We start from the raw sequence: 70,645 nt of genomic DNA on the forward strand, positions 1-70,645 counted from the left end.
TTGGAGCTCAAGACGTACGGCCCCTAATCGCCAAGAAATACAATCTCCGAGAGAAAATAGCCACAGCAGTCCCCCCTTTAGAGTACAATGAAAGAGGCCCGTTGTAGAGATGAGGATCGATGTTTATTCATACTTGCTTCTCCGTTGCGGAGATGAGGATCGATGTTTATTCATACTTGCTTCTCCGTTTACTTGTCCCAAGCAGTAGAAGTGATAAAAGAACCACACACAGGTAAAAGCAGTGTGATCTCAATCTCAAGGTGTTTGAGGACTGCAGACGTTGACCGGAAATGGAAATGAATAATTAAGTTTATACAAGTCACTTTTCAAACAATTGATTTATTTGCTTCACTGGCCTTTTTTTTATCTCTTGATTTGATTTCTTTTTTATGTTTGTGTGTAACGGCTGTTAATCAAGTTTGGTTATTATAGAATGTAGAGTAATGTAGCTGCGTGCTTTTTGTATTTGCTGTCTCAAGAAATAAACACTCCACTATAATTTCATATTTTGCACTATTCTTTTTTTCTAAAAGAAATTCAGAAACGCAACTAGCAAATTGCATTATGAATTCCGGAAAAGAGCATTTTACCTTGAATTTCCAATTGTTTAGAGGCGAACAAACCTAGCCAACCTACAAATCAATGTGTTAAGAGGAATAAATATCTGTAAAGTAGAAACTTATTGAACGATTTAAGGTTTGAAGAAAGGGTGGGATGAGTGGATGCCCTAGTGAGAGCCCCAATGGTTGCCACGTCAGCATGCTCTATTTTTCTGCAATGGTGGAGCCCTAGTAGATGATGTCATATCTCTTATCCATTTTTCATTTCAATTTTAATGTTATTTTTTATATTTTTACATATTATAAATAGAAAAATTAAATACTAAATTAAATGAAAATCATGCATTACTTAATTTTTTTTTAAAATTATAAATTATATATTTAATTTTAATTAAATAAAAAATAGCAAAATATAAATACAATATTATACAACACAATAAATTTAAATAAAACACTTACATTAATCGAATAAAATGAGTAGAGTATAATAAAGGTCAAAATAAAAAAAGTATGTTGAGTTTGCGACTTGAACACACAATCTCTATAATTTTCCAAAATATATTTACCATTTGGCTAAACATAGATTATAACATTGAAATCAAACAAATTTTTGCATAAATCAACAAAAAACTCTCTTTTAAGTGTAAAACTAATTGTCCCACATCGAAATCACAAAGAAATTTGAAGTTGAAAACCTATCTATAAAATTATCATTTGTCCCACATCGATGTCACAATGAAAGTTGGAGTTGAAAACCTATCTATAAAAGGTTTACTCAAGTAATGCAATACTTGCTCATTTAGTGTGAAGGATTATATACTATAAAATATATTCTTTCACTAATTCACGGGTCCTTCTTTTAGTATGGATCGTTGTGAAATTATAGTTTTTATTTCAAGTTAAAAAATGATTTTTTAATTTAAAAATCGATTTTTTAGAATTAAAAATCGGTTTTTATAATTAAAAATCAATTTTTTTATTAAATTTTTTTAAAGATCGGGCTCGGGTGTTTTGTCGCAATGGGCGCCCGATCTCACGCCCGATGGATCGGGCGAGAGATCGGTCGCGACCGAACTCTCGGTCGCGCTCGGGCGTGACCGACGCCTACAATGGATGCCCGATTATGCCCAAGCCCGATCTCAGCCGATCGGGCGTGCGATCGGGCATCCATCGTGGATGCTCTAAAGACAATATTCATTGTGTGAGTAAACAAACCAATATAGAGAAATATTGTCAAGCTATCAGAAGCCTGTCTTAATATGCAATCAAATCTGAAATCTCCATTAGACTAGGATGTTCTTGACACGTGTCGCACATAATTAAGTTGTTCAAAGTTTTTCTATCCAATTATCGAATAAAATTCAGTGTATCAAAGAGAGAATTTGTCTGGGTGGTAGTTTATTAGTCACAAAATTGTTGAACAAGTAAACAATCTTGTTTATTAGTCACAAAATTAGTGAGTGCGAAGTGGGACTATAAATAAAATCCATTTTATAGCGTCAACTTACATAAATCAAATCTGCATTGTTTTGTAAATCATTGTACACCAATAATTTCTCGGAATCATAATCAAGCAATTGCTGCTATATGATAATGATGCAGTGACAATATATTTGGTCCAAACTACATAGAAGCATAATCAAGCAATTGCTGCTATATGATAATGATGCAGTGACAATATATTTGGTCCAAACTACATAGAAGCATAATCAAGCAATTGCTGCTATATGATAATGATGCAGTGACAATATATTTGGTCCAAACTACATAGAATATTTGTAGTTCACCTACAAAAATTCGCCCATTTTTTCAGTGAAGAAATATAGACATTAATTTTTATTAGAGTGATGATAAAAAACTGAATTTTGTACGATCAAAATAAGATTATATTAATAATTTGATATATTAATTATATACTCCCTCCGTCCCAAGATAAGTGACCTACTTCTTTTGGGCACGAGATTTAAGGAATGGTATTTAAATAAGTTAAAGTGGAGAGAGTAAAGTATGAGAGAGGGAAAAGTAGAGGAGAGAAGAGAGAATAAAGTAGGTGGAAAATAAAGTAAGAGAGATGACTTTTTGCTAAAAATGGAAATATGTCACTTATAGTGGGACACCCCAAAAAGGAATACAAGTCACTTATCTTGGGACGGAGGGAGTATTAAATTAATAAAAGTAAGTGGAAAACTTAAAAAGACTTATTAGCATTTAACCTCATTTTTTATTTTTATATTTGAATTTTTTTTCTATTATTTATAAAATTGAATTAAAGTATGCACTAATTATATTTATGGTCTAGAAAAGTAAAAAAATTATACACAAATCATAAATATATGACCACAATATTAGAGCATCCACAATGGGGCGGACGATGCATCGTCCGTCGCATCGTCCGCCACTATGGCGTCGCGGACGATGGCTTAACCATCGTCCGCGCCCGATCGATCGATCGTCCGCCACTGTGGCATCGCGGACGATGCCACGGACCATGCGACGCGTTTTTTATTTTTAATTTAATTTTATTTAATTTTCAAAACCTATATATACCTCTCACTTTTCACTTTATTTTTCACTCCTTTCACTCGCAAATTCACACTATATATTCTACACTTCAAACAAAATGAATCCTGGAGATTACCCAAGTCCGAATAGTCCGATGTTCGGTGGTGCACGATGGCCGGGTACAGAACCCGAATAATACCGGCCATTCGACACCAACGCCCAGTACGATCCCGAGTTCAGCACGGACTCTTAAGGGCTGTCAGATATGGAGCCTTCTCCGAACCGCACACCCGCCGCCGCCGCGTCGGGCTCCGCCACGAAGAAGAAGAGGCCCAAGGCACGAGCCCAGAGATTGCCGCAAACGGCGGTGTGTGAAGAGTTCACCCCGGGAAGGACGAACTACGCCGCAGACGAATCCTTCGTCTTGACGAGATGTTGGATTGATGTTTCAAAGGATCCGGTGTTCGCCAACAACCAGAAGATTACTGCGTATTGGGAGCGCATCGCCGAAAAATACAACGAGGCCAAGCCGCCCCACGCCTACAAGCGCCGTAGGGAGCAGCTCCGCAAGCACTAAGATCAAATAAAGAAGCAGGTCAATCTGTTCGCGGGGGAGTATGACAAGTGCGAGAGAGAGCAGGCCAGCTGCGAGAGTCTATCGTATGTGCGGGACAAAGTGGTGAGATCGTACACGTCATTGTACGGAGATTTCAAGCACTACCAGTCCTGGGCGATCTTGAAGGAGAAGCAGAAGTTCATTGGTGGTATGATTCCACAATCGACGGCGGCGAAGAAGATGGCGTCGAAGCGCACCTTCGCTGATTATACAAGCAGCGAGATTGGACCTCATCAATCCGGTGTTCGAGGATGAGAGTTCCGGCACTCCGATATCCCGGCGTCCCCCTGGCATCAAGGCTGCCAAGGGCAATGGCAAGGCGACCACATCTGCCGCGCCGCCGCCTGACCATGCCGCAAGCCCGGCCCCGAGCGAGACTTCGGCTGCGTCACATGCCTACACGGATTTGGTGGCCTCCTCCGACTACAGGATGTTGTTGGACGCGCACAACGCCCTGATGCAAACGACCAACCCGACTCAAATCGAAGGCATCCAGCGGATGATCGATGGCCTCAGCCGCAAATTGGGACTACTCTAGACGGGATTTAGTGCAATTTTTTTAAAAATTTTAGTTTGTAACTTTTTTTTATTTTTTATTTCTTATTTTGTAATTTTTTTTTAATTAAGTAAATGTAGGGTTTGCCTTAATTGTGTTGTTTTTAATTATTTATTTTGCTTGATATATTTGCATAAATTATATAAATACAAAATAGAAGTAAAATGCTTAGGGCGGGGCTTAGGGCAGGCTATAATCCGCCTCATTGCAGGTGAAAGTGGTGGAGGATAAAATGCTGATGTGGCGGTGCATAGGGGCGTCGCTTAGGGCGTCGCTTAGTCCGTCCCACTGTAGATGCCCTTATGCACTTTCCATATACTATATATGCATCTATATATTTTAATTAAATACATAAATAAAACTTTATTTTATTTCAAATAAATTAGTTTTTTATTGGACAAAATTTGGTTATATAGACTTGTTGTTTTTTGTTAAGCCAGTAAATAAATGCTTGCCCATTTCAGGTGCAGAAATATACCCATCCTTCATACCGAAATTTACAGATTTCCCCATCTTCACGTTGCCCATGCAGTCAAACTGACTAAGCCGTTTGAACTACGGTTATTATGAACCTAAGTACCTAACCATGGTTAACACGCCCAAAGAGTACTATAAAACCCCCTCCGAATTCTACCAGCTCCCGCCAGTGTATTGTTCATTTCAGCTTGACAAAACACAAAATCCTTTACAAACTTTCGCAACTCTTGCTTCTTTCTGATTTCCGAAGCAATGGTGAGCTGAGAGATCTATCACAGAAACAGCTCTGTTTTTCCACTTCTCTTAGTTTAGTTAGTCAGATTCCAATAGTAGCTAAGATGTCTATTGTTTTAACAATTTCAGGTGGTTGCTCAGAAAGTGAAAGAATCAGAGATCACGGAGCAGGACTCACTTCTTCTTGTAAATCTCTCGCTCATGCTTGATCTAGTATTTTCTGTACGAGTTAGGAGTATTTGTTTTCGGCATGAACAAACGGCTATTAACTTGTGATCTGCGACCGATTTGATACTGGCTTTTTAATTGCGCTTTGATACTCTGGTATATTGTGATGAATATGATTGCGCTACATTAGAAATCTCAATTTCCGTTTATATAGTATTTTTTGTTTTGATTTGGTTTCGTGAAAGCGCCTCTTGTTCCTGCTACACTTGTTGTTGATACAGATCAAATGACTGGAGATAGTTGCATATTTATCTTGTTTTTGCTTTTTAAATAGTCATAAATCATTCTCGTTAGATTCTGAATTGATACTGTACAACTCAATCGGTGACTTTAGCACGATCTCTATTAGCTAGGACTGAGAACTGGATTATCAATATTTGGAAGAATATATTAAGTTTGTGTGGTATCTGATCTGAATGATTAAGTGTTCAGTTGTCTTCACGTTAAAAGATAAAGATGGTATGAGCCTGAATGACAGTTTGAAATAACATGATAGTCATTTGACTCAAGATGATTGGAACTTGTAAATCATTAGTCATATATGATGTGTATTGCTTGACTTGTATTGCAACTATGATGTCATTTTAGCCTACAGATCTTATTCCTGATCCGATCATTTGCAGTAATTATTCGTTTTCTTGCATATTAATATTCCTTTTTATAGTATTTTCTGTGTTTTGGTTATATTATGTGTAACAAGCATCCTGAAAATCGCTCCTGAATTTGATCAGACGAGGAATCTGTTGCGAATTGCCATATTCAATATCAGTTACATCAGAGGCCTTTTCCCTGAGAAATATTTCAATGACAAGTCTGTTCCAGCTTTGGGTAGGCTGCTAAGTGCTGACCATAATATTTTCTCTCTCCTTAAGCAAAAACTATAAAATTATTGTTCACATTGTAACAGACATGAAAATTAAAAAGCTTATGCCTATGGATGCGGAGTCACGTAGACTCATTGATTGGATGGAGAAAGGTATATCTGAAACCTATCTTCACTATCTCATTTCTCTTGGTCAGGAGCTCATTCATACTGGTATTACCCTTTTTGTATAGGTGTTTATGATGCTTTACTGAAAAAATATCTTAAAACATTGCTATTCTGTGTCTGTGAGGCGGTAGATGGTCCAATGATTGAGGAGTACTCATGTAAGTCTTTGAAAAGCTTTCCAGAGAAATAGCTATACATATACAGAAGTTCAAATTATGTTGATGATGAAAAGTCATCATTTATTATTCCTAATGTTTTATTTACATATTCAACACTGTATAAAATATTACTCTATGGTTTAAGGTTTTGACTGCGATGTTTACAGTTTGAGATTTGGCATGCCATTTGGTTTCCTTTTGTTTGTAGCACACACTAATGAAGAACCTTTCTTGCAGTCTCATTTAGCTACTCTAGTTCTGACAGTCGAGAGGTTTCAATGAACATCAGTCGTAGTGGGACAAAGAAGGGAGGGACTTTCAAACATGATTCAACAACAGAAATAACTCCAAGTCAGATGAGGTAACTGAAGTGTGCAACATTTCTACAACCAAACATTTTCTTGCTGTTTCTGCACAAACTATATGAAAATCTTATTTAACAGGAGTTCAGCTTGCAAGATGGTCCGTACACTAATGCAACTGATGAGAACTCTTGACAAGATGCCAGAAGAGGTGCGGTTTCTGTAGACCGGAGTTATGACTCTCTCTTACTTTTACCTGATCCACTTGTATACGTTATTGACTGTGTCCCAAACTTTCAGCGGACTGTTCTGATGAAGCTCCTGTACTATGATGATGTCACGGTAGGATTTTACATGAGTGGTTTTATTTATATAGACATCTATAATCTTCATTTGCTCATAACTGATTTTCTGAATAGAATATGGGAAAACTTATAAACTGAAGTGTTGCTTGTTACTGTCAACAGTAGTGGTTTTCATGGATGCAGGGAGTTTCAGATTGTTCTGCTAGCGTAGTCATTTGCCTTGCTTGATTTCTTACATTCTAACTTCAATTTTGCAGCCAATGGATTATGAACCCCCATTTTTCAGAGGCTGCACAGATGAGGAAGTGTGCAATCCATGGATGAAAGATCCATTGAAGATGGAAGTTGGAAAAGTCAATAGCAAGCATTTGGTACTAACTCTGAAGGTATGGGATTCCAACATAACTGAAACTTCTACTGTATCAAGCAGGCTTTCTTAATCTATTCTCCCATTACATACTTAACAGGTTAAGAGTGTGCTTGATCCTTGTGAAGATGAAAATAATGATAACCAAGATGAAGTAATAAGCTTGGGAGCTGATTCACTCCAAAAAGATGAAGATAGTGAATCAGACAGTGAGGTATTATTAGGTTGATTGCATTTTGGTTCTCTTGTTTCGGTGATTTGCGGTTCTTGTAAACTGAAGTACAATCATCTTGTTTGGACACATAAGAACTTGTCTTCTTTTTTTTTTCCTAATTCAGACGAGTAATTCAGATGATGATCAGTACATTGTAGCACCCGTAGGTAAATCTTTCAAACTTTTCAGCTTTAGATAACTCTGTTTTGTACATTTTAAAGCTTAACTCACACTACTTTTCGTTAAAATCAATATTTTGGCATTTTGTGGGACAGAAAGAAAGCAATTTCAAGAGGATAATGGAGCAGCTGATGAAGGTTCCATTTAATCACCTGAATATATTAAGATGGATTTCTATGTTCATGTAGTTTAGAAGATGTTTAAAAATATTTCTCACTGTTAATGCAGAAAATACCCAGGATCCAGCAGAAGATGAACATCAGTTGGCGCGGGTGAAGGAATGGATTGGTTCTTATCACCTTGAAACAGTGGACCTCACTGATGTCCTCTCAAATTTCCCTGACATTTCAGTGGTAAGAACACTTTAAATGATCCAATAGTGGAAAAAAATACATTTTCTAGGATTAAGTTACCTAGTATAAGGCATTCAAGTTATTCTGGTCAATGTCTCTGACCTATAATTATCCTATTTGTGCAGGTCTTGATTGAAGGTACATATAAAAGATCCTAATATCTCAAGCTAAAGAAACCAATTCGTTGTTATTTACCTATTGGCTATTTTCCAGATATTATGGACAAGCTCGTGAAGGAAACTTTTGTAACCAAAGCTGCAGGAGATAGTTATGTCATTAACTCGAAAAAGGTTCTTTTTCTTTTGTTGTTGGAACCTTTTCCCCTTTGGTTCCATTTATAACATGTATATGAGTTGTGTATTCTCCTTGTGGACTGCAACTGAACTGCAGAATTTAGACTACGAGTTTGATGCTGTAAAAGAAGAAGTTGATGTGCAAGTGGGAGGATATAATATTAATGCTGGAAGCGTAGATCACATGTACATGAAGGTGAATTTCATCATATGATTATACCACATAACTCAATTTTACTTCTAATTATTGAGTTATTGCAAGCTGCATCATTCTGCACAGCACTTCACATCTTCAAACTTGTTGAAGGCGCGCTTAAGAAATGTTGATAAATACTAACAACTATTATTGCTGGAACTTAAAACAAAAGTTGGACTGAGAAGCTTCATTCATCACTCTTCTGTTGCCTTCACGACACAACTGACCTTGCATTTAAACATTGATATGATATATTATGCTCCAGGCTTTGTACCATACTCTTCCAATGAGGTATATAACAATACCAAAACTTCAAAACAAACTCGAAGGTGAAGCCAGCCAGGGTATGGTTCGGAAGCTTCTAGACAGAATGGCCAAAGATGGCTATGTTGAGGCCACTAGCAACCGGAGACTTGGTTAGTAAACGTAACAAAGTAAGCAGTTTTTCCAATGAAATCAAAGGTGCTGTAATTTACATACATGCTTTTTATTCTCCCAGGAAAGAGGGTGATCCAATCTGACCTCACTATGAAAAAACTGATTGAAGTGAAAAAGATCTTAAGCTTTGATGCAATGGTACAATTAGTACTGCATTTCTTGCATGACAGAATAACCATAAGATTATTGGTTTTAGATGCTTAGCAATATGTTCTTCTTAACAGGAAGGGGAAAATAAGAAATCAGGAGGCAAGGCCAACAATCTAGAAACTGAGATTGCTGGTGCCTAACATTACCATACTTCCTAAATGGAGTAATAAATTAAGTTAGCACCATGATTTACACTCTATTATGGTTTGAAATCAGGTAGCAAGTACAAGGATTTATCCACATGCGGTGGTCTCCACTCCATCGGGTCGGATATCACCAGGACAAGAGGCAGATCAGATGCAAACATGAATGACTCAACTAGAACTGAGAATGGTCTTGTCAGGAAATTGGGTCGTTCCGGGAATACCCCAACTAGCAGGGCTGAGGTATGATTCAGTCAGATGCTCTCTTTCACTCACTTTATGTTTTAACAGTACAATAGTAACCTGGTCTATTTGAAAATGCACAGCCAGCAGCATCTAAAGAAAGTTTTGTGCCTGGGGCTGATGACGGCAGAGCTGGTGACGACATGGACTTGGTTATGGAGAGCAGGTGCACTCAGGAAAAACGTTTCAGAAAAACAAGCACAGTAAGCTTCTTTTACATGTGTTTCTAAGCTTTCAACATCTTAACGAATCTGATTATCTGCATTATATAAACATTTTTTGTTTGGAAATTTATTACAGGTCAAAGAGCCGATCCAGCAATACGCAAAGCGCCAGAAATCTGTGGCTATCTGAGTATTCATGCTCTGTTTTCTAGTGGATGGTCGTTTTCTCTGTGTCATGGTTCATGTTTGTTTAACGAGTTTGCTCTTTATTTTGTTTATCAGCTAATAGTACTGCAGAATGATTTTAAGTGCTTAATAAGTATATATTGACTGATACGTGGAATGTCGCAATTCGGAGTGAATTTTTAAATAATCAGTTTGGTGGATCTCAAGTTCTACAATGCAATAAATCGGTATTGTTTAAATTTTTAAACATTATCTAATCAATAGTTAGTCTTTGTATGTATAGCATGTTTATCTAAATTCCATTTACTAAGTGTAATTTTTTTGGGAAATAATTTTATCTTAAAGAGGATCAATAATAATTTTTTATATATTTTTAATCTATTAATTAAAAAGAAAACGTCTCGCCAAATGAGTTGGAACTTCTTCGTCACAATATCCTAATAATTCAGAGTGCCAAATACTGTATGTACTAAGTATATACTATATCATTCCTCCTCTACCTATTGTACTATGCGGTATGTATTCCCTCCGTCCATAAAAGATTTCATACTTTTCTTTTTAGTTTATTCTAAAATAAAGGTTATATTTTTCTTTTTAAAAAAAAAAATTCTCTCAAATGAATATAAATAATATATTTTCTCTTTTCATTTAAGACATAAAAGAAAACCTCCTAAAATTTCATATTATCCAACAAGTGTGACATATTTTGTGGAACGGATAGGAGTACCAGTCACTTAAGTCCAATGCCATTGTGGCATTGGGAGTTTGCGACAACAGTAATCGGGTTGATTATTTCCAGACCCCTCGAGAATCTGAAGGTATGTTGAATGACACGTGGCCATAAATCCACCGTCACCCTTCAAATTCCTGAACTTTTGTTTCTCGCGAGTCTCCTAGTGCAAGATCCGAAAACTAATTAACTGCAAAACTCAGCTCACGCTAACAACATTTACTGTTACACTCAAATATGGCTTCATCTCAGGTTCCTCCTTTCAATTCCACTTCTACTCTCTTCTATTTCTACATTTTCTCATTTATCTGTATTTTTTGTGTTTGGTTATGGCGATTGTGTAATAGGTTGAGATGGAGGGAACTGCCGGGAATGGCATCCAATTGAAGCGCCTAGGTTTTGTGAGGACTCTCTCTATAAACGTCGTCGGTCTCGTCTCAAACATCTACGACCACGCTAAGCAGAATTCTGGTTCGTTCAAACCCACCGTCGACAGGGCGGAGAGCGCCGTTGCTGCGGTTGTCACCCCCATTTGCCACAGATTCAAACACGTTCCTACTCATCTCCTCGTTTTCCTTGACAATAAGGTTAGATTTTCCGGATTATCTTCTATGAATTTCTCATGCTGGTGCCGTTATTTACTGAATAAGGTTAGATTCGTATCTATTGCTGTTGATCGATTATTACTTCTTCTCGATTGATTGCATCAGTTATCATGATTCTGAATTCTAATTCTTTTTTTTTTTTTTTTTGATATTTTATCTGCTTGTTTGGTGATTGGAGATCACAATCAATCACATGCTCTGCTAGTTTTGTGAATTTCTAGTTATTTGCGAATTTGACCAATCTCACTTGAAAGCTATTTACATCTGGTGGCATGGATTTATGTTAGTTGGAAACAATCATTTTTAACCAAATCCTTCCAAATAATCTTTTGATTAAAAGAGCAATAAAAAAGACAGAATTGTTTGGTTGTTGTCTTAGGTGGACGAAGCGTCTCACACGTTCGATGAGCGCGCTCCACCCGTGGCTAAGAATGTTGCCCTCAAGGTCCACTTAATAATGAAGAAGGCGTCCGCCACAGTTGAAGAGCTGGCTGAGGAAGCCAAGGTTGGTGGTCCACTTGCTGCAGTGTCTCGTGCCTCTTCGATTTCCAAGACCTTTGCCGTCAACCAGCTAGCCGTGGTGTGGTACAAGATCAACCAGCACCCGACTCTGCACGGAGTGGCTGAGGTCGCCGCTCCAACAGCCACACATTATTCGGAGAAGTACAATAACTTGGTCCAAGGCATGAGAGGCAAAGGCTATATCTTGTTCTGCTATGCCCCGTTGATCCCGGTTGAGGAAATGGCCAAGGCTTATAAGCGAGTGGAGGCAGACGCGGCTAAGGAGGAGGAGGTTTCCAGCTCAAGTGGTAGTGAATCAGATAAGGAATAGGTCGGAGGTGTTTGTGTAATGTGGCATGCTTGCAAATACTGATAGGTGCGTGTGATTGTCCCTCTCTTTGAATTGTGTAAATGGCGGTGGTGTGGGCGTGTGATGGGGGGATTTCTGCGAGCGTATGGTGTGTTTCTTGTGTACATTATGCGACTCTTGGCAGCATTTGGTGTTTTATGTACATTACACGAAATACCAGTATTCAAATGATAAAGTTTGGTCATCATGCAATTTTATGTGGATCTTTATATTGATGGATTGTTAGGATGACTGGCCTTTGTACCAACCTGTTAATGTGGGTTTCAATATGTTAACCTTTTCATGTGAAGCACTACGATACATATTATGGTTTTGACTCCCAACAATTAATACATACTGAAATATCTAAAATACCCCTGACATTCAAGTTAATAGGGGGAATTGTAAAATTCATTCCCAAAACAACAAACGCAATTGCAACTCCATCGACGAACCACTGCAACGAACTGAGGTGAGTCTGTTCCTTGTTTTAATTGAAATGAAATTTCAATTGACCTTTTTGCAAATTTCACAATGCGTGAATGGATTCTACCGATTAATTTCAATAGAAGTGAATATTTTTTTTAAAAAAAAACCTACGACATTTGCCTTTCTAATCTGGGTCGTTCTATGTTTGTTGAGTAGATTGGATTTAGGGTTTTCCACTGCAATATACTCTCGTGATGATTAATTGAGGAGAGGATGATGGTGAATTGATTAAATTTTTTGCCACCCAGCTGATTAATTTTGAAATGTAATTTTGAATCTAATCGATTCCAAGATATAATATGAGAAATATACTTCCGTCTGTTAATTATGTTGTGTGAATTAATTTAATTAACAATGTTGCATCGGGCAATTTGTATTTAGAGAATTCACATATTTGTAATTGTTAGTTTGACTTATTACATATTAGTTGGAAAAATAAGGTGTCAAATGATTGCCACAAAATCAACAAAGAACTGTAAAGCACTACAAGATCTAAGAATAAAATACGAAATCCTTGTGCAATATATAACATAGCTGGCACCCAAACTAACAATATTTCACAAAATAAGCTTTCAAATGATTGCCATATGAAACGATATGGAACCCTAGAAATTACTTTTATTACTACCGATTAAAATATGGGATAGCTATACGTACCTTGCGAACTCGGCACATCAGCGGAAGTGAACCTTGAACGCGTGTAGTCAGACATGTTTTCCTGGACACAATGAAAATAGCTGGGTGAAAAAAAATTCTTGCACCCATTGCAGAACAGTGCATAAGCTACAATGCATAACAAAAATTTGGATAAAGATTGAACACTTTACTGCACCGTGGTAGAACAACAAGGAGCGAACTATGGTATCTTCCTAGGCAGCTTCTGTGGAAAGAGAGGAGAGAGTCGAATGGCGATTAAATAGAAGAAAGGCGAGGGCGGGAAACAGACGAGAGGCGGGGGCGGGAAATAGAAGAGAGGTGGGAAGAAAATGTACTCCAATTTAGGGTTGGGTACGGAGGTATAATATGTGTTTATCATTCAGGGTAATTTGGGAAATACATATATTGTGGAATCTGATTTACGGCAAACCAAACGAAAGATATATATAGCATGTGGTGCATTTAGTGCAGGGAGAACGGCTGTATGAAATAGCCCAGACTCCAATTTGTGACTTTTTTATTTGGATCACACCTTATCTGTATCTTAAACTATTTGACAAAGAGAACACACCCTTACTTAAAACACTCCCCATTTTTCAGTTGATCGTAAGTGGTGGTTTGGCCAATCTCTTTCACTTTCACACACATTTTGCCGAAACATAAAAGTGGTACAGCTGAGGAAATGACCAGTAAATTGCCTTACTAGCTTTTCATTGATTTCTATAGGATCCCCACCATTTCCAAACACTTCATTCTATTTTCGTCGTCTTCCTTTTATTGGTGGGGCCACAATTATGTGTCATCTTTTAATACCCCAAATTACTTTCCACCAACTCTAATATTGAAATTACCAAATATTACATCTTTTAATACACTCATGTTTTAGTGTATTCCCCCAGGCTATAATCACATTGTATTCTTAGCTTGAAGATTCATAAATCTTGCATACTTTTAACGATAAAGCTATATGGCCACATTATGGCCGGCCATAATAGGATATTTTGGTCATTATACATTAGAAACAAATAATAAATTAATAAGTCTCTTTAATGTTTATGTGTTTTTACAAAATTACCCTTTACTTTACAAAATTTATTGAGTTAGGAATTCACGTGTGGGGGAATGGGCCTTAGGCGAATGGCTGGAGTTGGAAGTCATAAAGTTAATTTAATCTTTTACTTAACTTTATTTATTTTTAGGCACTTCTATTGTACTACTACCATTTAAAATAAAAATAATTTAGAAGTTATTTTAATTTTAAATGGTAGTTGTACAATATAAGTGCCTAAAAATAAATAAAGTTAAGTAAAAGATTAAATTAACTTTATGACTTCCAACTCCAGCCATTCGCCTAAGGCCCATTCCCCCACACGTGAATTTCCTAACTCAATAAATTTTGTAAAGTAAAAGGTAATTTTGTAAAGGGTACTTTTGTAAAAACACATAAACATTAAAGAGACTTATTAATTTATTATTTGTTTCTAATGTATAATGACCAAAATATCCTATTATGATCGGCCATAATGTGGCCATATAGCTTTATCCTATATTATATTTGTGGCCATAATCGAGATTATGATTATCTTCTCCTCTCTTTTTTGTTTTTGGACGAAAAGAAGAGGAAAAACAATACAATTTGTAATTATTTCTCGCAAAAGAAGCATGGTTAGGAGCTTGAGAGAGAGAATGATAGACAAAGGAGTAAGAGTACTACTTAAGTTTTATGTAAATGATACACTAATTATGCTCGACCCTTTCTGGTTTCGATTTATGAATTCTTAATCTTTTTTGCTTCCTACATCCAAAAAAATAGATCATTTTTTTATCCTATAAGAGCATCCGCAATGGTGCTTAGGCCAGCCATAGGCCAGCCATAAGCCAGTCATTCTCTCCCCTGCCACGTCAGCAACACTAAAAAAACCACCTGCCACATCAGATTTAGGCCAGCCATAGGCCAAAATTACAATAAAAATAATTCAAAATATACTACATTTATGGAATTAAAATTACGACACATATACGGAAAAAATTCGTTAATTTTATTTAAATAAAAAAAGTACATTAACTAAAAATAAAAAAAATTACATAATAAAAAAAAAATCCGGGCTTCCACACACGAGCCACCGCCCCACTCTACTCCTCACTAATTTATTAAAAAAATACATTAAAAAATGTTAGTATGCCTTGAATCCGTTATAGTTTGCCGCTAGCCGAACGGGGGTCTCGCTGTTTATGTTTATGACATGTTTATGTTTTAGGTATGACATGTTTATGTTTATGTTTTAGGTCTTAATTTTGTATTGGGTCTAGCCCGTCGTCTGTGTGCCTATTTAAAAATTACATAATTAAAAAAAAATTATAAAAAAATATTAAAAAAATACATTATATAATTTTTCAAAAATTAAAAAATAGCGCTGGCCGATCGGGCTGCCACAATGGCGGCCAGCGCATCGGCTAGCGCATCGCGCGGCCGCCGAGCGATCGGCCAGGCCCACGCCGAAGCGCTAGCCGATTTCGCTCGCCGGCTACAATGGTTCGGCTAGCCGATCGGCCAGGCCATGACGAATCGGCTAGCCGGTCACTAGCCGACCATTGCGGATGCTCTAAATAAAGCAATTTCTATTTTATAAAACTTAAATCTCATTTTCACTAATAATATTCCAGTCAATTTTTCTTTTTATTATTTCTTATTTTACTAATTATGCAATAAAATTGATGTTTGAAAAAATTATTTGAGATAGAGGAAGTATTTATATTATGTATCGTTTATTTGTTTTTGTAATTTTTTTCAATTATACAAACCTCGTAAATGTAACGGCACATTTAGATAATCATCCTTTTCAAAATTTATAAAATACGCTAGTAGTATATCAATTTACCACGGCTAAAGAGTTCCACTCAACAGATTAAAATTAATTAAGAATTTTGTTTAAACGAGTGGTTGATTTGATGCTTTGTCGCAGTCCATATTTTCCGCACGTCTAAAAGTGGGCATATTATTAATGAACAAATACATTTCTTTTATTTTGTGGGGAAAAAATTGATTATGAAGCTTCGATTATTTATCCCTTTATTTCTAGATCGGTTTAAGATTTATAGAGGTTTCCTCATATGGAAACAACTTTTTTATGGCAAAAGAAATGTTTTACTTGCATGAAACCATTCATTTAGTACTCCGTATTTACTTGCATGAAACCGTTCATTTAGTACTCCGTAAATCGTAGAGAGTACATGCATTGGTTTAAAAAATGAAGTGCATTTTATGATCTTTATCATTTTTGGAGCTTTTTTGAATTATTGGACATGCAGGTTAATTTTTTATTTTTAAAGAGAATCAATAGTAATACTACTATTTTCTCTCCCTTTGTCCTGATACGCTCCTCTAATGTACTCTGTATAAACTAGACTAAATTATTAAGCTTTAATCAATTAAATTGAACTAGACTCATCTTAGATGGGACTTCACTAGGCCTGCTTATTCGGCCGGTTCCAGTTCTAAACGGACCGATGACCGGTTAATCGATTTTAAATTTTTATAAATTCTAGAACTGGAATTAGAACCGAAACTGATTGGTTCCGGTTTGGAACCGGCCGGTTAAGAACCGGTCGATTCTGGTTTCGAACCAGAACCGATGTGTAATTTTAATCCGAATTTATTTATAATTTTAAATAAGTCAATACTAAAAAAATAAAAATCCAACATCTAGAAATATACTAAAAAATAATACCTAAAAATTCAAATAAATACACAAAAAGTACAAACCAACAATACAATAATATTCATATATGAATAAGAGTGATGTCAAGTGTGTAGGTCGGACTAGTTTATGTTAGCAATTTTTTAATACAAAAATAGGAGTTCTAAACTTTAGCAAATACTCCATCCGTCCCACATTTGTAGTACTCCCTCCGTCCCGCTTTAGGAGTCTCGGTTAATCAATTTTGGGCGTCCCGCTTTAGGAGTCCCGGTTGAGATAAATTAATAAAAAATGCCTACAAAGTGTTAAAAGTGGGTCCCAACATCCACTACAACTAATAAAAAAGTATTAAAAGTGGGTCCCAACATCCACTAAAACATTTATTTATTAGACACTCAACTAAAAGTGGGTCCCAACATCCACTAAAATATTTATTTATTACACACTAAACACTTTTTTCTTAAAACATGTGCCCGACTCAATCGGGACTCCTAAAGCGGGACGGAGAGAGTAACATTTAGTTATGGTACGAGTTTTAAGGAATTGGTGAAGTGCGTAATTAATGAAGTGAGTTGGTGGAGTGAGATGATGAAGTGTGTAATAAATGATGTGAGATAATGGAGTGTATAATAAATTAAGTGAGTTGGTGGATCCCTTTTTGACTTTTTGGTTTGTTATTTTTGTTTTGATTTATTTTAATGTAGATAATGGCATTTGGGTGTAATTTTAGTGAATAATGGGGTAAATTTGATGTGCAGATATGGTAAATTTTAAATGTTACTCTAAATGTGGGACGGACTTTTATGGTAAAATGTTACTACAAATCTGGGACGGAGGGAGTATTTTTTTAAATGAGTTTTAAATTTGAATTCCATTTTCCCTTTTTTGGCTAAACAAATATTCAATGGAATTTTCAATGCTAATTGATCTTGTCGTGACTTTTTGGTTTATAACGGAATAGTTAATAAATTATTCACAAATAGGTTAAAATCGTATGTTAAATGAATTGTTATATAAATTTTTTATAAAGTTAAATTTCTATCATATGAAATGATATTGTATTTGTATAAGTTCTTTTGGAAATTAAAAACAAACTTATGATGTCTTACTCATTGTAGTTAGTTCATAAAAAATGGATTAGGGAAATAATTGTAGATTCAAAGCATCACAGGTTAAACATTTTAAATACTTCATAAAACAAAGCTCGCAAACCTAACACTGTTTAAATCTAAAAATTACTCAATGTTTCAAATTATTTTACCTTTAATTCAAAATTAATTCAATTAAATTAGATTTATTAGTATATTAAATTATAAAAAAATAAAATTGAATTATAATCCGGTTCCCGGTTAGGAATCGGTCGATTCTAGTTCCGAACCGGAACCGATTTTATTTAAAAAGTTGGAACTGGTACCGGAACCGGAATCGCGTTTTCCGGTTCCGGTTCTTCAATTAATCGGCCGGTCCGGTTCCGATTCCGGTTAACCGAGAATCGGAGAACCGTTTAAGCACCCCTAGACTTCACACCATAAGCAATTTATATTTTATTTTAGGACGTCCTACTTTAAGATGAGTTATTTTTTTTTATTTTTTTTTAAGAATATTTAAATTCTCTTACTTTATTCTCTCTTCTAAAATCATTTTTTTAAAATCTCGAGGCAAAAGAATCTCCTCACTTCTGGAGAACGGAGGGAATACTCATTTTGAACTAGTATCATAATTTACTAACCATTAATGAAATTAATCCAAAATTATAATTATCCTCTAACATCTGTTTTCTTTTAAAATTTCTAAGTTTGTACATAAACACAAGGCTCATGGGCCGGGTCCAAGAATTATAGTACTCTATTTGGAGGGTCAGCTAATACTCACTCCTCTCCCCAATATGTAACCCATTTTGACAAGATACAAATTTCAAGAAATGCAAAGTAAAATAAGTTGAAAAAGTTAATGGCCGGTGTATCCTATTTTTTATATTAATTTTATAATATAATATAAGATAAATGAGTTAGTGAAATGTGAGATTCATTACCAAAAATAGTAAAAGTAAAGTGAGACAATTAATAAGAGACAGTACCAAAATAGCTAATTGGGACACATAATTGGAAAATGAGGAAATATTAGTTTCTAAATATACTTAATTAGTTTATACATTCGTTAAAAATGAATAATGAATAGTCTCGCTAAACCAAGGAATTAAACTAAAATATGGTAGTATTATGTAATTTCTAATTGTTTATAAATAATGTCTCATAACATTCTCACCGAGGATATATAATCCTCGATGTTCTAATCAGATTCTGAAGGAGTGGGCTGCAGGCCTATTTATGAATACTGTGCTGGCCCTATAACAGCGCCAAACATTTTCTATCTATTTGCTGCATATGTGAAGATAAATTCAGCAATATCTAATTGATTGTTCACTTTGAGAGTGCAAGCAATCACTTAACCTATTCATCTGATCCAGGGCATTTTTTTTATGTCTTCTTTACATATTATGTGTTCAATATAGCTTCTTGTAATTGAAAACTAAAAACATAGGGATGGAAATCTTGGTAGAAGGCGACAGCAAATGAGAAAGAGGTGAGAATAAGTAGCACCACAAGTTAAGATTTTTGCCAAATGGCAAACACATTACTATAACAGAATGTGGTAGGCACACCACATGGCATCTCAACTAGCCAATCACACGTCCACACTCATATCCTAACTAGATAAGCCCCATTCATCCATACATTTAACTCTCTGTTCCTCAACTCTCTACACACATTCCTGCACTCACAAATGGCCTCTGCCTGTGCTTCATCAGCCATTGCTGCTGTTGCCTTCTCCCCAAGGCAAGTTTTTTTTTTTTTCAAGAATCACAAAAAATGATATTTTTATGATCAAAGAGTCATTAGCTTTTACCCTAGCATATTTTGTATAATCAGTATTCTGCAAAATATCACATTGTAACCATATTAAAAATAAAACTTATCATGCAGCTCACAGAAAAATGGATCAATTGTGGGAGCAACTAAGGCCTCTTTCTTTGGACAAAGAAAGTTGAGAGTCAGCAAGCTTACCGCACCTTCGGACAAGAGATCAGTGGCTGTCTGTGCGGCAGCTGATCCCGACAGACCGTTGTGGTTCCCTGGGAGCACCCCTCCCCCGTGGCTCGATGGCAGGTCTGCTAACATTCCCATATGCACCAGTTTTGATAGCATTGTGAATATACTTCTGATACCTATCTGAATCCTGCTGTGCAGCCTTCCCGGAGACTTCGGCTTCGATCCTCTTGGCCTAGGTACATTATCAAGCATCAGCTAGACCTAGAGAAATTGGAAGACACCAATTGAGTTTTAAACTGCTTTGCTTCTTTCTGCAGCATCTGACCCCGAGAGCTTGAAATGGAACCAGCAGGCAGAGCTCGTCCACTGCAGATGGGCCATGCTGGGCGCTGCCGGCATTTTCATCCCCGAGTTCCTTACCAAGATCGGCATCCTCAACACCCCTTCGTGGTACACTGCCGGTGAGCAGGAGTACTTCACTGACACGACGACACTCTTTGTTGTCGAGTTGATTCTCATCGGCTGGGCCGAGGGAAGAAGATGGGCAGACATCCTCAAGCCCGGATCTGTCAACACAGATCCCATATTCCCCAACAACAAGCTTACTGGAACCGATGTTGGCTATCCTGGTGGACTGTGGTTCGACCCACTCGGGTGGGGCACTGGATCACCACAAAAACTGAAGGAGCTGAGAACAAAGGAAATCAAGAACGGAAGGCTGGCAATGTTGGCAGTCATGGGAGCATGGTTTCAACATATCTACACCGGAACCGGACCCATCGATAACCTCTTTGCTCACCTTGCTGATCCTGGCCACGCCACCATATTTGCTGTAAGTGAAACATTACAATTTCAAGCATCAAGCATTAAAATTTTACAGTCTATTAACATCTAACGAAGGTTTCACTACAAAATGCAGTCATTCAGTCCTAAGTAAGAAAAAGCAACAAAGTCGATAGCACAAGAGGGAGACAAACAGCAGCAACCAATTGCTCCGGGAAGAAGACATTCTTAGTTTGTTTTTCCAATTAATGTTGCATTGTTTAGTTGTGTACTGCTACATCCTTATGTATGTAGAGAAGTGCTTAAGCCGTGTACAAATGCATCCAAGAAATCCTAAATACACATCATGTCCATATATATAACAATATGCATGCATCATGAAGACAGTTTATTGAATCTTAGATTAGTCATTGATGATAGAAAATCATAAAGCAGAATATAATGAGCATCACAAATATGAACTAAAAGTCACAAATTGTACATGCTGATCATGTATGATTTGGACTACAAGTCCTAATCCTAGTAATCAGCATCACAAATATGAAGAGACAATTAATCATTACTAATACAAAGAAGTATTGAAGTAAGAAGGATCTATATGACAATGTTACTTTATATCAAAGGTAAAATGCGCACAATAATAGATTTCATCAAGGAAACCATAGGCTTGCAAACTAACTTAGCTCTATATACACCTGGCTTTTATCTTGAATGCTGCTGCTAATCTGACTCTGGTTGTAAGCAGTTGAGGTCGTGTGCATCAGCGTTTAGTCATGACATAACTGTGAATGACAAGAGGCATCTTTCAAATTTCATAAGTGCATAGCAAGACTGAGTCCATTTCAAAATAACCTATACATTGATGCAGAGTTGAGATTCAAGTGAAGCAGTTTGATGTTAATAAGAAGACATTTTAACTTAAATTTCAGATGGACCGTGGACGGTAACTGATCAATTTATGAAATACTACCTGTCTTCATCAGTAATTTCATCTTTGCTAAAGATGCTTTGAACATTTCAACAAGGTTTTCAGAGAAGAACAAAATTCTTAAAATAGTTGAGTGCTCAAATTGGATCATTTAACAATTCATACCATATTTGCCATTACTTGGTGCATGGTCTATGAGATGATCTATTCATATTAGTATAACATATTATAAAGATGAAAAATCTTTGATTCATTTTGTAGCTATGAAATACATGTAATATATATGACGCCAAATGTCTATTGCTCACTCTTCTATTTTTTCCTTTTATCCTTATGCTTTCATGTTTCATTCCAGCGTACTGTAACCTACAACTAAATAACTCTAGAATCTTACAAGTTAGTTTAAATTACAATGGAACTAGACCAACCTAAAAGCTATAGTTGCCTCATTATTCATATCCCAGCTTGACGTGCAAGAGTTTATTGTCTTCTTGTTCAGTTAATTCAAACAAACAAAACATGAAAACTGGACTAAAGTCTGAAACTTTTTAAGTACATTTTTTAATATGGAAAGCAAGAATCTAGAACTATTCAATAAAAGAAATGGCCACGAGGGAGATATTCTGTATCTTGATTCATGTGTGATGCTTTTAAGATTAGTTTTCCTTGGTAAGATTAAAGCACCATGAAGTTTATTAGTAACAAACACAGCTTTGATGATAGAAAGCATAAAAGATCTCAAAGCATGTCTGATCTCCCTAAGAATGTTTGATCAATACGTTAAAATAAATCACTAAACTATTACAGATTAAAATTGACGCACATTCAAGATTCTACTAGGTTGTTTTCACAATGTTATTTAGATATTGCAGAAGTTTCAATGTGCAAAATGAATGCAAGGGCTTGTGTACCTTTATCTCTACTTCACTAGGTTTCTCTAATTCACAGTTTTAGTATAGCATTGTGTTGGTTACCTAGTTTCCATTGGCGACGTCCCAAAAAATTTGCTTCTTGCTATCTATTCGTAAAGACTAAGCTTCAACTTCAGTGAATTTTGGTTATTGAAGATTATAGGACCTGAGTTTGAAAGGGAAGTATCCTTAAGTAAAAAAAGAAAAACATTATGCTGAAACGTGCAAATTTGGCATGGCACACAAGCTTGCACTTCTTAAGAGTTCTTGCTTGATATGGAAGGAGAATTAGTTTTAAATACTCATCTTGAATATGTTAGTGAAGTCAAATAGTAGTACTACTACTTTGCTGATGATTATAAAGATTCACATAGTTACCTGTAATAAGATACTTGAAGTTACATGACAGCTTCACACGGTTCTACATAATAGGACAACTAAGCGAATATGAATTAAGTTCAATCACAAACATAAACATCAACTAGGTGAATGTCTCTCTCAAGTCTCAAAGCGAAGAGACAAAATAAGCCAATAGAAGTGACCAAGTAAACAACCCGGACAAGTCTCAGCCACGCACTTTTTAGTGCCTCTAATTCTAAATGGTAGTCATAATATGCAAGTATTAATCTTTCTCTAGCTCTTAGCTCTCATGGCAAATTGTTTTCCATCATAGATTACAAGATTCAGTAAATAATGATTAACCAGAAACTCAGTTTATCTGATCCAAAAAAATCTCTGATTCTGATACTTTCCAATACGAACCACCACTCTGAATTTTTAAAGGCTCAAGTTCACCGCAGTCTACAGTTTTCATGAAGCCATGGTTCACACCACACAGCTTAACAATTTGGGGGGCGCACACATGATTCATTTTAGTAATAAATTATACACCATTTGTCAAATACAACTGAATTCCAGCATTATACCGTGAATTCAGTAATTACTTAAGAAGCTTTAGAATTATCTAATCTCAGATAAATACAGGCATTTCAAAGCTCTCCTCTCATCAACAAAATTATATCATGAATAGCGAATTACTAATAAGTTACTAAGTTGTAAAAATTAAGCAAAAAGATGAAAGAGGAAAAGAACCTAACAATAAAAGATGAAATAAGATTAAAGATTTTGAGGCAAGAAAAGATCCAGATAGCATTATAGCAGTAAGCCAGAGTCCCAGCCATTACAAAGCAACATATCGTGCATTTTTCCTAGCCTAAAGATCAAAGAAAAACACGCAATAAATAAATGAAGAAAACAAATTAGACAAAGATGCACAACCCCTCAACTTTCAATGGTTAAAAGCTTCAACAAGACACCAAATTAAACTACATAATACAACTGAGGCCGGAAATCAGAGATGAAATCACCACGTATAGCAGTATCTAATGTCACACAAACTTCAACCAGAAGAGCTCACATCATATTTAGAAAAGCAGATATCTTGAAAAAGGCGAGCATTAACAGTAAACTATATGAATTTTGTAATTTTAGTTACATCCTAAAGAGCAATACCAGCAGTCATCTGTATGTGACTCTGTGTGTCTCCACAAAGATTACATTTTACAAAGAGCAACAAACCCGAATGGTGTTCAAGAAGGCGGGGGGCGAACAGTAATCTGAACCGGAATGGGGCGGCCCGTGCCGGTGCCACCGCAGCTATTGCAGGCCATCCGGCCGGAGCCGGCGCAAGTCCGGCAGCCGTAATCGCCGTCATTCCAGCGGGTGCACATGCAGGTGACCCGGCCCGTTCCGTTGCAGCTGGGGCATCTGGGCGTCCGGCCCGAACCCATCATGGGGTTGTGATCCATCACCTGTTTGACGAGAACTGCCCCTGCCAATACGCTGAGGCCGGTGGCCAATTGGGTTAACACGATCGGCGCCATATATAATTGAAGTAGAATCAGCGATTTTGGGAAAATGGGAAGGGGAAAGGGTTGATTTTGGGGGTGGATTTGGATTAAGATTTGGATTTTGGAAGGGAATGGGATTGTGTTTATGGGGGGAAGTGGTGGTGGAAGAGTACACGTAAGTCGGATTGGAGTGGTGGTGATTTGGGCTTTTCTTAATTATTCATTTTGTTTACTCCATGTTTCATTTGTCGTTTCTTTATATTTTCGGTGTCGTGCCTATATTCTATTTATAATTTTGTACTCCCTCATCTGCGATTAGGAGTCTCGGTCACTTTTGAACACCCGTTTTATCAAAATTATAAAAAATAATTAAAGTGGAGAAATAGTAAAATGAGAGAGAAAATAATGTTACAAGAGTCTTCTCACCATTATTCTCTCTTTTATTTTACCATTTCTCCACTTTAACTATTTTTTATCATTTTTATAAAATGAGTGTGCAAAAGTGACCGGGATTCCTAACAGCGGATGGAGGGAGTAATACTAGTATTCAAATTCTGAATTATTTAAAGGATATAAATCACTATTAATATTAAATTCCATTGATTCAACCTGGTTTTGAGATTGAAATGCAGGATTCAACATTTTCACTTCTTTATAAGAGTATTTCACTACTAACGTAACTAATTGGTTGTCATGGTCGTCAATATATACGCATTGTTTCTAGGGATTTTCGGGAAGGATAGAAGGTATTCAAATTCTGAATTAAAGGCAGAAGGAAGGGTGGGACAAAGTAGGAGTAATATAGTTATTGGAGGTACGAATATAGTCTAGATCAGAAGGTTGAATTACATAGATCCCCACCTGCAATAAGGCCCAGCTCGTAAATGCATAATTTTTGTCCTGGATTAAATTGGTTGATGCAGTGATCCCTAAATATATATACTCCACTACTTTGTACATTAGCTATCCAAAAACTCTTTTTTGATTTGATATATAATCCAATAGATAGAGGGTTCACAGCAATTGGAATTGGAGGTAACGAATTTGTGCAACTCATGGATGGTTATTGATGTTGAATCAGTTCTTCAGAAGCCAATCCCACAGGTAGGCATGTTCTCATGGAGTTTGTATCTATTATGAATAGATGAAGATGTGTCTTATTCGGCACCATCATAATTGTTTGATACTTATAGAGTAGAGGTCCTTTTTGGTCCTAAACATATCGCGATTTTTTGATTTTGGTACAGAACATTATCTTTTGAATTATTCGGTCCTTCACAAATAAAAACGGATCACATTTAGTCCGAATTGGATGGAACAGTTAAAATTTGAGAGACGGGATTGGCTGGATATAGGGGAAATTTGTTCTTGGCAGAGAAATATGATTTGGGAGTCGCTTTATTCTTCTCTGAGGAGAAGCTCTGTAGCTTTGGATCTCAGAATTTGAATTCTCTCTTCCTCTTCTTAGCATTTCAGGCATTAATTATTAACTCTTAATCTGGTCAAAATTCAATTATGAATAGTTGACTTGTTAAATTTTAACATTTTCATTTAATTCGGACTAAATGTGATTCGTTTTTATTTGTGAGGGACCAAATAATTCAAAAGATAATGTTCTGGACCAAAATCATAAAATCACAACATGTTAAGGACCAAAAGAGACATTTACTCATATTTACATCCTTTAGTTGCAAGTAACTCGTCTTTCGGAGAGGATCACCTCATTCAAATGATACACCATTTCATCCTACACTAATAAAATAATGACATGTGAATATTCTATAAATTAACAAAATAAAAGACTAAAAGTTTAATTACGATGATACATATCCTCATACACATTTAATGCCATGTAATCCCCCACGCAGCTGCCAAAAAAACTGCGATAAATTAATATCAAGGTTTCACCATGCTAAACGTTTAACAAGCCTTACACTAAATAAAAGTTTCACCATGAAATTAACAACTCCTACACTAAATAAAGGTTTCACCATTCTAAAAACCACAAAATGTCAAAAGCTCTCCAAATCTCCATTATAAATTGGATGAACGAAACATTCAATTTATCAAGAATTTTCTTTTAATTAAATTTTAACTTCTAGATAAAAAAACTCTCATACTTATCATATTCTCATCCAATGTCATTTATTTTTAGTACTGCCTCATAAAAAGTTAAAACCAATTACATAAAATATTTTGATAGATATTTCGATCCTTTATTATATTTTTTATGCATTTAACTTAGAGAATTAGAAGGAAGAAGAAACACGTAATACCAATTAAGTTTGAAATAAGTCACGAAATCAAGTAATAGTACATAGTTGTAAACGTAAAGTAATCGGAGCTAACCTTCCTTGCAGACAAAAAACAAAGTTTAACAAAAAAGAAAAAAAAAGGGGATTTACGTTTATGATTTTTAATGAGAATTAAATAAATGAAACCTCTAGGGTTTAAATTTTAGGTTTTAGTGTGTTATTTCCTTTTTTAAAGAATATATATATGGCATTAAACTATTGATGTATGAGGATATGTATCATCATAATTAAACTTTTAGTCTTTTATTTTGTTAATTTAAAAAATATCCACGTGTTATTATTTTATTAGTGTAGGATGAAATGGTGTATCATTTGAATGAGGTGATCCTCTCCGCTTTTCTTGATATTATTAACAGATAAAGTTCAAAATGCCATTTCTTCTTTTCAAGTTTTAACTCATGAGCTATCCAAAGATGCACATAGTATGGTTTTATAATACTCTATTAATGTAGTATAATCTTTTGACACAAGGAATTTCAGTTGAAGTCATTTAGCCGGACAATGAAGCTGGTTGCAGGATTTTTATTCATGTTCAATATATAATGGTTTCCAAAAGTGCAAGAAAGGATAGTTTTCTGGATTCTGGTTTCCTAAACATTAGTCCATACTCTTACTTGAAGTTTGATACTTGAAAAGTAAAATGCGGAAAATAAAATCGAAGAACTCTTAAAAACTACATTGTGATTGATTTGAATTGTTGTTTAAGATATATTTTACATCCCTATTTATAGGACTAGCGAATTAAAGGTACCTAGGAAAAATACAATTGGAACTATAACCCTATAAATGATATCCTCTTTTCAATACAATTCGGACTCACATGTTCCTCTTTCCAACATACTTGGGACTGACATGTCATCTTTCCAACACTTCCCCTCAAGTTAAGTATCAAGTTTTTCGACACTTAACTTGCACGATCTTCATTTTGATAAATAGTTTATACTTGTATTCAGGAGTCCTTCACTTTTTCTGATGACAGTTTAGCTCGGTCTAGAGTCATCTTCGGCAGTTTTAGCTCATGCCATAGGAGCCATCTTCGGTAGTTTTAGCTCGTGCCATTAGGAGCCATCTTCGGCAGTTTTAGCTCATGCCATTAGGAGCCACTTCATTCTTCTTCTGACTGACATTTTACTCATGTCGAGGAGTTCAATCAGACATTTTAGACTCATGTTGAGGAGTTAACTAGTCTTTGGACTGAATTTAATTTGCAGCCCAAAGCTTAATTTAGGGGGGACCATTCTCGACCCATTCCAGCTCAAACTATGAGCCCATTATTTTCATTTTCTTCTTCTTCTTGAGCCCAATAACACTTAGGCCCAAATTTACTTCACCTTTTTGGAAACCTTGAAGAAAGAAGACTACTAGTCTACCACCATCAGCCTCCTTTTTCTTGAAGAAAGAAGACTACCACCTCTGCCGAGTAACCGCTGAACTCCTTGTTTCTCCGGCTGCTTCTCTCTGGCTGTAAGGAGGAAGTATCCGACTACACATGATTCATCGATTTCAATGGCGTCTCTTTTTTTCTTCTCTCTGCTTCCTTTCACTTTCCTTTCCAACTCCGGTCACCTGCCTCTTTATCGGCCGGTGCTTCTCCAGCATTGTGCTTCCCCTCTTTTCGGAATTCTCACTATTCCAGACAGCCTCTTTCACTTCGATTTCTCCTCGTGCTGCCATCATGGCAGATTTCTCCACTTCGACAATTGTGCACCGCGCCTCTTTCGAGGCTGCTTTCTTCTCCAGTTAAACTGGACTTCGTTGCACTCACCACTATGCTGGTACTTCCTCTTGCCAAATAATTCTCCGATTGTTTCGCCTCCTTTACGGGCTGTCTTGCTACCGGTCTTTCCTGGCACCATCGATATGTGGGTTGCATTGCAGTAGCTTTCTCGCCCTCTCTCCCGCGGGCATCTTTGCCTTCTCGGCCAACATACATTTGGAGAAGGATTGTTCGGTGGGATACATCTTCTCTCCCTCGGCCGGACAAACCGAGAGTACTTTCAGCAGTGGTTCTTTCCGATGTTCGAAGAGGAAGAGAGGAATTGTCTGGAGAATACTTCCTCTCCCCCTCGACCGGGCAGTTCTACGATTGTTTAACATCCTTTCCAAAATGCATTGCTGCTGATCTCAACAAGTTTTCTGATAGGGACCCAACAGTGAACGAGGAAACACAATCGACGAGCCCACGTGAGGAGCAACCTGACATCGAGAGGCAAGTCCAACAAACCGTAAACAAGCCCAAGACCGTGAAGAAAGCAGCAGCCCAAGCGAGAAGAGATCATCCAAAGCGCACAAGATCTCGCCCCAGCAAGTACAAGGATTTCGTATCAAGATAGGCACCGCGAGTTTATTTGCTTTTCCTTATTTTTGAGAGATATTATTGTTTTTTCCTAAATTATCGTTTTATTTGCTTAGATAGATAGAGTCAAATCTTTTCGGGTTTTCTTCTTGATTCTTTCCCGAATCGTAAGTCCGAATCAAGCAGGGGAATTCTATATATTATAGAATTCCCTTAGATCGAGTCTTGAGAAATAATTAATAAAATTTATTATTGTCTCAACCCTAGTCTCTGCAAACAAAAACCCAGCACCTCCACTGGGGCAATTCATCGAACATCTTGCAATCCATCGGCGATAGGACGTTTAATCCTATCAACTAGTGCTTTCTTGAGCCTCTCTTCCCCCGCTGATTGTTACAACAACCTTGTCTACGTTCTGCCATGGCGTCCGACGAAGTTATCACCGGTGGAGACCCTACCCTCAATTACACATTCCAAGAACTCGGCCAGAGCATGTTTGACATCAAAGTGCGCATCGCTGGTGACGAGAAAAAGATTCAATCCAATCGTTTTGCTCAGGAAGCCTTTGAGCGACAACAGACCCAATGGAACAAGAGCATGGATGACCATATGACCCGATTGCTCGCAGCGGTCGAAAACCTGGGAAAAAAGCCCCCAGAAACAACGTCGCTGATTCCATCGGCACCCAACCCGCGTGGTTGGAAGATTCCGCCGTCCACCACCATCAAACCGGTGGGGTTTACACAGGATTCGTGGCCAAAATTGAAGATGGATCCGCCTCGATTTGATGGCGACGGCGTGGTGTTGTGGATAAAGAAGATTCAGAAATATTTCAATCACACCTTCACTCTACCAACGGATCGCCTATATCTCACGGCGTTTCTATTGGATGAAGCGGCGGAGGAATGGTTTGAATGGTGGGAGACCAACAACACAGACCGAAGTTGGGACGAGTTCCTCCTCGACATTAAGAAGCGTTTTGATCCCGATCTATATGAGGATTATGTAGGCCGTTTGGCTACCATTCGCCAGAACGGGTCTTTGGATTCATATCTCGCCGAATTCGAGCCGATTTTACGGAAGGTATCACATGTGGGAGACGAGACCTTGACGTCGTTGTTTATCGTTGGATTGACGGCCTCGCTCAAACATGAGCTATTGATTCGCCGGCCTGCCTCTCTAAGCGAGGCCATAGCCCTCGCTCAACAGTTAGCGGCATGCCAAGCTGCTTCGACTGCCGGACACTCTAATAACGCGCGGAACAATTGGCAACCCCGTGAGTTCAAGAGCAACCAGAAGCCCCTCATCTCTAACCTGAAACCGGCAGACTCGGCCCGGTTAACAAATGGCCAGCCACGACAGCAACGCGAACCACAGGGCCCGATAGATTACCCAATTATTCGTATCTCCGCTGCAGAAAGGGCAGACCGTACTAGAAGGAATTTGTGTTGGTACTGCCCAGAAAAGTATACACGATCACATATTTGCAGCAAGAAATTTTATGCTTTCATGGGCGACGAGGAGACTATAGATACCGGCGACGCGGAGAATATGGTGATTTCAGGTGACGTGTCCAGCGTCCTAGTTATTGGCCCTAAGCTCAGGCCGCGCTCAATCCGCGTTACGGGCAAGATTTTTGAAGCTTCGGTGTCTGTACTGATCGACGGCGGCAGTACCCATAATTTCATCAAGCCCGCCGTCGCGGAACAGCTAAGTCTCTCTTTACATACTATTTCTCCATTTCGGGTATTTGTAGGCAACGGTGCTTCGTTGCGCTGTGATTATGTTAGTCTCAATACACCCATTTCTCTGCAGGGAAATCAGTTCGACCTTCGACCTGCTGCAGGTCGAAGGCCCTGACGTCATTTTGGGCGTGCAATGGCTCCAGGATCTGGGCAAAGTGATGTTGGACTTTCGAGATCTAACTATGGAGTTCTGCCTCCTACACGCCGCTGGGATCATCGGATACACCTACTCCAGTCGAGTATTAACGTTCGCCCATACCGCTACCCCTACTTCCAGAAGGCGGAGATCGAGCGCCAAGTCAAAGATATGCTAGCTCAGGGGGTTATTCAACACAGCACCAGCCCCTTCTCATCACCGGTTCTCCTGGTTCGGAAGAAGGATTGGACGTTCCGATTCTGTGTCGACTACCGTGCTCTAAATGCGGCGACTACACTGGATCACTTCCCCATTCCAACGGCAGACGAGTTGTTTGACGAGCTGCACGCGGCGGTGATTTTCACGAAACTAGATCTTTGTTCGGGTTATCACCAGATTCGGATGCATATTGATGATATCCACAAAACGGCCTTCCGCACACACGACGGGCACTTTGAATTTTTAGTTATGCCCTTCGGCTTAACGAATGCTCCGTCAACATTCCAAGCTGCCATGAATGGGATCTTCGAACCGTTTCTCCGTCGGTTTGTGATCGTTTTTTTTTACGATATACTCGTCTACAGCAGCTCTGCAGGGGATCACCTGTGCCATCTCCGTGAGGTATTATCTATACTTCGGACAAATTCTTTCTTTATCAAGAAGTCCAAATGTGCTTTTGGTGTCTCGACCATAGATTATTTGGGGCATATTATTTCAGCCGGGGAATTACGAGTCGACCCCGCCAAGATCGAGGCTATGATGGTTTGGCCGCCGCCTATCAATATTAAGCGCCTACGCGGATTTCTCGGCCTTACAGGCTACTATCGCCGTTTTGTGCAAAATTATTCGGTAATCGCAGCTCCGCTTACGGAATTACTCAAAAAAGACTCCTTTATTTGGAGTGAGACCGCGACAGCTAGCTTTACTGCCCTCAAGGAAGCTATGAGTTCTACGCCGGTCCTTAGATTGCCGGATTTTGCCCTACCATTTGTGATTGAAACGGATGCTTCTGACTTCGGTGTAGGCGCGGTCTTGATGCAACAAGGACACCCAGTAGCGTATTTCAGCAAAAAACTTGGTCCGCGCCGTCGAATGGCGTCAACTTATCATAAGGAGCTCTATGCCATCGTTGAAGCAGTGCAAAAATGGCGACAATATCTTTTGGGTCATGAGTTCACCATCCGGAGTGACCAACGAAGTCTTAAAGACCTCCTTTCTCAGGTGGTGCAGACTCCGGACCAACAGTTCTACGTCCGGAAATTAATGGGGTTTAAATTTACAATTGAATACAAATCGGGAGCTTCAAATAAGGTGGCTGACGCCTTATCTCGGCGGGACGATGACAGTAGTGACCCCGCTCCCAAATTGTTTTCCCTATATGCTCAGCCAACACCAGCAGTGCTTGAGACAATTCGTCGCGAGAACGGAGAGCTGCCGGATTTGGTAGCCTTGCACCAGGCCGTGATTTTGGGCAACGCACCCCTTCATATCTCAGCCACAGATGCACTACTCTACTTTAAGCGGAGGATATATGTCTGTCGCGACTCCGTCACACGAGCAGCCATTCTCAGTGAATGTCATGACTCGCCCACGGCGGGGCACCCAGGAGAGCGCAGGACGTTGGCTCATGTGGCTGGGGTTTTCTATTGGCTGGGACTGCGGCAGGATGTCCGGGAGTATGTGGCAGCGTGCTTTACTTGTCAAGCCACAAAATATGTGCGTGATAAGCCCAATGGCTTGATCCAGCCACTTTCTATCCCAGGTATGGTGTGGGAGGCTGCATCGATGGATTTCATAGTTGGCCTTCCGCCATCACACGGATACACGGCGATTATGGTGGTCGTAGATCGCTTGTCGAAATACGCTCATTTTGGCGCATTAAAACCAGGATTTGATGCGCCGCGAGTGGCTCGGCTTTTCGTTGATACTGTTGTTAAGTTGCATGGATTCCCCACCAAACTGTTATCTGATCGAGACTCCATATTTATGAGTGACTTTTGGGAGGAACTCTTGAAGCTCAGTGGAACGAAATTACATTTTACGACGGCCTATCACCCTCAAACGGACGGCCAATCGGAGGTTACTAACAGGGCGTTAGAGCAATATTTACGCGCGTTTACGTTTGACTGACCAGCGCGGTGGTTCGATTTGCTCCCATGGGCGGAGTTGGCCCTTAATTGCAGCATGAATACTAGCATCGGAATGTCGCCTTTTCAGGCATTATATGGCAGAGAGCCGCCCAACTTGTTCGCGACTTACCCACGGCCTTCGCACAATACTGCCGTGGAGGATCCGTTGACTGAACGGCAAGAGACTTTGAGGGCTCTGAAGCAGCGCATTGCTCGTTCGCAGGAGTCTATGGTGGAGTTTGCCAACCGCCATCGCCGGGATGTGGAGTTCAACGTGGGTGACGTGTTTTGTTGAAACTCCAACCTTACCGCCAGCACTCGGTGGGTAAGCCGGCGTCTAATAAGTTGGCACGGAGATATTTCGGTCCTTATGAAATTACCGAACGTGTGGGTAAGGTAGCATACCGACTTTTGTTGCCGGCAGATAGCATGATCCATGATGTTTTCCATGTCTCCCTTTTGAAGAAGTTTGTGCCGTTTATTTCGGCCACAATGGACTTACCGGCGTCATTTCGCCGCAGCAACCCGTTGGACTCACCCATCAGCGCGTCTGCCACACGTACGGTGCTCGTCAAAGGCGTTCCGCAGGAGCAATGGTTAGTCGGGTGGGCGTCGGATGATGGCGTTGTTCCTTCTTGGGAACCAATGGCGTTGCTTAAGACTCATTTCCCAGATCTTCACCTTGAGGACAAGGTGGCTCTCGTCGACGGGGGAGTTGATAGGGACCCAACAGTGAACGAGGAAACACAATCGACGAGCCCACGTGAGGAGCAACCTGACATCGAGAGGCAAGTCCAACAAACCGTAAACAAGCCCAAGACCGTGAAGAAAGCAGCAGCCCAAGCGAGAAGAGATCATCCAAAGCGCACAAGATCTCGCCCCAGCAAGTACAAGGATTTCGTATCAAGATAGGCACCGAGACTTTATTTGCTTTTCCTTATTTTTGAGAGAAATTATTGTTTTTTCCTAAATTATCGTTTTATTTGCTTAGATAGATAGAGTCAAATCTTTTCGGGTTTTCTTCTTGATTCTTTCCCGAATCGTAAGTCCGAATCAAGCAGGGGGAATTCTATATATTATAGAATTCCCTTAGATCGAGTCTTGAGAAATAATTAATAAAATTTATTATTGTCTCAACCCTAGTCTCTACAAACAAAAACCCAGCACCTCCACTGGGGCAATTCATCGAACATCTTGCAATCCATCGGCGATAGGACGTTTAATCCTATCATTTTCTCAATTCGCCAGAACAGCGACTTATGATTTTCCTGTCGCCTTTTTCCCCTCAATTTCACGGTGACACAACACCGTCGTTTGCTTCGGTCGTCTAGCGCTCTGCTCTTTCACTCAGCGGGCAAAAGATTCACCGCCGCTGCCAGCGCTGTTCAGCCGCCAACCTTGCTTCTCGCGCTGCCATCTCCACCACAGTCGGTTGTTCGTGGAGCAGTAGCCTCGTCGTCATTGACGTTCATCGCTGTCGGGGTTCCATCTCTATTGCCAACTTGCCATTGCCTTGCGCTACCACCGTCGCTCGCTGCCTTCGCCAGCGCTGCTGCGACACCCTCTCACCGTCTTTTTTCCTACCGCGGCGCTGCTGCCGCTCAAGTTTTAGGCATTTGCTCTATCATCACTCGGTGCTTTGCCGACCCTTCTGATTTCCCCATCTCCGGCTCGCTCTTATCCGTTAACGATGACCACGACCTTTAATTTCTGGGTGGCATGCTCTTGCTCCCTCGACGCCCTCATCGCGCAGACGATGTTTAGTATGAATCAGTAAAAAAACAGTAGTTTGAGATCAACTTTTGACGGTTGTTTGGTTTATTTGGGCAGATTTTGGGCTGTATATTTGGGAGGAATTTTTCCTCCTCTTTTTTTTTCTATAGATACATATCGATCCATTCAAGGAATCGAGCCTGCTCTGATACTATGTTGAAAAGTAAAATGCGAAAAATAAAATCGAAGAACTCTTGAAGACTACATTGTGATTGATTTGAATTGTTGTTTGAGATATATTCTAGATACGAGCTAAAACTGTCTAAGATGGCTCCTTGACACGAGTTAAAACTATCAACCAAAAATTGAAGAAGCTCCCTGACACGAGCTAAAATGTCAACAAAAAATTGAAGAACTCTTGAAGACTACATTGTGATTGATTTGAATTGTTGTTTGAGATACATTCTACATCCCTATTTATAGAACTAGAGAATTAAAGGTACCTAGGAAAAATACAATTGGAACTATAACCCTATAAATGATATCATCTTTTCAATACAATTGGGACTCACATGTTCCTCTTTCCAACATACTTGAGACTCACTTGTCGTCTTTCCAACAGATACTAGTAAGGAAGTTAGGAATGTGGTTGCTACAAACAAACAAGGCAGATGTTTTCCCAAGCACATAGACCATAGTGTTTCTGCTCTGACTGGATATCTGGAACACACATTTAGAGTTTGGCCTGATTTTATTTATTGAATTATTAAGAAAGAATAACTTAAATTGAGAACATATGTATAGGTGAAGCGATTGATTAACGTGTCGGACTATCAGGGCTGGGTATTCTTTCCTGCTCAAGTTACTTACTTAGGTCTCTGACTGGAAATAAGCATGTGATAGGCTAAAATTGTGTAGAAGATCTCAGTTATATAAGTGCTTCAGGGTGTTGTGCTCAGGCTTTAAGATGGTAATTTCACATGTGATGCTTGAGACATTTAGTAGTATACTGAGATAGATGCACTTGATTTGAGGATCTAAAAGATATACAAACACTTTGGAATTTGGTTCTGTGTAGAGTTTATTGATGTCTTATAGATTCTGAGAGAAAAAATGAAAAATCAACATTCTGATTACATTTAGGGGATATCTTTGGAGGGTAAATGTCCCAATTAGCTCCAAGTTTAAGTAGCTGTTTCTGTCAATTGCTTTTCCTCAAAGGGAAGCCACTTATACAAGCTAGCAAATATTCAAGCTAATGAAGAACCAACACGCCCATCCCTATATGTATGAGTAAACATTGGACTTCCAGTGAGCAGGTGCATGCTATCCCTCTCTCTTCGGGGGGAGGGGGGGCATGGTGTTGTTCTCTTAAGTTTATGCACATCAAAGTACACAAGATACTTGAATAAATAGCCCCTTTGAGCGCATGCACCCAAAGCAGTAATACTAGTAGTAATTGGGATACAAGATCCATTCTAGAAAATATGATCTGGTGATGTCTCAGTTCATTCACTATCATAATTCTATAAGACTAGTTTATTATTGAAAAATGCTATATTATGTGATGGAGTTGCATTCTTCCAGGTACAAGATGAAGTATATTTTATTTTGTAAAACTAGTTCCAGTTTGGTCACCAAACTTGCAGTTCGTTTATCTCCACAAGCTGATAGATAGTTACCTTGTGAATTTTGTATCTGAAAATTTAGCAAACAAAACGGATCCTCATTAAAATACTCCATATAGTAGTTTGTTGAGGTTTTGTAACATCTAGTATAGATAGAGGCGTAGAACGTCTTTGTTTTCACATTAATATAAGTTAATTCATTGGCCTTTGAGAGCTAAGTCGACTGTGTTTTCTTATGCATTCAAACTGAAGTAGTATTCGTCAAAGTTGTTGCATTGATGTAGACTTTTATGTCTTTCACCACCATTTACTTTAAGCTTAAGCTGGATTGTTTTTTTCCTTTATAGTAACATAATGTTGTAAAATATTTTCATACCCCAATTCTTTTTTATGTTTGGAAAAAGCTGATAAGGAACAAGTGAGTGTGCTCATCCATGGTGATGGCAGTTGTTGGAAGATGCCCCTCCAGCAAAATTCCAAGGCTGTCTATGACCTAATTGTGTTGACTGTCTTTACTAAAAAGGCTTCTTCTTCCAATTATTTTTGGTGAAAAGCACTAAACATTAACTTATTGCCTTCCATCTATTCTAGTATGCCTCAACCGCTTTAGTCTTATTTTTCTATTCACTATTTTAGACTTATAGTGGAGTATCTCTTCCTAATCCATCCACAACTCTTTTAAGTTTTAATCCATGAGATTGGGAGTACATGCGAAATTACGTTATTGCTACTAAAATTATTATTATTGCTTTTAATAAAAATGCTCTACTAAACATCAACTTTTGCTATTAAGTTTAATATAACTGCCACTCAAAACAATTAAAATATGATATTGATACCCCATAAAATAAGTAGGCTGTATAAGGAATCATCAATTTAAACGGGGCTGATCTTTAAATTATTTGGCAATAAACACAATACTTATTATCCTCAAGAAAACATCAATTCGACCAATTGTTTTTTTGCACACTGCATTTCAAAATGAAAGATGCTTTGGTATATACGTAATATTCCCATAGACCTTATTTTTAATAAAACAATAATTAGTTCGGGACCGAATCAGTATTTAATGAAACCATTTCCGGTACTAAATTAAACATTAAAGATGATTTTTTCCTAAACCTATTCAAAATATATAGTGGAGTCTTAATAACAAGAGGGTGGGGCCGACCTCTAGTTGTGCAACGGTTCTCCATTGCTCAAATTGTCACTTTCGATATAAAGATCAACTTTTGAAAAACATAAAACAAATATTATTAGTTTTTTTTATAAGGAAAGTGAACTGCCTTTTCTTTCTTCCCCATACTTGTTTCAGTCAATGAACTAATAATGGAACAGGATCAAGAATTAGGGAGACTTTTTTTTTTTTTTTTTTTTTTTTTCTCTCTTCTTATAATTGAATTTGATATATATATACTACTTTGGTTGTCCATCTCACAAGCTAAGGTTTCTAAGTCATACCCGAATTAAGAATATCTCATTTGTCTCGAAATTTAAAAGTAAATAGCATTCTGAACTCCATAAATAGATAAAATATAAAAGCAAGCAAAGAAACAACTGAACTTTTGTGATGCTGATTACATCAAATTGTGAATTATTAGCATTTTGTGATGTAAGCTAAAAAGGTTAGTGGTCAAGCACGCATGAATTTTATTTTTCTAGGGAGATTATCATTATTAATAAATCACAAGTTAATATGATTCTATATTGTGGGCCATTTGACGACGTCGATGTCGGCGTTTCGCTATTTGTCTTGCAATTTTTTCTAAATATCAACATTAATGTATTTCTTATATAAGCATGTAGTAATTGTGCATCCACCAATAAATATTTAATTTGTGCTCATCATCTATATTCTTCTTCTCCAATCTCATTTGTACTTCCTTCTAATCTAAGCTATCATGTTACCAGAAATAAGCATTCAGCAACAGGCTACTACAGAGAGAAACTCCAAGGTACTACTCATATTTCATGATTTTGTCATCATTAAATTCTACTACTACTATATTTTATTTACACACATATAGATATTTGAAACTTTTTGGTGTATGTTATTGATATTAATTATTAGAAGGAAGTGGAATGTGATGAAGGAGAAGAATCATTGCAATCATCGTCACCAAGCAGGCCAACCAGCATGGTCTTTAAGGCAAACTCCTTAAACTCCTCAATATATTTGCTTCAGTTAAGATTGGCTGGTCATGATCAGAACCCGAACAAACAGGTTCTAGTCATGACCTAAGAGACAATCTCACATAAGTTTTATTAATAATCTCTAATTTTTTAAATAAAAAATTAAAAAAAAAAAAAAACAGAAGGAGAACAGAGTGATCCCTGCTCACCTAGTGGCTGAGGCCATCTCGACACTGAAGGGGCTCGACCTGAGGTGGTCGGGCCCCATCACCCCAGCCGAAATGCAGTACGTGGAGCAGTACGTCCTGGCCAAGTACCCGGAGTACTGCAACGGCCTCTGCCTCCCTGACCGATCCGATCACGAATCTTCCACCTCTGACATGATCACTAGGATCCAGCTGTCGCCCTCACGACTGGTTGACACCCTCACCAAGAAGACGTCCTTCCAGGGCAACTTCATGTCCATCCCCGAGATCCAGGCCCGCAACCGCGCCCTCGACAGCTGCGGCCTCACTGCAGAGGACTACCTCGTCGTCTTCACCGCCACAGTCAGGGAGGCCCTGACCATGGTGGGGGACTCCTACCCCTTCTTCAGGGGGAACTACTACATGACAGTTCTCCCTGAAGACGAGGACGTCATCAGGGAGGTGGCGGCGTCCAAGGAGGCCAAGGTGGTGGGGGCGCCCGCGGCTTGGCTGGACCTCAGGATAAAGGGGTCCCAGCTGAGCCAGTATTTCAGGAGGAAGTGCAAGTGCAGCCCCAAGGGGCTGTTTGCCTACCCTGCTGCCTGCTCGAACGGAGAAGGGGGCTTTCTCCGTTCAAGCATGCACTGGATATCGGAAGCGCATAGGAACTCGTGGCACGTGCTGCTTGACGCTGCCGGGTTGGAGGCCGGGAAGGAGTGCCTGTCGCTGGCGCTGCACCGCCCTGATTTTGTCACGTGCACGGTTGATGTGGCGCACGCGCACCCATCTAAGGTTACCTGCCTCTTAGTGAGGAGGAAGTCGTTTGAGACGAACGCGCCTTCTGCTTAACATATACGGGGATTAACCCTTGTTTTGGTGCAAATATATATATACGCATTCTACATTTTGGCCTTTTTATGATGATTTATACTGCATAACATATTTTGTTTAAGCAAGGTTTTGATTTTGGAATAATCGTGTTGTGTTGGATAAATATAATACTGACCATGGTTCCTTGTTTCTTAATTGGCTACTTTTGTATGAATGATCATTAGATGTAAAAAAAAAGTTAAGAATCCATAAAAATTTTCTCGTGACTGAGGGGGGTATAATCAGTCATTTGGTATGAGGGGGTATATCTGTTTTTGCTAATATGCTATTGCAATGGCCAATGGTTTTGTTCAATTGCAAGTTGATCTACCATGTATCAATGTTTTTCAAAATGCATGGCACTATTTGGTCCCGATTTTATATATCTAAACCAGTAATGAATCAAATCCTTTTGAATTGAAAAACAGACTGTTTGTCTGTGAACCGGTTCCAAGCAATTTTTAACATTTACAAAACTAGAAATCAGAATTGAGAAAATGGAGGATCTGGTGTGGATAATGCTATGAATAGAGTAGGTGGAACAAGAATTATGTCGTCCAACGTTTGTGGATCAAGAACAAGAAGAAGATATAATTGGTTGCATTGAGACCACATGGCAACCATAAAGCTGGCCTGAAATTCAATAAACTGCATTGCTATAGAGCATCTCTCCAATCAATCAACTAATATACTACTCCACTAGTATACTTTCTCACATACTCTCTCCACAGATTTGTGTTGTGAATTCTATAATCAATCAGAATGGATAATGCTAGCTACCAAGGGTCAAGCTCAACTGCATCTTTACACACAACATTATTAAACAAAATTACTTATACTACTACTATTCAAATTTCTAAATAAATATCTGAACAGGAAAAGGCAAGCCAGTTGATGGACAATCAGTTCAAAATGTAATTAATTAATTTATTATCTCCTCTTTTAAATATCTAACTTAACTAAAATCAATATGAAATGTTGATTTAGTGACGAACAAACACCTTACTAAATGAAACATGGCACTTCAATTCGGTATTCCGACCAATTTTTATGTGTCGATTCGTGCTTTGCTGATAGATTTAATTATTTTAGTACTACTAATATTTATCAAAACTTTTATGAAGACTTTATACTTGGGGTTTTTTGCTTGTTTCTAATTAATACTAATACTACCACTTTTTGCTCAATCAATGCCTGCCTAATTCAAAAGTCGTCATTAGTAGTATATCAATCAATATATACCTGCCACTGATTTTGCATAATCAATACCTGCCTAATTACTAAATTGCCACTCTTCCAATTCTGCCCCTGCAGGCAATACTATAACGCCATTTGCATTATTCAATGTTCACCATACTTATTTTCAATATGCTATCTAATTCGTCGGTTGATTAATTGACATTTTGTAATGGGCCTACACACTAAAATTGAAGTCCAACAAATTATGATCCTTGATTGAAGAGAAACTGTAGTGCACAACAGCACAAATGGCAAAATATCTACATGAGTCGTCGTATATATCTTAAATTTCAACCATTTGAAAGGTAGGCCATTTTACATTTGATAGCGGTTTGTGTGGAGAAATATTAGTATAAATTAGACCCAGAAAGGGTCAAGGGTCAAGACTCCAGCGCAACCAAATCCATGAACCTCTAACCACCAATTTTTAAACATGCAGTAAACATGATTTTATTTTCCTGTTTGTGGTGTATGTATGAGTTGCGTGTTACTGAATAACAGCGAAATTCATTGAACAAAATCTATGATTTATCATTGTTAGTACTATTTCATAAGAACAAAGTTTATCTTATCTTAGTACATACATTTTCTAATAATATGTTGATTTTTTGTACTTAAAGAAGATATTTATAACAATCTATCTTGACATCTTGTCAAGGTGGAGCCACCTAAATTTGACAGCACCACAAAAGTTTATTAAAAACTAGTCTCTATAATTAAAATAAAATTTCTATTTGTGAAATAGGAAATATATCATATATAAAGATTCTCCTATCATATAGTGACAAGCAACTTAAAGTTTTTTCTTATATTCTCCATTAAAAAAGTAATGTATTTATTGCATGTTTATAATTGTTTATACTAGTAGAACTAAGCTACCCATGATTTGACACCATAGTAAAAATAAAAGGAGACAATAGTAAAAATGAAATAAAAATCTGGGTTGGCGCAGCCTAGCAAAAGGCGGAGTTGATGTTAGCGGCGGGCGGTATCTCGAAATGCCACAGCCTCCCCTCCGCCTTGACCCGATTCTTCTTACACAGGAACGCCTCCGCGTACATCTTCTCCACCCTCCGATCCACGTCGTGTAGGAACACGTGCGTGACGCCCGGTTTCTTCCGGTTCCTGGCCATCACCGCCGCCGAGTATATCGCCGCCATCCTCCCCGGCGCCTCCGGGAAGTACCCCCGCGGCGCGTCGATCATTATAAGGTCCCACTCCGTGTCGTACACCTCGTTGGCGAGCATGTTGAGCGCTAATCTGAATCCAAAATGAATTCACCGGAATTTAGAAAAAAGAAAGACTGATTAGCATTTAGCAATAGGAATACCTGCATTTATGGTTGCCACGTAGGAAAGATTTATTCGGGGAGCAATGAGGCTCGGAGCGGAAATGGTGCATCAAGTCGTCGGCTTGGGAGAGTTGGTTGCGGTAGCGGACGGTGTGGGCGCGGAGGGCAGGGGCGTCTTTGAGGACGGTTTGGACCCACTTGGGATCCTCCTCCAGGAATAGCGTCCTGCCACGTGGATTGAGGGAGGCCCACATGAGTGAATCGCGCCCGAGTCCGAAGACGAGGAAGTCGGCGGGCCCCGACGCCCGGAGGACGTTGAACGTGACTGAAATCTCGCCCCGGGACTGCTGCGGCACCACCGTCGACGTCGCGTAGTGGAGGATCGCCTCTAACTGGAGGCTGGTGGCCGGCCCGGAGACGCGTGACCCCCACGCGCCGCACAGGAACGGGGCCGACGAGTTCTTACCGAGGAGAAGGAACACCAGCGATGCGCCTCCGATCAGCCCCATCACCACCAGCCTCAGGGGCCATCGGCTCTCCGCCACCTGGCTTTGGTTGTTGTTTTTCTGCATTATTTTCTCTTCTTTTTGAGGGATTTGGGACTGGGACCAAACCAGAATTCTTCCTCGCCCACATTTAGTACTAGTATTTATTTTATTACTATTAATTATTTGTATATTTATTTTTGGTTTAAGGGGTTAAGGCTTTGACTAATAGAGTTTCTATATTTTTCATTATTACTATTTCCTCTTTCTTATTCAAGATAATATCTCAATTAAAATATTCTATTTTTATATACAGGATAAATTTGTTTCTTCACTTTTTATTCAAATATTTAATTTCTTCTACTTAAAATCTGTGTTATTCAAAAAAATTTCATACTAAATGGAACTTGTGAAAATATTTAACATTGTATAACTTTCATCATTGCAGTTACAGTATTTTTATTACTATAAAAATATGCCTTTTAATCGATAAAATGTCATCATTTTAGGATATACCTTCCTCAGACAATGTATCTTTTAAAAACAATACTACGTTTCTACTAGCCAAATATTAGTAGTAGTATTATTTTATTAGCACCGACTGGTAGATAATTGTACTAATAATAAGATAATGGTGGAGAGATTCCAAATAATGGTTTTCTGCTATCCTAAAAGGGACAAATATAGGGGAATTAGTTGGAGTAGTTTGTTTCTTTACAAGAACCAGAACAGAATTAAAAGGTGTGATCTCCTTATCAATTGCAAACCACATTTGTCGTGTGAGTTTGTTTTTGACTTATTTTCAGGCAATCATAAAAATTTTGCAATAACAAATCGAAAGAACCTTCAATATTTATTGTTCAAATATAGCTTATTCCGAAAATACGGTGATAGTAATTTCTCTGTTCGTCTAAATATCACAAATAAATATCTGCAATTTTTATAGAATAAAATAATAGGAGTCTACATGTAAAACAAAAGAGGGAGAGGTGAGTTTATGGTGAGTGGGAACGCATGTCCATTTCATTACCACTTCCCATAAATCAATACCCGCTACAATTACTACACCTCATCTTATTCGTCAACTTCTAAATCTCCCGTATCAAAATTTAATTATCGTCGCCTCCCTCTATTGGGATTAGATTTGTAGGCTTCTAGCTTTTATATTTCAAACCAAACGCTACACGCACTCTTCTGGACTAGAATATCCAAATATTTTTCTTTTTGTTTAGCCTTTTATTTCAATTCAAAATCTGTGATCCCAATCTTATTACTACCAATTATCTAACACTCCAACACTAAATTTATAAAAGAAAAATAGTACTAGTAATTAAAAATGAACGAAAATTGTACTAGTTTTGTGTCAGAGTTTGGGACCCAGTTTCCGTATGTATGGAGACTCAAAATCCCAAACACAAGGTGAGGGTTGGAGAAAATACCTCAATTTTCAACCCAGAATTGTTTGCCTCAAGGAAAAGAGTGTGACGACTTGCACATGCGGAAAACTGGAAAAGAGTACTTTTATTTAATTCAATTTGTTCCATATATGTGACACGTCACTAATATACATAATTCAAGTATTTGCAAAAATATAGTATTAAGAAATCGAATTGATTTTCATGTAAGTTATAAATTTATGACTCCATCAGTACCAATTTCTAAAGTATTTGAACCAGACTAAATACATGCTCCATATTACTAATACTGAATAGACGAGGACAAAGTTCACAAATTTTACTAACATCAGTGTGTAGCATCAAAATTATTTAAATTTATTATTTTTGTTCATTTCATAAAAATAGATTGTACTTCAATTTTTATTGAAAAACAATCCAAAGCGATTATAATGCTGGGTTTATTGGGCCTCGTCCATACTCGAAAATCTGAAGAGAAAACTATAGAGTAATACGTTTATTGGGCTAGAAAGTACAAATAATAATTGTACAGTTAGAGTCCATAGGAATTAGGATTGAATGAAGGCAGGTTCCACGTGGAAGGCATGATGCCGCGTGCATGGTCAACCAAACAATGAATTGAATGAACTCATTAATGCGTATGCCGGAGACATAAATTTTAGCATCTACCACTATCCAATTTCAATTCAATGCTTGCTACTGCTACAAATCCTCATTCTTCCTCTCTCTCACATCTAAACAAAATACTCCTAGAAATTAAATGGCGATGAAAAGGAGCGCTAAGCTGGCCGCCGCGATCCTCTGCTTGGCGGTGGTGGCGGGTGGAGGAGCGGAAACGATAGCTGAGAAGTGCGCAGCGGAGTTCCAGAAGGTGACGCAGTGCCTGTCGTTTGTAACGGCGAAGGCCAAGGCGCCGAGTAAGGACTGCTGCAACTCGGTGACGGAGCTCAAGGACACAGATCCGGCGTGCCTTTGCTACATCATAGAGCAGGTGCACAACGGATCCAATCCCGCCATCAAGAGCATGGGCGTCCAGGAGTCTCTCCTGCTGCAGCTCCCCTCCGCTTGTAAGCTCGCTAATGCCAGCATCACTGAATGCCCTAGTAAGCTCCCTTTTTACTTCAAATTAATTACTTTAACCTGCACATACTTTTATTTTCATTTCAAACTAGATTAACCTATCTATTTATATTTCCTCAGAAATCAAATACTTCAACTACTAAACTCTTGAGCACAACTAAATGATTTTGAATTCCATTATTGTGTAATAATATGCGAAAATAGTGTTCTTGATAAAATCTTATACTACTCCCTATTAAGTATCCGCAAAAGACAGACTCGAAATTGAAATTGACAGGTTGAATATTGATGCTGGGACCAAAATATTGTACTACTACTAAATGAATTTCTTATCAAGTATCCGCAAAAGTACTAATGTACCTTTAATGCATAAGATTTGAGAAAATTAGTAGGTAAATAAACAAAGGGTACAAAACATGCAAGTATTTATTTATTATAGTGGACAAGTTGATAAACATGTTACCACATGGCACATGGCATGGAGTATTAATTTCCATTTGGTAGGAAATTAAGGAGAGAGATGTGACACGATCCATTCTCTCTATTGAAAAAGTTCCTGAGACACACTTAATTAGTTATATAAACCGACTGTTAAATTTGACGCATTGTTGCAATGGACAGAGCTTCTAAACCTGCCTCCAAACTCCCCTGACGCCGCCATCTTCACCAACACCTCCACGAGCGCGACTTCAACACCAGTGGCAACACCGGGAACGTCGTCGCCAACACCCAATAAGGGGGATTGGCAGAAACCTCAAGTTGCAGGATGCGTAACAGTGGCGACGGCGATGTTCATCTTGTGGGTGACGCCTTTTTAAGCGGAGATCAGTTTGAAAGTGGTTTATGTTTGAAGTTTAAGATGAATGAATTTTATTTAGCTTCCACGCTTGTTGTTGAGCAACGCCTATCCTACTTTTAGCTTCGACTATTATCAACTTTTGCCTTCCATTTTAACTAATTAACTGCGTATTATAGCACGTATATACTACGGGGTGCGTTAAAATGACAACACCTCTTAAAGTGACACTATGACACCACGCTACACTGCAATATTATAAACGCTACACTGCAATATCCAATACTCATGACTGCAATCTATAGATTGCAGTCCAACGTATTGAATATTGCAGACGGGAAAAATTGCAATCTAGCGTATTGGATATTGCAGCCCGAGAAAATTTGCCTTTGAACAATTTTTATGATTGTCATATGGTAGCTGATTATTCATCCATGTGTACAAATGATTGGCTAGGAATGATGGCATGGTGTTACTTTAAGATGTGTTCATTCTAACACAAACCTATATTCTACTTCACTCGCGCAAATATTTCGTAAATTAAACCTCATATTTATATGATGTGCTATAGTTTGTTCAAGATTTAGTTTAAATTAAATTATACTACTACTATAAAACACGTAGTACTATGCCCGTTTGATAAGTTAGTAATGTCTAGATATAGATATTTATATGACTATTTTAAGTGTTTGATATCATAGTTAACCTATTATGTCAGCCCGTGGTTTTCTCTATGGCCCATCCGAGCCCGCAAATTTTTTCTTAAAATACAAAGATATGTATCTCACAAATTTGGTCGGATGGCATTTCTACCTCATTTATTATGATTTATTAATACAAAATCTAGATAATTTCTTGTCTACCAAACAACAACGAAAATACCTTCATCCGAGCTTATCTTGACACGAAGCCCGCATTTCTTATCTTATTTAACAAATCTTGTTATATCTCATCTTTCTTATCAAACGAGCCCTTAAAGATTTTTTATATTTTGAGTTTCGCTTGCAAGATTTATAAAGATTTTGAGGCCATGCTGAAAATTTTAAAGTATACAACAAATAGCTCACGAGTAATTAGAGTCCTAAATCTAATTAACCATCTCTCTAGTCATACAACGAATCTATCTAATGACGTGCAGTAAGATTCTCAAAATTTATAACTACTCAAGTGAACACACAATATTCAGGTCATAGGATAAATGGCCAAAAAACCATAAAGTTCGGTTAAATTCTGGTCTATCCAGAAACTTTAAAGAAATGACCAATTATATCATAACTTTGACATTTTTCATAATTGTCTCATAGTTTATGATATGGGAGAAATTATGTATATATGCTTTTGGCAAACAAAAAATATCATACAAACAAAACATTCGACTATTTAAACAACATATATTAATTAGTTAATTATGTCTTTAAATTTTACACATGCACGAGTTACGTGGATAAATTCAGAAACGTGGCATGATGAAACTTTTTGCTATAGGACAATTGAGAAAATTGTCAAGCTATGATATGATTGGTCGTTTTTTAAATTGCAGGATAGACCAGAATTCGGCCAAACTTCATGATTTTTTTGGCCATTTACCCTTTTCTTATACAACGTCTCTATGTCGTCACTGACATCACGATCACGCCTTATGTTTCCTATAGTTATGTTTTGACTAATACTCCCTCTGTGTCATTTTAAGTGGAGCGATTCTTATTTGGCACAAGATTTTATATAATGTTTGTTTTATGAGTTAATTGAAGAGATAATAAAGTAAAGTATATAAAAAACATAGAGATGTTTCTAATCTTAAAAAAATTGTGTCATTAGAGTGTGATATCCCAAAAAGAAAAATGTGTGACTTAGAATAGGACGAAGTGAGTATACCTTAATTCTATTTCGGTAAAGATAGACCAAATTATAAAAATCAAATCAAAATTGAATATTTTTTCACTAAAAAGATAAATATATATCCAACGTTCACATATTCGTAAAGAATGATGTAATCAAATTATTATCTAATGACTTTAAATAAGGTTACGTGGAATTTAATGCATAAGATATCGACTCCTTTGCTATTAAACATAAATGTAAATGATTCGCATGTGTGAGTTGGTTAAGCGGTAAAGAGGTTAATGTCTGAGACCAAAGGTCTCATATTGTTAAATACTCCATTTGTTTTGTATTCTTATTCAACTCAATGAAATCAGTAAAGGATTGCATGTCTTTAATAGGTACTCCATGATTTACTTTGTACTACTACTACATGGTAAGCTGAATTTGTGAAATTAAATCTCGGGAGGCTCGATCAGTCCTCTGATTTGTTTCCTTGATGATCTCTTGGCACAAACCGTATAAGTTCTTGTGCTTAAAATTAAAATTGCCTTTTCATTCGTGACATATGTCTAATTTACTCAAAATTGGATTAGGGAAAATTGGATTCGAATTCCATTTTAATTTGAATTTAAATATGGATACCAGTCTTACGGGAAACTATAATTTGAATCCAATTAGGAATGATATGCTACATATTACATGTGAGCTCATTATACGAGTACCACTCTCATTTGACGCACGTTTAACGTTGTTCGTTTTGATTTATATATATAGTTTAATTCTAATACATTAAAGAATGTTATTGAAAATTTTAATTTCACAAAATTCATAAAAATCAAAGCTCAATTTGCTCGTTTTCTCTATAATTTTAAATTAAAAATTTCAATAATATTTTTTAATGTATTAGAAGCAAACTAAATACTATAATGAACTCAAATAAAATAGATAGCATACCATTCCTCGTATACCAATACCATAGTATATTATGGTAGTGTGACCAGATACAAGCGATACGAGACGGTACATCTAAAAATGTCTCATACGTATATAACTTGATCCCAACAAAATCCAATTCTAATCCTTACCCATTACAACTACTTCTAAGCAAAATATTACTCCCTCCGTCCAGTCTAAGATGACACATTGCATAGCCGGCACGAGATTTTAGGAGTTATTGGTTAAAGTATTTAATTGGAGAGAGAAAAGGTAGGTGTAAGTATTAAAGTAGAGAGATAAAGAAAGATGAATATTTTAATAGGAGTGAGAAAAAGTGGTTGAGTGTATTAATTGGAGAGAGAAAATTTCCAAAAAAGGAAATATGTCATCTTAGTTGGGACAAATTAAAAAGGAAAACGTGTCATCTTAAGCGAGACGGAGGGAGTACTGTAAATGGCGTATTTGTAATGTGATGTTATCACCGACGTAACGTTTGAGGATTGTACGCATCATCATACTCAAATTCTTCATAAATACATTTAATTAGAGTTTGCCGAAGACAACCATTAAGATTAGGAAATAAACGGAAAAAAGTGTTAATTTACGAAACGTTTTGTATGCATCCAGAAACAAGTCACCATTTTAATGTTTAGTGGATCACGCGAAATATTAATGCTATTGATTCTAAAAAATGGGGTATAAAAAGGTGTTTGCTAATGAATCTCCACACCACAAATAAACGAAAAATATACGTATTGTGAGTGTGAGATTTATTTGAAGGAGCATAAAATGAAGAAAGCCAGATTCCTCTTTCTCCTTCTAGTCTCCTTTTTCGCTCTGTTATCCGGTAATACTAATATTATCCTCATATACAGTTATACTACTTAAAATTAGATGAAAAGAACTCCTATATATATTGTGATTTGGGGTGGTGAATAAATTGGATGCAGGTGGAATAAAGAATGTGGGAGTAGAAGCTGAAGCACCACTGCCATTGCCATATTGCAGAGTCGACCGAGATTGCTTTCCGATATGTTCCAAGTGTGGCTTCTGTGCATGCTTTGGAAATATATGCGTTCGCGGCTGTCCGGCCCCTCCCCCTCCCGCCCTTCCCAACCCCAACCATATTCAGCCTTAGTTTTGTTATTCACTTTGCAATGATACCCACGTTATCAAAATTCAAAATAAGTATTGTTGGGGATATATAAGACTTTGAATATGATCTCATATCTGTTACCTGTAATTTAATTTTTGATAAAGCAAAAAAATGTCTCCAAACAAACAAGGTTGATTATCCAAAGAACACACAAATTTGCAACGTTAGCTCCACACTAACAGAATATGCTGTGGAAGGCAAGAACCTTATAAATTTATCAACTAACAAGGAGGACACTTGTGCAGCTAGCGTTCAAAATACAAAATAACAAGATTGTGCTTTTGAATGGTAGTCAGTTCATTATGTTGGAATATAAGTCTGTCTCCTCATATGGTGTTATGAATAGCTGGATTTCCGGGAAGTTAGTGTTGCCTGGCAATGGAGGATGAGCAGAAGGCGGCTGATGCAGCCACAATTCTGAAGAAGAGAGGGGCACCCCTTCTGGGATTCCATGCATCGTAGGTAAAGGCTGACTTATGCAGGTTTTATTTTCTTGAATTTGATTCAAAGCCATGGATTCTGATCCACATGGAGCCCACGAATTACTTGACAGAAGAGAGAGAGCACGACCATACTCGGGTGCTGCATCTAAGTGGGGAGAATACTTCGAACCTACATATTTGCAAAAACAAACATAATCAACTTCACTCTCAAGTCCAATGGCAAGTCGAGTTGCCTATCTTTGTAACAAACAAAAACCTTCTAAGCAATAACCCTTTTCTAGTAATGCTACTGCTGATGGGGATTTGAGTAGAAACACACCTGGATTTGAAACATCAGCCACAGAGCTCTTTGATGTGGGAAATCCTTTGGCTGCACTGCTTTGCATGTTGGTGAAATGTGTAAGTTTAGCTCCTGGTATATGCATCTGCTCGCTGCTAACCCCATCTCCACTAGACTTCAAAGGATGATACCCTTTGGTCAGGGTGAACTTGGTGCTATCCCATGCTGCATCACCCATAGCTCTAGAGTGTACAAGTGCAGAATTGCTCATCATAAAATTCATTTGCTGCCTTCCTCCTGCGCGTGACAAACCAAATTAGGCTAATTACTACCAAAACTTGCACTATTGTTTAGCACACGAAGCCAACATTTCTAACTCTCCCCTATGAATTTTGTCCCCTCCCATTTTCAGCTTAGGGCTTATAGGAACAAGCAAATTTTACTCATGATAAAACGTTGACACACTTATTTACATACCAAAGTCTTCTAACACAAATGAGCCAGATATGATCATATTAATGTCAGTGTCCACATGAAAATTTCTCAAATGCTCCACTATACTTGATTAGTTCTACAAGGTTCAACAAGTCCTTATATTAGAAATATATTTTCTTTAAGATTACTCATACAGAATGCCAAAATATTGTGTGTAAAGGACTGAAAACAACTTTACCATCAACCTTTTACGAGTTAGAAAGCTGAAAACTGAAAACTGTAAGGACTGAAATGGATAAATATACCATAGAATGGTGATGAGAGCCTTGAATTATACTGAATTTCCTGCTGTGGCTTCCTGCGTCGAGCATTATGATCAGAAAGTCTTCTTCTACAACTGCGTTTCTTTTCGTCAAATTCAGATATGTTATGAAACCTTCAAACAGAGAGAGTGGCATTAAAACAATGAAAACTTATAACCATTAAAAGAAAAAAGTCATATAAAATGTTATGAGACAATTTGTCTTCTGTGTCTACCTGCTACACTGCTGGCAAAACCGGCGTTCAAGGCCACCAACAACAACCTTTGGGGCTTTAGAATGGCTATCACAAACCCTATGCTTCCGGTGATACTCTTTACCTGTTGAAAGGTCGGAATTGCAGCCCTCAACTACACAGCGAGGCATCGGGAGATTATCACCCAGCAATTTAGTTTTCTTCAATGAAGCGGTGGATGCAGTAGGCCCAGTGGAAGATGCACTCTTAACATGACCTCCAGCACCACTATTCTCAAAGTATGTTCTCTTTCCAAGCTTGAGGCCAATAAGTGGTTCTACAGAGCCAATGGAAGCTTCCAGAGGTGGAGAAGTTCCAGAAATCTTAGTTCCTTCACGTTCTGTAATCTTAAAATTTCCAGAAAAATCTTCATATGCCATTAGCCTGAAGTCTGGGGGGGTTTGCCCATCTTTTGTGGAAGAATCAGAAGCTGATATTGAGCTTTTTGCTGAAGAAACATGGCCACCATCAGAGCCAGAGGCTCCTGCTGAGAGATTGAAGGATCCAGCATCAATTTCCCTATCATCAATAATAGTCCAATCCACTAGTTGCAGCTTCTTAGGATTTTCTGTTGTTTTTGGACCAAATGCATCATAGCTTTCCCAATCCCACTTAGCATTCCAATCCATCTCCAAATAGTGGCTCATTAGGTAGAATTTCTCAATTAATCTAGCACAAATAATGCATCATATACCAGGGCCTAGGCTGAAACTGCAAGATATAAAATTAAACTCTTCAGATTCGAGGAAGAAACTCTACATAACAAGCAAAATAGTAGGTGAAACTCCTTCAGAAGGATCAAACAACAAATAGGTTATCCATACCCAAAATTTTATCAGAATCACTAAGAAGACATCACGAAGTAATCACCCCTAAAGAAATTATAGCTTCATGTTTCATGGATAAGGAAATCACAAATGTATAATCAATACGCTTCATGACAACCAAAACGCATCACCGATATCACCACATGTACTCAGCCCCCAAATCCAAAATTCAGAGCGGAAAACACGAGCAAACACACACACAAAAATAAACCAATCAAACATACTGATATGATAAATAAGTTCAATAAGAAACCCAATCTTGAACCAGAAGGCCAAGCGTACACATCAAGAAACATTGTGGCAGCACAGAATCTCAGATAATTAGCAAAAATACCATCTTTTTCCAATCATCCCACCACGAAACGAAGCAGATTAGCTGCTCTCCAACAACAGATGAATAGTAGTCGGTAGCTAAAAGAAGAAGTGGTAGGTGATATACTTTGTTTTTTAGCCCATTCACTTGAGCAATCAAATGAGTGGAAAAAAGAGATTTTTACTGTTAACTGCCTGCAATCACCATCCTTTTTGATAGCAATAAAGACTCTGCTTTGTACCTTTCCCTTTTCACTTCTCTTTTATCCTCAACCTGGTGTTTAATTATCTTCTCAGTTCTTTTCTGGCAATACGCACTACCAAGATTGACTGAGATGCCTCTTAAACATAACCACAAAAAGAAAAGATAATGGTCTAATCATTTTCTTCAAACAAAAAAAAAAGACCAAGATATGTTTGCTTTTGGCCTCTTCACCACCAAACTAAACTCCAACATAAAAGAATTATAAGTAAGAGTTAAAGTTGCACTAATCCAAGTAGAAATAAAAATATGAATATAGTCAAGCCCTCCCTCCCTTCCAAATTTTATGCAAAAAATTCTTACTTACCTGCTGGCTGCTGCAGTTTTTTTATACTCGTATAGTTAAATCAAGTTTAAAAAAGTAGAGAAAATAGGGGTAGTTGATGGGTCGTTATGGTCCCCCATCCCCTATTCAGAGCTTTTTACAAGAATAAACAACCAAAAACTAGAAGAAACTCGCTCACAGGCCACAGCAAACATTTTTCCCTTTCTCCAACGTCGCTTGCCCATCCTCAATGACGTGGAAACACCTCAGACACCACAGCCCCAAAAATTAGTACTCCTCCAAAAGGGGCGGAAAGAAAAAGAGAAAAATAAAAACCATCAAGGAAGAGATAGAGATAAAGAGAGAGAGAGGTGGGGGCTTCTTTGCACATATTAGGAAAGTCTTCGCCTAATAATCCCCCCGCTGCAGACAATTCCCTTAATTGTTTCTCCTAAAACAGAAAGCACAACCAAAAAATGGAGCAGTTATGATTTCCTCAAATCTCACTGATATACTCCATCCATCAATTACTCCTTCACTCCCCCCAACGTTGAATCATTACAGCTCGGTCGCAAGCAATCATTCCAGTAGCAGAGGAGTTAGTTAAATAATTAAATAACATAACACACAGATACTGAGATACTACAACAAACAAGGACATGAAAGTAACATAATTTTCCTGATAAGAAAGGAATTGAGAGAAAACTGTAGCTTACCCAGTTAAGAGAGAGAGAGGGAGTTTGGGAAGTGGGAGGGAAAGAGAGTGGAATTTATCTTACCAAAAGGAGAAAGTGAGACTTACAGACTGAGAGAGGCGAAATTTTTTAGATATAAATAATTGAGAGAAAAAAAAAAAAAAAGTAATTTGAGGTGTGGGGGCAAATCGGCAATAACAATGGTGTGAGTATTTTACACAGTGGGTGTGGGACCCATACTGTGATCCGCTGTGTGTCTATCTCAACGAATACCGGTGGGAGCGAGGTAGATCGGACGGTTGGGGGCTCTCCACCTTACATGGATTTACATTACCTTTGACCAATGGAAAATTCTGCCTTGGAGTTGTATTTCTTTGTTAAATTGGTATACTTCTATTTCTATGTATGTAATGTTTTTTACTACTAGTATTTTTTTGCTTTTGCGGTTATGCCACTCTTTATGTATGATCTTGCCGCTTTATACTGTGATCTGATGTACTAGTATTTAAATACTAACTTGTCTTTTCATTGCTCCTATAAGGTATTGCTTCTAATTAAAATTATGCAATTTTATTATACTTTAGAGCATCTGCATACTGCACTGGTGCTCTTTAGAGCCTTCTTTAAGGGCATTCCCAGCTGCCAGCGCACCATTGTGGGGAACGGTTTCGGCCGTTGCTAAGTCTCGCGGGCCGTGTGTTTCGCAGCAACGCGCACTCTATGTGGCCATCTGACAGGATAATCCTATCGGGCTGATCGGCGTCCGTAGATCGGCGATCGATAAATGTCTGTCGCGGGCGAGTGCCCGTCGAGCACGACGGTTTTCTCTGTTTGGAGAAAAGAATGAACAATAATATTGATATTCTTATTGATTGAATGCTATGGAATACTCCACATACTTATAATATGTGAGGATACAAGAATATCCTAAAACAAATCTAATAATATCTAATCAAATATGAGAAATATAAGATAAATCTAAACTAACTAATTAATAAATGTGTGCTCGTATCACCATCGCATGCAATGGCGTGTTACCTTATTTTAGAGCATCTCCAATGGGGACGGATGTCCCATAGCCTTCCCGACGGACTTCCCAAAAACACCTTCTGCCACGTCATAAGGACCTCTCACAGCACTGCCACGTCATAAGGACTTCCCACTGCACAGTGGCGAATGTCCCTCGCCCTTGCCGCGCAGACTTCCTGCAATAAAAAAAATCACAATTTCATCAAATTAAACAATTTACGGAATTAAGCAATGTACGAAATTAAAATTTCAACACGAATACGGAAAAAATGCAACCACTTTATTTTTTTAAAAAAAAGTACATAATTATTTTTTTAAAAAAAACTTAAACTAACAAAATAAAATAAAATAAAAAATCGAACGTCCGTCAGCACGACACAATGGCGGACGTCCCGGCAACACCGTGGATCTCCCGTGTCCGCCGGACGTCCGTGTCTGCCTCCCTCCCACGTAATGGCGGACGTCCGCGACGGACGTCGAGCACGCTGGTCCTACGTCCACCGAGACATCCGCCGTTGGCGATGCTCTTAGACCACGATATTTCAATATCAAATGAACACAACAAATTTAACTATTGTCTATAATTATTCTTCTGCTGCAAGATTGCAACGTCAAAGGGATATTTTGAGATCGAAATTGTGCTCGACATATTCTCGAATTCTAGAATCATAGCTAGTTGAACACTTAGCAAATACCTCTGATTGATTAATGATCTTACGGAAGCATAACTGTTAATTTAGCTCCACCTACTACTACAACATATATATATACATTCACACTTCCTACTCTAAATAACTAAGTATCCTAAATTCCCGAACAAAGTTCTGCTTCTAGCTAAGTATGCAGATAAATATGTTATCGAAGACTTCTCTACAATATACTTATAGCCTTAAGAAAATGTGCATTAAAGACGTGAAGTGAGACAGACACTTACTACTACATACTAGTTAGAGAGTACTTCACAATTTGAACCCTACATTGTGTTCAAGGCAATTGAGTGAAATATCCAAACATTTCAGTAAAAATTAATTTAAAAAATAACGAAAATTGTATGAGTTTGTTGTCCTTCGAGATGATAGAGTTCATATGGTTTATTTTCTTCTATGACTAATTTTCCTTATTCTTTGTGATTTTTTAACTTTCATGTATAGAATATATGTCAAAATGTCCTTTTCCCTTCATTTAAATGTGGTTTTCACAAAATTGCCACGCTCCAAACGAGTGAAATGTGATGACAATTTCATTTGGTCAGATAGAAGCTCCGCACAACTTTGCACGACTCACCCGATCGGGTGGATTGTCGTGATGCTCTCCTAATTCTTGCTCAAAACATTATCATATCTCCGTTTTAACCTTGATTCAAGACCGAATGAAATTAATACCAAATGTCAGAATAAAACATGAGAAAATGCATAAAATATACAAGGAAAAAAAGAATATTTGATTCACTTCATGTGTACTCAATTGAAATATGATATCAACATTTATAAATACTCTTCATTTCATCTTATTCCACACCTTAACTCTGATTCTTCTTCATTTTCTCCAACTTCTCTTTATTATCAATTATCTTTTTTTTAAAATTGATCTCGCTTATATAAATATAAACGTGCCAAAAATTTTCCCGTTCGAAGATAATTCGTTCAATGACATGATCAATAAGGGCACTCCTAAATGGGAAGGCATGTACATAGTTTGCACCTGAACTTCTTGCAAGGTCTCATTTATAGTGTGCCTCCGACATTTAGGAAATACCAGAAGTGTTATTGTCTGTGAGTCCATACGTGATCGTCAAGCCAATGCCTTAGGCATTTGGTACACTTCGATAATATTTATTGATGAACTGAAATTATTTTTATCATTTGCGTATGTAATTTTATTTTAAGTATGTAACTGTTCAAATTCTAATAGAATTTTTTAATCTTAACTATATTAATTTAATTAATTAAGATATATAAATAAATATTTACAATTATAAACTATATAAATTAAAGAATAAGATATGTACTCATAAAAATGTTAAGGAAATAACATATAATGGCATGTCAATATGACTGGTAATGAATAAAAAAAAATAAGTGCAAAGGATACTCTAATAAGGAAAGTTAATTATAGAAATGGTAATTCGAGTGGTAGTGGTGGGTCCACTAGAAGTGGTATGGTGTGTGAGCGTCCACTAGTTAGCGATATGGTGAGGGAGAACTGACGAACGGGGTCCATCCTCTACACGTGGACGGTCGAGATGGGAATTTTTCTGGCAATTCGCACATGACAGACGCATCCAAACCGAGTCGACTCGCTGTCGTTTTCCACTTAAAAGCGCTTTCTTCTTGTCCTCTCTGCCTCCAATTTATTTTTTATTTTGTTTTTTGCGCTAACGTTTCATACTACCATACATCTCATTTTTGTAAAAAATTTTTATTGTAAAATAAGGTAAACCTATGAAAAAAAATATAGTACCCCCTCTATTTTATAGTAATTGAAGTATTTCTTTTTAGCATAAAAATTATAAAAAATTGTGTTTAGTGAGTTAAGTAAACGAAGAATAAAGTAGGAGAGGAAAAAGGTAGATAGATAAAAAAAGAATAAAATAAGAGAGAGTAAAATAAGTGAGAAGAAATGTGTTGACTTTTACTAAAAAAAATGAAATGATTTCACTACTGTGGAACGTACTAAAATGACAAAATGATTCCACTACTGTGGAATGGAAGGTGTACTATAGTTTATCCAGTTTAATTATATGGAATTCTTAACTAATATTCCCTCCGTCCAAGAATAGGAGTCTCGTTTTCCCATTTTGGTCCGTCCACGAATAGGAGTTACGGTTCATAATTATCATAAATGGTAAAGAGACCCCACATTCCACTAACTCATTCCACTCACATATCATTTAAAACTAACATATACAAGTGACTCTTATTCCACTTTCTTCCACCTACATTTTTTAAAATCCGTGCCGGATAGAAATGAGACTCCTATTCGTGGACGGAGGGAGTAGCTCAATAACAAGTTTTGTATTTTAAGTGGTAGCTCATCATGCAAATATAATCTGACAACCAGTTATCAAATAACCTACAACTGAATTAGCTTCACGATATATATGTGTCTCATCAGTAGCGAATCTATAATTTTTAGTTTAGAGATCCGATAAATAATCATAGGATTTAAAGTTTCAAATTCGAATAACCTTTTATTTTCTTTCTAGTGGATTTTTTCCAATCATAATCTATATCTTTTCTTGTTAAAAAATTTATTCTATGTAAAAGTGAGTTACTTGTTGGTATTATTATCTTCCACTATTTAAAATAGATTTTCTTACATAAACTTATATCTATTAGGAATTGAAGGCACTTTTATTCTTCTAAAAAATCTAAGGAGATTAAAATTTTAAAAGCTAGTAACTAAAAAGATAAAAAATTAAATGCATTAATTAGACGATAATTAAAATAATTCACATAAGGAATCGGTAATTGAAAAAAATGAAACGTACTAGAAGAAAATTAAAAAATGGTTTACAAGTAAGAATGAAATATTAGACGTAGAAGAGTGAAAAATAGATGTACTCCATAAATGGAAAAAGATTCAGAATACTAATTAGAATTGAGATAATTGATTTAGATTTGAGATAATTGAATCGATAATCGAAAAAAATGAATTGTATTAGAAGAAAATTAAAAAATGGTTTACAAGTAAGAATGAAATATTAGACGTAGAAGAGTGAAAAATAGATGTACTCCATAAATGGAAAAAGATTCAGAATACTAATTAGATTTGAGATAATTGATTTAGATTTGAGATAATTGATTTAGATGTACACCTAGGGGTGGGAATATGGATATCGGGTATTGGGTTTATCCGTACCCGACCCGATATTCATCGGGTATTGAATATCTAATATCCAATTTTATAGGATTGGGTATAGGTTTGGATATTGAAATTTAAGACAAATCGGGTATTGTGTAATCTGAATGGATATCGGATATTATCCAAATATCCAATTTATTATTTAAAGCATTTTTTTAAATTAGGTTTTTAGCCATTTTAGGCTTCAAGAGCCGAGCCAATTTATTTACTAATTACAATTTACTAGGTTAACATTATCTAAACTTATATAAATAAGTCGATCTCTCTTACTCTAGGTCACGGCTTCTCCAAACTATCAAGTTTTACGTATTGCATAATCAACTCATGTGGCTTTTATATTTTGGTTAATTATTTTTGACTTTTGAACTATATTATTGGTTGCTTCTACAGTTAATTAAATGCATAACTTTTATTATTTTACTTATGTATTGCATAACCAATCCCCATAAATATAATCATATACTTTAAAATAAAAATAACTCATTTATTATAGTTTTATACTACAAAATAAATGCAACATTAAAGATATTAGTCAATTTATATATTTTTATATTTATATTAATATAATAAAATTTGAACTTTTTTATTAGTTATTAACACATGTAAAGAATCGGGTATTTGGGTACCCGATATATCGGGTATGGATACCCGGGGTGGTATTGGAGTACCCGAAAATATATCGGGTCGGATTTTGGATAGGCATTTAGATGATTTTCGGGTTTGGGTACCCAGTTTTTTCGGGTCGGGCATCCATGAATACCATATTCCCACCCCTAACCACACCACATTTCTTATACTATGCTTTATTTTTGTTTATTGCTAGAACTATCCCAACATTAATGATATTAAATTAATTATTTATTTAATATTCATAAATTTGTCACTACACTACCTAATTCAATTTAAGTGGGAAAGAGAGCAGTGAAATAAGGATTTAAGAGGTCATTATATAATATAACTTCCAAAGTTGGACTCTTCTTCTGATAAGCCTCTATTGATTAAAATATCATATTATTAGGTGAATAGACAAAATAATTTGATGACGGGACTCACAAATAGAAATAATTCGTGAAGTTAACTTTAGAAATGTAGAAGAAAAGAGCAAACGAAATTGAAAATGACCCAATCCACCAATTTTATTAAATTTATACTAGTATTTAACATAACATTTTCAATTTTCACTGTGATTTTTTCCAAAACAAAAATTCCAAGACCGGACGTGTGATGTGTTATCCTAAGCTCCAGTATGACTTTCCAACGAGAAGACTTTAACAACATGGATTTTGTCGTTGAGTGGGAGGGTACGGGTATACTTTGTCGAAACTATCTATTGTATACTTTACCAAAAATATTGTTACGAGTGAATATCATACATTTATTTTATTAATTATATATATATATATATACACTAATTTTTAATATTGTTACAGTCTTGATTTTTTGGCATGTTATATCAAAATCCAGTATATGATAAATTTATGAATTTTGACAGGTAAATAGGGCGTACATAAAAAAACATAAAGAGAAGAGTGAACTACGTAAATAGTACCTGATCTTTCACTTTCACACATAAATGGTACCTGATCTTTATTTTATATCGTTTTTGGTATCTATAAATCACATTTTTGGTACCTGGTGCAATTTTCACCCCAAAATACCCTCTAAACAAATTCATTTTTCCATTTGTGTCATAAAGGATATTTTGGGCATTGACAAAACTTGTACCAAAAGTGATATTATAATATTTTCTCTCATTCTCCTCACTCTTTATACTATTATTATTAATCAATATTAATATTATTATTTTGATGTTATAAATTAATAATTAATTTATTTTTTAATATCATTTAAATATATTTAATCATAATTATAGTTATAATTATATTTAATTATTATAATAATATTATTGTTATAATAGTAAAAACTAGGAGTAATTAATAAATAATAATCATTATTTTATAGTATTAAATTAATAACTAATAAATATAGTCTTAATCAAAATTTAAAATTCTAAATTGTATTCATAACGATAAAGAGTTGAATATTTTTAGTTAGGTGTTTCAACCCTAAAATGAGTATAAATAATTTAATTAAAAATATTCAATTGATTTAATTACTTTAAATAATTAATTTAATTAGGTGTTTTGTTATTGATTTATATTATGAATGCAATTAGATGTATGTATAAAACAATAAAAAGAAAGAAGAAAAAGAAGAGAAACGGAAAAAGAAATAATATAAAATAAAGAGAAAAAAGAAAGAAGAAAGGAAGATAAAATACTAAAAAAAAAAGAAGAAAAATGAAGAAAAATGATAGAAGAATAAACTAAAGAAGAAAAAAAGAAATAAGAAAGAAAGAAAACAAATCACATATTTGGTTCCATTTAATTTAAATTTCCAAAAATATCCTCATAACAAAAAAATCACATATTTAGTACCTAGGGTTATTTTTATCATGGGGTACCAAATACGATATAAAATAAAGATCAGGTACCATTTATGCGCGAAAGTGAAAGATCAGGTACCATTTATGTAGTTCACTCTAAAGAGAAATATGAACCGACATAAATATATCACATGTTTGTAAACAAAAAACATTCATATGTCTTTAAATAAAATATCTGTATCAACCTATCGATCACGGGGTAATTATACAGTACATATGAAATGTTTCACCAATGTTTCAATTGAGTACAAAATGTTTTAAGTTAACAAATATCATACAAAAAGTTTGATTAGTGTTGCAAATTAGTACATTACGTCTAAAAATCACTAACCTCGTTACCTTTTCTTATTTTTCATCCTTTCGATTCTAAAATCAGCTACAAATATTAGCCGAAAGTTAAATGTGAATTCGTTGTTTAATAAAATGCCCATATAGCAATGCATAAGGTATTATTTAGAGAAATAATATCATGTTTTTTAGGGCACAATTTTGGAGAAAAATAAGAAAAAGTAATAGTGTTAGTGATTTTTAGATGGAATGTATTAATTCGTAATACTAATCAAACTTTTTGTATGATATTTGTAAACTTAAAACATTTTGTACTCAATTGAAACATTGATGAAACATTTTGTACGTAGATTGTAATTACCCCCATCGATCACACGATTCACACGGTAATGTCGTATAATGCTAAGTGTACAATAGTGGTATTGTCAAATTTAGTACAGTAAATAATAATGTAACAAAAAACTTTCTATCATTAATGATCCTATCTAACATAAATGACGCCAGACGGTGTTAAATGAATTTAAAAAATACTAGTCATCATTAATTTGTAATAATTCAACTATTTCTATATACAGTTTAAAGTTCAAACTATTAACCTTTTACTTTATATTAAACATATTTCTTATTTCTTTTTTCTAACTATTGATATTTTTTTAGTTAACATTCAAACACGCAGCTCGAATCGTTTACTTATTGAGAAAAAAAACGTCAAAAATAATTATGCTTCTTACTATTGGCACTTCCTAAGTTACCACGTACTACATCCGTCCCGGAATAGAAGTCCTATTTAGTTATGACACAGATTTTAAGAAATGTAAAGAAAAGTGTGATGAATAAGTTAATGTAATATTAGTCCCACTTATATATAATATAATGTGAGTGAAATAAACTGATGGAACGTGTGACCTACTTACTATTTATGGTAAAAGTGAAATATGACTCTTATTATGGGTCGGACAGAAATGGTAAAACATGATTCTTATTGTGAGACGGAAGGAGTAATGTGTAAAACACAAATTAATTTATTCCTAACTACTAAAACAGATGTTATCACTTACTAAGTTACTATAGCATGTTCAAAACATTGATTAATTTTCTTCCTAAATACTAAAACAAACATATAACATCGAAGTTGGGTCAGCGGGTTCTATTAATGCCATAGTGAGCAAAATTATTAGTAATAATAACGAATTCACTTTTATGTCCGTTATTTTCAAAATTTTTTTTTTATCTATTTCGATCTGATTACTTTTTTGGGATTTTAAATAATTCAATTTGAATTCATTCTTTAAATACAAATTTAACCAACTTAAATTTAGCCAAAGTCCAGACATAAAAATGTCTCCATCTTAGACAACACTCTTATGAATTGACTAAATCTTCTTAGCCTTTAAATTATCTAGTTATTAGAGAATTTTTTTTATACGAAAGAAAAGGCTCAAACCGCTTAGAGATCGGTGAGCAAAGGAACCAAAGTTCAGTTTCAACAAACTAGTCCAAGAAACAAGCAACAAAAAAACCTCAAAGCCAGAAAAAGCAAGCTAAGCAAATGAAATGCACCTCTGAAGCAGAACAAAGAGAACAAAACCTAAACAAACATCAACCAACTAACTAGGAGGCAGGGCGAGCTATAATGCACCTTTATGTTTATCAGAGTTGCTTCTGTGATTATGCTTCGTCCATCTTCTAGCTTTAAGTAAGTCCTCACACATTTGGCTCGGTGAGAAAGGAAATTCGATGATGGTTTATTTCTTTATCTCTCCTCTTGCCTACCCACGTGATGGAAGTCCGATGGGGGCGTGTTAAATTCTCCAAATCATTGTCCCACATCGGCTTGGTGATGATCCTAACTTTTCTATATGAGTGTGGATAACCCTCTCCCTTATGAGGGGGAGGGTTAAATTCTCCAAATCATTGTCCCACATCGGCTTGATGATGATCCTAGCTTTTCTATATAAGTGTGGATAGCCCTCCCCCTTATGAGACATTTTAAGGTGTGAGTGGCCCATTTCTAATAAGTCTTAAATTGTTCAGCATTTTTTATGTTTGTTGTTTGCTAGTTTTTTTTTTTATCATTGTCAGCTTATATATTTATTATTCTTTTAAAACATTTTTAATATTGTAATTTTGCTAGTATTATTTATATACTTACTAGCATTATCTCTTGCGTAGAAATTTCTTTTCATGCATTAGAAAAGACTTTAGCCGAACTCCAAAAGCAAATCTAAATGGTGAAGGAAAAAGACAGCGACACCTTAGCCAACTAAATAAGTAAACATTAGGGACCACAATTCAAGCGCTGAGCTTTAATCCAATTAATTAACGTTAAAATGCTAATTAAGAACCTTGCGATTTTCAACTCTTTCTTTATACAATGCTTCTTAAATAGCGTGGACAATTAATTACTACATGTACTTGTATAGCGGCGATGTTTGGTACACACTAGCTATAAGGTAAAGCGTAATATACTACTAATAGGTGTAATTAGTACTATTATCATGCTGTATTTGATATAATTCATTGATATATGTAATACGTAACCATTTTCATCAGTACTATATGATCAACCTAGCTAATACTACATTCACCAATTGAACAAAGTAACTAGGAGTCTGGGATTATATGTATCATACTAGTATCATATATGGGACTAATGGTGTGCCAATCTTTGTAAATTAATGGGTGAAAAATCATGTACTAACACATTAGATTTTATCTTATTTTATTTGATTGGTGTAGAACCCATAAATGGGTATGACCACCAAAAGATTAATCCAAAGTACCCAGCAATTTAAGTTCTAAAGTTAATTAGTTGGACCACTCGACTGTTTAATGTGAAATAAAATCCAACTGATGTTATTAAGATAATTAATGTTTCTTACAAACTTTCCAACTGGGCAACATGCAAGGAGGGAATATCTGATCCTCTCTAATAAACCAAATAAAATAAAGGAATATAACATGTAAGTAGTCTATAAATTATTACGTTTACACGCACGCGATCTATGAAAAAATACTATATATTTATAGTAATCTTTAACCTATAACACCAATTTTAATATTTTGGCATTGGCTTACTGCCACAATTCGATTATTTTATCATTATAAATTTATCCAATAAATATGACATTCACTACACTTTTCACACCTTTCAGCTTCTTCTTCTTCAATTTTTATTTATTTTTTTAAAATAATACGCTCGTATACTAAGTTTGGAAATTACTCAAATATTTGATCAATAAATTAGAGGGAAGATCTAAAGAAACTAGCCATCCTCATCTTCATGTTTCATATATAATACTTTAAAAAGTAATGAAGCATTGTGAAATGTTTATAATTGTTAAAAACGTAAAAAGTTTATATCCGGCCTTTATTTTATAGTAACACAATTTGCAGTTAACAAAGGCATGGGTGGTACTAATATTTATTGCGTTAAATGTAGTCGAACGTTGTTAATCCGAAGGCAGAAGATCTTAGTCTCACTTAGTTAATAAATGGGCACCACGTGAGCATATCTACCTCGTTGCACATGTTAGTTCTTTCACTTCTCAAATCTCCATGTGAATATTAAATATGATAAAATATTAGTACTATTAAATTATAATGTCACCAAAAACGAAAAAAAATAAATTCTGAAACCACTATTTCATTCACAATAATTACTAGCATTTCATAGCACTAGAAAAGTAGTGCATCAATCTTGATTTCAATATGATGCCTTTCTGTTGCATAGACAAACTCACTGTTAATTCATTCTTGCTTATAAAGATGCATCACTATTGGTGTGTTATATACTAAAAATGTTAGTCTGACTTTCTTTTATGGTCTCTTTGTCGTGATGGATGATCCTTTAGCACTCTTTGATTTTAGCTTTGGTCTGCCTTTGGTTAATTTGTTTAACTTGATGAGATAGGTTTATAGATGAGTGTCTTTAGTCTGGTTTGTTTTGCTTGTTTTTGAGACCTTTGCATGCGGTGCTTTATGCATCTCTATATTGCAAAGCTCGCCCTATTATAGCTGACAATTTTAATTTATCTAAAAATAATTTACGAAAATGTATTTTATCTTTAAACTTTATCCAGTGTTATGCCTTGTTTCATAGACATTTACTGGGCTATATAACTATATTTACTCAAATTTATAAAAAAATCATTTGGGCTGACCCGTTTATATAGCCCACTTTGTGGTTCATTGGGTTTACCTCTACACCCAACTTAAAAGGGCCTATTTAAGTTGATAACAGAGAAGATAAATCTGGCTGGTTTTTTCTACTCCTACTACATAAAACATCATAGAAAAATAATAATCAGACGTTGGAAAACCATTTTTGCTTCCCTATTTGAAAGACCAATTTAGTTGAAGTTTGTAACTATGAAAAGACTATCCACCTACTAGACAAGAAAAGCAAATCCATGGACTACAAATAAACACCTCTAGACTCAAGTCAAGACCAAGCAATTGTAAAAAGTGGATATATAGTTGAATTCAAATTTCAATCAAAACAAACATTCAGATCAGCAAACTAATTGCACACGTAAAAGAATGATTACTACTCCACTTAGCTTAAAAATTTAAGGAACAATATATTTATGTTGATGAGTACCACCATAATTATGGGGTATATGATGCATTTTAATCTAGGCCCCCATAAAGATGAGATAAAATTGTGGGAAATGATTACCCACCCACAATCCTATTTCTCAAGTACTTCAAACTCACTTTAGATTTGGCCAGAAATATAAAAATCATCATCATTGTATTAACCCTATTCAACTCTTCTTCCCTTTATCTTTAGCATTTATCTGCACGCACAATCATTACATATGCATATATATCACCAAGTGGCGGACACAAGATTCTAATGTTGGGGGGTCCAATTATATAGTAACTAATCATGGTATTTTTTTTATAGCGGCGCAACCAAAAATTTCGACATTATTAAAATGTGATGAAGATGAGTAATGAGATAAAATAATTAAATGATATGGAAACTAAAAATATGTATATATTTAATATATCAATTATGAATAAATTTGAAATAAATTAATTAATGAATATAACATGAAATTTTTTGTGTATAAAAGTTGCAGAAAAATAGAAAAAAATCACAAAAAATAGCTAAAAGAAAAATGAAATTTCAATTATGAATAAATTAAAAATAAATTAATTAAATAAGTATTACTTATTAAACATAAATTTTTTGTGCATAATAGTTGTAAGAAAAATTAAAAAAAAAACATCATAAAAATACAAATTAAAGTGACAAAACCTGAATTGTGCTTGAAAGGATTCAAACTCAGGCAATGTGGGTAGCAGGCAGGGTAGCTTGCCAATGCGCTACCAAGTGAACTAGCAACTTGTAATATAAATATAGTATTAATAATATAAATTCTTGGGGTTCCATGGATCCTCCAAGGCACTGGGTATGTCCGCCCCTGATATCACCCACCCCCATCACATTTCGAAATATTATAAAGAACAAACTACTAGTAAAAACATTTTTGTAATTACTACTACATGCTATAATTAATGAACAATAATCTTTAATTGATTGTAATTTTGAAGTTCTTTCCCCCCCTCAGTGATTGATTTCTAAACAAACGTTGTTTAGAATCTGATTCAAAAGTTAAATACTATAGATGACATGCTTGGTATGATGGAATGGAATGAGAGTGGAATGGAATGGAGGTTAGAATGGAGTGGAGATAAGAATGAAATGTCAATTTCCTTGAATTTCCTTTGCATTTTCATCCATTAATCCATTCATTCCATCACACCTAGCAAATGAATAGAATAGAAGTAGGAATCACATTCCATTCCACCATTTCATTCCATCATACCAAGAAGTCCCTAGGTGTTTGTAGGATAAATTTTAATGAGTAATTAAAAATAGTGGAGTATTAAATTTTGAACTAAATTGTCTCCCTGAATTTGTAGGTGGCCAGTAATTCAACACTTCAACTTTTGTTGAAAAGGTGGATTAATTATCATTGTTTTAGAAGTTAAAAATGACTTTAATGTTCGAGTACTCTGCACAAACTGCACAAAATATTTAAAAATAATTTAATTAAATTTGTTGCATATTATAGCTCGCAATAAAGTACAAATATTTTTTACGTTAGAGAGATAACAATTTGAACCAAGTACAAATATTTTCCTCAATCAACAAGAAAGTAACTTATTAAATACCACGTTTGCCAAATGGAAACCAAACAGCCCACTAGTCGATTTTGAGAATGAATAGTATGAGAGTTAATTCCCGGATTTATTTGTGTGAGTAATAATATAATCGACCTAGTATAGAATAAAATTACATTTGTGTGAGTAATCTATTCAATATATAAAAGGGGTGTTTTGAAGATATTTAGGGAAATACACTTTTAAAATAGATATTATTATTTAAATAAAACTATTTTTTTTACTGAATTGTAGTATTAATCGCCTGTTTGCGTGGCCTCTCAATCTCAATTGGAGAGTGGGGAGAGTGGGAGGTTTTACAAGGGCTAATATTTGGATCATTAAAAGTCATTTGAGAAGAATACCAAAAACTACAAGATACAAAAATTTCGTTGTAATTGTATTTCAATGTAATTGTGTTCCTGTGTCTGAGATCTTGATTAGACGAGCAATACACATTCTGTGATAATTTTATTTCTGAATTTTGATTGAGATTTCAAAAATCCCATGGACTTGAAGTCACTTCATTAGTGTAGCAGATGATAGTCCACAAAAGAAAGAGGAAACTGAGGTGCAAAGTGATCTTATTCATGTTCTTCCATAATCAATCTTGCATGTTCATCCGCTTGCTTCTGAATATTCGATAGCTTGTTCGCGGACGCACTTATTGTAATAATCTGCAATTAATTATATTATAAATTATGATGATCAAGAGTCCGTGTATAAACATTAGCAAATCTTGACAATAACAAAAATAGTATAGTGGATTATTATTGATTCTCACTTCTCACACTAAAATTGTACTATAAGAAATGCATACACCAATTGTGCTGTAAGGAGAAATCCAATCACACGTTTTTTTATTCTCCAAAGAGATCTGTTCGGTCACATATGTAATAGTAGATTAATAGGGCACCAAACTCTGACATGCATAAGATAATCCCAAATCACTGATAATCCCAAATCACTCTTCCCGGTTTCGCTATCTACAACTAGAGGTGGCCACGGTTCGAAAACCGCCGGTTCCGGTTCGTCAAAATCGTGAACCGTAACCGGCCCGGATACCGGTTATCCGGTTCCGGTTTAACCGCCGGTTTTCACCGGTTCCGGCGGTTCCGGTTCAAATTTTTTTTTTTTTTTTTTTTTAAATCTTAGATTTATTTAAATCTTAGAGTTATAACTTTTATTGCAATTCTATAGTAAAATCCAAAGAGAATTGATAACGATAAACGGATAAAGAATTGCAATTTTATTGATTTGAAACTTTGAATGTAAATTTCTACAATACAATATTACAATTACAAGTTACAAAATACAACAATACTACAAGTCTACAACTATACACTTGAATTTAAAATTTAAATACAAAATTACAATTTAAAAAAAACATATTAAAAGTAAAGTTGAAACAATTAGAAAAAAAAAAGAAATAAAAGGAAAAGGACTTGAGCTCAACTTAAATTTAAAATTTAAGTTGAGGTGCCTACGTATCCTTAATGCTCAATTGCATTGAGGAATCAAAGTCCACGTAGTTCTCTTACCTTGCTTACCTTGTTTGGTTGGCGGTTGACGACGGTTGGCCTTCATTCTCCACCTTCATCCTCGGTGTCGGTGAAGGTTTCCTCACTCTCTTCACGAGCATCCCAATCTGGTTCTTGCGCTCTCTTTGCAGCTTTTCCCCAATCATCAAGTAACATCACAGCTTCCATATTTCTCGCGGAGAGTTTGCTTCTTCTCACGTCCAAGACACATGCTCCAACACTGAAAGCGGACTCGACGGCTACGGTGGAAGCCGGGACTGCAAAGATCTCCTTAGCCATTGACGCAAGTATGGGATAATCTTTCTCGTGTGTTCCCCACCACTCTAGGACGTCGATTTGGGCGGGTGTAGGACCTGCATCATTAAAAGTATGGTGGCGTGCTTCCAAATAAAAATCTAACTCGCTTACCGATCCCATTGAGGTGGACCTTGAACTTGAGCTTGTGCCGTAGCCGTATAAGTCGGCTAATTGTGATTGAGCATCGGGGTCATCATAAGCAAAACCAAAACCGCCGTATTGCTGCGGTTGAGGAGCATGTTGTGTACGTGGACGAATTTGGTGGGTACGGTTATACTTTTCTTCATATTCGGCAAAGAGAGTACGCAAACTACTTTCAAATTGAGCTTGAACAAGTGATCTATCGGGAATGGTTAGTTCAAAAACTCTCGAGGTTTCATCATCATCAAAAGGCAAATTTTGAAGTGGACTAAGATCAATAGAACGCAAATTTTGATAATAGAAATCTAAGATCTTAGTTGTGCCAACTAATTTCCATTTCGGATCCAAGCACTTAGCAATTAAAAACACAGTTGGAATTTCACTAAAATACTTCAACCATTTTTCAATCATATAAAATAAAACACACATTAACTCACGAGATCTAGCATTTTTCATGCATGTTTTAAAACCAAGTGCTATATACATGCAATGCTCTAACACACGAACAGATGTGCAATAGTAAACACCCGATAATTCAACGGTCGCACATTTGAAAGCTTTGAACAATTGACATAAACTCATGCTTTGGTCCCAACAATTAGGCGTAAGAACTATATCACCATAGGGATTAGTTCTAAAAAAATCGCACAAAGCATCTCTATGCTCCAAAGTAGAATTGAGGCAATCATATGTAGAGTTCCATCTAGTAGACACATCCATTATAAAAGTTGTATACCTGATGTTCCTGTTACGGCAATATTTTTTCCAAGCCTTGCCAAGCTTGAAATTGATCGCTCTAACTGCATTTCTAATAGGATCAACATGCTTTTGCCATAAAGAAAGCGCATCTTGTACACATAAGTTCAAAATATGACATACACATCTTTGATGAAAATACTTACCATCGATAATCGGAGAGCACACATCAATCAAGTCGCTAATACTTGCAGTATTAGCAGTTGCATTATCAAAAGCAATAGAAAACACCTTATTGCATAATTGATATTTA

The 70,645-nt window shown here is 36.4% G+C and overlaps 9 protein-coding genes and 1 long non-coding RNA gene across 15 annotated transcripts in view; 6 read left to right on the forward strand and 4 right to left on the reverse strand.

Annotated features, from left to right (window-relative positions):
• Positions 1–351, forward strand: part of LOC125207331 (CTD small phosphatase-like protein 2) — a gene marked incomplete at its 5' end in the record, with an annotated part of 933 nt that extends 582 nt beyond the window's left edge. Inside the window, one exon of the mRNA XM_048106624.1 lies at positions 1–351. This exon is cut by the window's left edge and continues 103 nt beyond it. Within this exon, the coding sequence (XP_047962581.1) occupies positions 1–107 (107 nt within the window).
• Positions 352–4,882: 4,531 nt separating this feature from the next.
• Positions 4,883–10,056, forward strand: LOC125207329 (meiosis-specific protein ASY1-like). 2 transcript variants are annotated; one of them, XM_048106621.1, is made up of 22 exons: positions 4,883–4,966; positions 5,075–5,131; positions 5,905–6,001; positions 6,081–6,149; positions 6,230–6,322; positions 6,560–6,683; positions 6,766–6,835; positions 6,925–6,966; positions 7,187–7,315; positions 7,397–7,510; positions 7,635–7,677; positions 7,786–7,827; positions 7,919–8,043; positions 8,169–8,181; positions 8,257–8,333; positions 8,434–8,532; positions 8,798–8,948; positions 9,032–9,108; positions 9,195–9,252; positions 9,337–9,506; positions 9,590–9,709; positions 9,807–10,056. In XM_048106621.1, exons 1-22 carry the CDS (start codon positions 4,964–4,966, stop codon positions 9,858–9,860), a joined length of 1,827 nt encoding a protein of 608 aa, XP_047962578.1. In that variant the 5' UTR covers positions 4,883–4,963; the 3' UTR covers positions 9,861–10,056. The 2 variants fall into 2 exon arrangements, with proteins under 2 accessions (XP_047962578.1, XP_047962579.1); XM_048106622.1 differs by lacking the exon at positions 6,230–6,322.
• Positions 8,011–13,684, reverse strand: LOC125207332. Its single transcript, XR_007173951.1, has 3 exons — positions 13,358–13,684; positions 13,188–13,248; positions 8,011–8,029 (listed from the first exon to the last, which is right to left on the reverse strand). It is a non-coding gene; the product is annotated as an uncharacterized LOC125207332 (long non-coding RNA).
• On the forward strand, positions 10,681–12,254 carry LOC125207330 (REF/SRPP-like protein At1g67360). Its single transcript, XM_048106623.1, has 3 exons — positions 10,681–10,838; positions 10,934–11,173; positions 11,571–12,254. The coding sequence occupies exons 1-3, from the start codon at positions 10,824–10,826 to the stop codon at positions 12,021–12,023; spliced, it is 708 nt and encodes a 235-aa protein (XP_047962580.1). The 5' UTR covers positions 10,681–10,823; the 3' UTR covers positions 12,024–12,254.
• Positions 13,685–19,571: 5,887 nt separating the features above from the next.
• Positions 19,572–21,075, forward strand: LOC125205441 (chlorophyll a-b binding protein 7, chloroplastic-like). Its single transcript, XM_048104368.1, has 5 exons — positions 19,572–19,722; positions 19,870–20,052; positions 20,134–20,171; positions 20,253–20,767; positions 20,855–21,075. The coding sequence occupies exons 1-5, from the start codon at positions 19,670–19,672 to the stop codon at positions 20,870–20,872; spliced, it is 807 nt and encodes a 268-aa protein (XP_047960325.1). The 5' UTR covers positions 19,572–19,669; the 3' UTR covers positions 20,873–21,075.
• On the reverse strand, positions 20,951–24,622 carry LOC125205443. 2 transcript variants are annotated; one of them, XM_048104371.1, is made up of 3 exons: positions 24,070–24,622; positions 22,621–22,723; positions 20,951–21,500 (listed from the first exon to the last, which is right to left on the reverse strand). In XM_048104371.1, exon 1 carries the CDS (start codon positions 24,438–24,440, stop codon positions 24,147–24,149), a length of 294 nt encoding a protein of 97 aa, XP_047960328.1. In that variant the 5' UTR covers positions 24,441–24,622; the 3' UTR covers positions 20,951–21,500; positions 22,621–22,723; positions 24,070–24,146. The 2 variants fall into 2 exon arrangements, with proteins under 2 accessions (XP_047960328.1, XP_047960327.1); XM_048104370.1 differs by lacking the exon at positions 22,621–22,723.
• A 13,545-nt stretch (positions 24,623–38,167) lies between these two features.
• LOC125204950 lies at positions 38,168–39,662 on the forward strand. 2 transcript variants are annotated; one of them, XM_048103722.1, is made up of 3 exons: positions 38,168–38,324; positions 38,444–38,518; positions 38,685–39,662. In XM_048103722.1, the coding sequence occupies exons 1-3, from the start codon at positions 38,271–38,273 to the stop codon at positions 39,534–39,536; spliced, it is 981 nt and encodes a 326-aa protein (XP_047959679.1). In that variant the 5' UTR covers positions 38,168–38,270; the 3' UTR covers positions 39,537–39,662. The 2 variants fall into 2 exon arrangements, with proteins under 2 accessions (XP_047959679.1, XP_047959678.1); XM_048103721.1 differs by having other exon boundaries at positions 38,441–38,518; positions 38,685–39,639.
• A 1,952-nt stretch (positions 39,663–41,614) lies between these two features.
• Positions 41,615–42,726, reverse strand: LOC125204224 (probable methyltransferase At1g27930). The gene is made up of 2 exons (XM_048102819.1): positions 42,127–42,726; positions 41,615–42,056 (listed from the first exon to the last, which is right to left on the reverse strand). Exons 1-2 carry the CDS (start codon positions 42,657–42,659, stop codon positions 41,750–41,752), a joined length of 840 nt encoding a protein of 279 aa, XP_047958776.1. The 5' UTR covers positions 42,660–42,726; the 3' UTR covers positions 41,615–41,749.
• Positions 42,727–44,675: 1,949 nt separating this feature from the next.
• On the forward strand, positions 44,676–46,048 carry LOC125204287 (non-specific lipid transfer protein GPI-anchored 1-like). Its single transcript, XM_048102891.1, has 2 exons — positions 44,676–45,090; positions 45,689–46,048. The coding sequence occupies exons 1-2, from the start codon at positions 44,748–44,750 to the stop codon at positions 45,883–45,885; spliced, it is 540 nt and encodes a 179-aa protein (XP_047958848.1). The 5' UTR covers positions 44,676–44,747; the 3' UTR covers positions 45,886–46,048.
• A 3,843-nt stretch (positions 46,049–49,891) lies between these two features.
• Positions 49,892–53,993, reverse strand: LOC125207173 (squamosa promoter-binding-like protein 12). 3 transcript variants are annotated; one of them, XM_048106401.1, is made up of 5 exons: positions 53,875–53,993; positions 51,475–52,203; positions 51,243–51,373; positions 50,542–50,799; positions 49,892–50,391 (listed from the first exon to the last, which is right to left on the reverse strand). In XM_048106401.1, exons 2-5 carry the CDS (start codon positions 52,137–52,139, stop codon positions 50,072–50,074), a joined length of 1,374 nt encoding a protein of 457 aa, XP_047962358.1. In that variant the 5' UTR covers positions 52,140–52,203; positions 53,875–53,993; the 3' UTR covers positions 49,892–50,071. The 3 variants fall into 3 exon arrangements, with proteins under 3 accessions (XP_047962358.1, XP_047962359.1, XP_047962357.1); XM_048106402.1 differs by having other exon boundaries at positions 53,938–53,954; XM_048106400.1 differs by lacking the exon at positions 53,875–53,993 and adding an exon at positions 52,654–53,335.
• Positions 53,994–70,645: the final 16,652 nt, after the last annotated feature.

Source organism: Salvia hispanica, chromosome 2 (genome assembly GCF_023119035.1).
Source record: "Salvia hispanica cultivar TCC Black 2014 chromosome 2, UniMelb_Shisp_WGS_1.0, whole genome shotgun sequence".
Taxonomy (NCBI): domain Eukaryota; kingdom Viridiplantae; phylum Streptophyta; class Magnoliopsida; order Lamiales; family Lamiaceae; genus Salvia; species Salvia hispanica.

Coding starts and splice junctions, on each gene's coding strand:
- LOC125207173 (XM_048106401.1), bottom strand. CDS start 52,139: ATGAGCCACTATTTGGAGATGGATTGGAATGCTAAGTGGGATTGGGAA. Junction 50,800..51,242: donor GCTCTCATCACCATTCTATG/GTATATTTATCC, acceptor TGTCACGCGCAG/GAGGAAGGCAGCAAATGAAT. Junction 50,392..50,541: donor GGCTGATGTTTCAAATCCAG/GTGTGTTTCTAC, acceptor GCAAATATGTAG/GTTCGAAGTATTCTCCCCAC.
- LOC125204287 (XM_048102891.1), top strand. CDS start 44,748: ATGGCGATGAAAAGGAGCGCTAAGCTGGCCGCCGCGATCCTCTGCTTG. Junction 45,091..45,688: donor CAGCATCACTGAATGCCCTA/GTAAGCTCCCTT, acceptor TGCAATGGACAG/AGCTTCTAAACCTGCCTCCA.
- LOC125205443 (XM_048104370.1), bottom strand. CDS start 24,440: ATGGCGCCGATCGTGTTAACCCAATTGGCCACCGGCCTCAGCGTATTG.
- LOC125207330 (XM_048106623.1), top strand. Junction 11,174..11,570: donor TCGTTTTCCTTGACAATAAG/GTTAGATTTTCC, acceptor TTGTTGTCTTAG/GTGGACGAAGCGTCTCACAC.
- LOC125204224 (XM_048102819.1), bottom strand. CDS start 42,659: ATGCAGAAAAACAACAACCAAAGCCAGGTGGCGGAGAGCCGATGGCCC. Junction 42,057..42,126: donor CGTGGCAACCATAAATGCAG/GTATTCCTATTG, acceptor TTTTGGATTCAG/ATTAGCGCTCAACATGCTCG.
- LOC125205441 (XM_048104368.1), top strand. CDS start 19,670: ATGGCCTCTGCCTGTGCTTCATCAGCCATTGCTGCTGTTGCCTTCTCC. Junction 19,723..19,869: donor GCTGTTGCCTTCTCCCCAAG/GCAAGTTTTTTT, acceptor CTTATCATGCAG/CTCACAGAAAAATGGATCAA. Junction 20,172..20,252: donor CTTCGATCCTCTTGGCCTAG/GTACATTATCAA, acceptor TTCTTTCTGCAG/CATCTGACCCCGAGAGCTTG.
- LOC125204950 (XM_048103721.1), top strand. CDS start 38,271: ATGTTACCAGAAATAAGCATTCAGCAACAGGCTACTACAGAGAGAAAC. Junction 38,325..38,440: donor CTACAGAGAGAAACTCCAAG/GTACTACTCATA, acceptor ATTAATTATTAG/AAGGAAGTGGAATGTGATGA. Junction 38,519..38,684: donor CAACCAGCATGGTCTTTAAG/GCAAACTCCTTA, acceptor AAAAAAAAACAG/AAGGAGAACAGAGTGATCCC.
- LOC125207329 (XM_048106621.1), top strand. Junction 7,678..7,785: donor GTACATTGTAGCACCCGTAG/GTAAATCTTTCA, acceptor TTTGTGGGACAG/AAAGAAAGCAATTTCAAGAG. Junction 9,507..9,589: donor CCCCAACTAGCAGGGCTGAG/GTATGATTCAGT, acceptor GAAAATGCACAG/CCAGCAGCATCTAAAGAAAG.